Below are 72,089 nucleotides of genomic sequence, written 5' to 3'. Positions count from 1 at the left end.
TCAGGAATGCCTAGATATGCTAAATTCTTGAAAGATCTAATCTCAAATAGAAAGAAAATGGAAGAACTCTCGGCTGTTACTATGAATGCTAATTGTTCAGCAGTGCTGTTGAATAAAATACCAGAAAAACTATCTGATCCAGGAAGTTTCACAATTCCATGTTTTCTGGGTAGTCTTAGTTCAATAGAAGCATTGGCAGACTTAGGTACTAGTATAAATCTAATGCCGTATTCACTATACGCTAAACTAGACCTTGGAGAATTGAAACCAGCCAGAATAAGCATACAACTAGCCGATAGATCAATAAAATATCCTAGAGGGATAATGGAGAACATGCTAGTTAAAGTTGGTACTTTAGTATTTCCAGTAGATTTTGTTGTTTTGGACATGGAAGAAGATTCTCAAGTTCCTCTCATATTAGGAAGACCATTCTTAAACACGGCTAAAGCAATGATAGACGTGTTCGGTAAGAAACTGACCCTAAGTATAGAGGATGAGAGTGTTACCTTTTCAGTTGATAGAGCAATGCAACAACCACAATCTGCAGATGATACATGTTATTATATTCAAACTATAGATGCACATGCAGAATTATTAGAAGAATTTCCAGAATTACAAGGAACAGGAGAATGTTCTTTAGGAGAAGGTAATGAACCAATTGATGAAGCTGAAATGTTAGCTACACTTATAGCTAATGGATATGAACCAACAACAGAAGAAATTCAAATGCTAAAAGAAGAAGACAGATATCGATATAAATCATCGATAGAAGAACCTCCAAAATTAGAGTTAAAGCCACTTCCAAACCATTTGGAATACGCTTATTTACATGGTGAATCTGAATTACCTGTAATAATATCGTCTTCTCTTACTGAAAATGAGAAATCACAACTCATTTCTGTGTTGAAAGCTCATAAACCAGCCATTGCATGGAAGATTCATGATATTAAAGGAATAAGTCCTTCGTATTGCACACATAAAATCCTTATGGAAGAAGGTCATAAAACGTATGTGCAACGCCAACGAAGACTAAATCCTAATATGCAAGATGTAGTTAAGAAAGAGATTATTAAACTGCTAGATGCAGGTTTAATTTATCCAATCTCTGATAGTCCATGGGTAAGCCAGTACAATGCGTGCCTAAGAAGGGTGGCATGACTGTCATTACAAATGAGAAAAATGAGCTTATTCCTACTAGGACTGTAACAGGATGGCGTGTATGTATTGATTATAGAAAATTAAATGACGCCACCAGAAAAGATCACTTTCCCTTACCTTTCATAGATCAAATGTTGGAAAGATTAGCCGGAAATAGTTACTATTGTTTTCTAGATGGATTTTTCGGATATTTTCAAATTCCAATAGCACCCGAGGACCAAGAGAAAACCACATTCACGTGCCTTTATGGTAATTTTGCTTACAAACGCATGCCATTTGGACTTTGCAACGCCCCTGCAACCTTTGAAAGGTGTATGATGGAGATTTTTCACGACATGATAGAAGAATGCATGGAAGTATTCATGGATGACTTTTCAGTCTTCGGTGATACATTTAAATCATGTCTAGTTAATCTGGAACGAATGCTAATTAGATGCGAAAAATCAAATCTAGTACTTAATTGGGAGAAATGCCATTTCATGGTTAAAGAAGGCATCGTTCTTGGACATAAAATTTCAAAAGAAGGAATTGAAGTGGATAGAGCTAAAGTAGATGTAATTGCTAAACTTCCACATCCCACCAATGTTAGAGGAGTTAGGAGTTTTCTAGGGCATGCCGGTTTTTACCGAAGTTTCATAAAAGATTTTTCTAAAATTGCCACTCCTATGAATAAACTCCTAGAAAAGGATGCGCCATTCATCTTTTCAGATGAGTGTATCAAATCTTTTAATATTCTTAAAGAGAAACTCACTAATGCACCGATCATGATAACACCAAATTGGAATCTACCATTTGAACTAATGTGCGATGCAAGTGATTTTGCAATGGGAGCCGTTTTAGGACAAAGGATTGAAAAACGATTTCAACCTATATATTATGCTAGTAAGACATTACAAGGAGCACAAACGAACTATACAACTACTGAAAAAGAACTCCTTGCTATTGTCTTTGCTTTTGACAAATTTCAATCATATCTCGTTCTAGCAAAAACGGTGGTCTATACCGACCATTCTGCTCTTAGATACCTATTTTCAAAACAAGATGCTAAACCAAGATTAATTCGTTGGATCTTACTCTTACAAGAGTTTGATATTGAAATCCGAGATAAAAGAGGAGCAGAAAATCTCGCCGCTGATCATCTTTCTCGTCTTGAAAATCCCGAATTAGAAGTTCTAAATGAATCGGCCATACAAGACAACTTTCCTGATGAATATCTATTGAAGATAGATTATAAAGAAATCCCATGGTTTGCAGACTATGCAAATTATTTAGTATGTGGATTCCTTGAAAAAGGATTATCGTACCAAAGACGAAAGAAATTCTTCAGTGATATAAAACACTATTTCTGGGAAGATCCACATCTGTTTAAAAGTTGTCCCGATGGAATAATATGCCGATGTGTATTTGGAGATGAAGCTAGTAAAATTTTAAACCATTGTCACACAGGACCAACAGGAGGGCATTTTGGGCCTCAACTAACAGCAAGAAAAGTTTATGATGCTGGATTCTATTGGCCAACAATTTACAAAGACGCACACCTTCTTTGCAAATCCTGTGATGCATGTCAAAGGGCCGGAAAAATAAGTCAACGTGATGAAATGCCACAAAATGTCATCCAAGTATGTGAAGTATTTGACATTTGGGGTATTGACTTTATGGGTCCATTTCCAAAATCTCATAATAATCTATATATACTCGTAGCCATTGATTATGTATCTAAATGGGCGGAAGCACAAGCTCTCCCAACTAACGATGCACGAGTTGTAGTCAATTTTTTAAAACATCTTTTTGCAAGGTTTGGAACACCGAAAGCTTTAATAAGTGATCGGGGTACTCATTTCTGTAATAATCAACTTGAGAAAGTTCTTAAAAGATATGGAGTAACTCATAAAATCTCCACCGCATATCATCCACAAACAAGTGGACAAGTTGAAAATACCAACCGAGCTTTAAAACGTATTCTAGTGAAAACCGTAGGATCAAATCCGAAGGAATGGTCCATTAAATTGGAGGATGCACTCTGGGCTTTTAGAACAGCCTACAAAACTCCAATTGGAACCACACCTTTTAGACTTGTTTATGGAAAAGCATGTCATCTTCCAGTAGAAATTGAACACAAAGCATTTTGGGCTTTGAAAACATGTAATCTTGATTTACATGAAGCTGGACGTCTACGATTAAGTCAACTAAACGAATTAGAAGAATTAAGACATGAAGCATATGAAAACTCGTTAATCTATAAAGAAAGAACGAAGAAATGGCATGATAAAAGAATCAGAAGTTCAAAAGAATTTAAAGAAGGAGACAGAGTTCTTCTTTTCAATTCACGATTCAAGCTATTTTCTGGAAAATTGAAATCAAGATGGTCTGGACCATTCATAGTCAAAAGAGTTTTCCCATACGGAACGATAGAATTGATAAATTCAAATGGGATTGAATTTAAAGTTAATGGTCACAGAGTTAAACATTACATACATGGTCCGATGGAAGTCGACAACGAAGTTAATCATAATTTCGACACCACAGCTAACTAAGTGTGGGGAGAATCAAGTCTTTAAAGGATAATATGTATTTCTGTTAGAGTTAGATTGTCTGTTTTCGTGTAGTTCTCGAAAATGGAACCCGAATGGTCTTTCCCTAGCAGACCCTAAAGAACTAGTCTTCTCCCCCCATTCTGAATTTTTATTTTTTTTAGGTTTTTACGAAATGAAGACTGCCTGTGAACTAAACCATGGTCTAATGCTACACGCTTTGATCACTAAAAGAAATAATGACATACTACCGAGTGAACTAGTATCAGTAATCAGAGAAAGAATGTACGGAGTTAGAAAAGAATCCAGATGCGAAGATAATAAGTTACAATTTGGTAAAGGAAAATCAAAATCCGCAGCGAAAAGAAGAGCACGACACCTAGAAAGATGTCACAAATGCGGAAAATGGTCACATGGAGGTAAATGTTCAAATAATCAAACCTATTCAAATACCGAATTTGTTACTTTATGCAGAGACGGACCGTTCATATGTTTAGAAGAAAAGACACTGAATGCTCGAGGTTACGCCTATGTAGCCATGGAAAACCAATTAAACCGACTATCTTATGAATGGGATAGATCATATAACTAAAAAATCTATTTCACAGGTATGTCTGTACAGTTTTTATTTTTATTTTTATTTTTAACCTTTTGATAATAAACGCTAATTTGTTCGCTAAAAAGTATTAAATTGGTATTGAATAAAATTAGGTTTGGCGACCGAAATTATTGATATCATTCAAAAATTTATTACATCACTGCGAAATTTAACGTTTATTCTTAAGGTATAAATATCTTTAAACAATCAACCCAAAATATTTTAAAAATTCGTCATGAGTTAAATTAGGTTTTGGAACCGAAATTACTTTACCGAAAAGAGGGGCGCATATTTTTGATAATATTTAATTGATTAAAGTGGGATAAAAAGACAAAAAGATTTTTAATTTTATTTTTACCATGTTTTTAAAATTAATATTTAAATCTTAAATTAATATTGTAAACTTTGTAAAAACAATATATTTAAAATTGTAAATATTTGAAAAATTAATATATGTTTGGTATGAATTTATAAATTTTTAAATTAAGTTTGGTGTGAATTTTTAATTTTTAAAATATAAATTTTTAATTTTATGCATTTCAATTTTAAGTTTGGTGTGAATTTTTTTTATATTTAAGTTGTGTGAATTTAAAAACAAAAATTTACTTTATCTCATTAAGTTAAAAATATGATTTTTAAAATTCGTCGTAAGTTGAAGACTAGGTCTTTAAACCGAAATTGCTTTACCCGAGGGAGGGACGAGAACTTTTATTATCATTATTTTTAATCTTATTGAATTAAAGTATGCCAAAAACATTGAAAAAACCCAAAAATCTTAGCTTTTAAAACAATCGCTACAAAAAGACAAATTTTAAAATTTTGTCGAGGGACGGACTAGGACATCGATCCGAAACGACCTCGTCCTAAATAACAAGGGAAACAAAATTTTAAAATTAAGTACTTAATTGTTTTATAAGTTATTGATTATAAAAAAAAAAAAAAAAATATCAAACTCCGCGACTCGCGGAGTTTGAAGGGTTATTCACCGCGAGTCGCGGAGGGATGAAAAATCAGAAAAAAAAATAAAGAGCTGGAACAGATCAGTCCCAACCCCAAAACAATAAAAACCTGCGAAAAACTGCACGCGAAAAACCCGAAAAATACACCCCAAAATCACAATTTTTAACCGTTAATCACCAAATCTTTTGCTAAAATCATGTTGAGAAGGATGTTATCTAAGAATTACTCAAGAAAAACGGTAAATTTCTACACCTAAACACCATTTAATCCGAAATTTGGTGTTCTTGAGCAATTTTTTCCCCAAATTGATTTTAATGCTTTTTAGTGTAATTATGCTTAAATTGTTTATGTATTATGCTTGTATAACCTAGATTGATGCTGTTTAACATGATTAGAAGCCTTAAACTTCAAATTTTGAGTAATCTAGGGTTTGTGTTCTTGAGCAAATTTGGGGCTTTTTGATATAAACAGGTTATGGCCGATTTTTGTCATGAATTGTTGCTAAATTGAGTAGTGTAACATGTCTAGGTAGTTAAATGATCCAAACTTTGAGCCTAAACATGATTTTGAGAATTAAAGTGGACTTTTTCAAGTCTAAAATTCATGAACTTGATTTTTGAAAGATAATGCCATTTGAGACTTGTTTAATTGCTAGTAATGATTATCTTGACATGTTATTTGAGTTGAATGTTTATGAACTTGGAGAACATTTTCATATATGCTTATTTGAAAAAGTGTAGATTTGATGAAAATATGAAAATAAGCTTAAGTTTGATATAAATTGATAATGTCATTGTAATTATTTTGATTGATGATTTTGCTGACACTAATGCATATTTGTATGCACAAAATTTGTGTTTGATGTGTTTTGCAGAATGAAAGGGGTGAATCTTCATCCCAAGCCCGCAATGCTCCTGCTGAGAATTTGGAACAACAAGAGGTAGATAACTACTACAAGCAGGATATACCTCATCCAGTCATGACCTTTTCCGATATGCACTTGGAAGAGTTGCACCCGAACCTGAGATTTGACAAACTTTGGATAGATTATCCAAAATACCAAAGGGGTTTGCATACTCTTCATTCTAAGGTTGTTGAGGTACCGAGGGTCATAGAATGGGGACCCTTAGAAGCTGTAGAATTGGCCGGGCCAATTAGGGAATTACTTGTACAGAGGTATGGTAATTCTTCTTTTAATGACTGGGTACGTTTATTCACTATGCGTAGACCTGTATATAAAGTATGGTGTGAAGAATTGTTATGTAGTATAGAGTTGAATGATCGGGTAGCTAGTTTAACTGATCGTTCTTTTATTAGATTTTTGTTAGGCGTTCGATGCGCCACATGTCTTTACTGGACATGGCTCAGGCTTTACGTATATATACGCCTGAGGAGTTAGCGTCTGCCGATTGTAGAGGATTGATACTAAACGGTAGAAAGATAGATGAAAATTTTGATACACACGGTGTGTAGAGTCAAATGACAAGCCATCACTGTTTCAAAGGGGGAAATTACTCTTATTTGGATATAGATAGAGCCGAATTAAGAGTGATACATAGGTTTTTAGCTAATTCGATTACACAAAGGGGTAAGAACAAGGAAAAAGTAAATGAACAGGATTTGTTTTACCATATGTGTATTCGAGACCCACAAAGCGCTGTAAGTATACCGTATTGTGTGGGTTATTATTTATCAGCTATGGTTCGGGGGATGCGACCGCATAGCATAATAGGAGGTGGTATTTTTATTACTTTGATTGGTGAATATCTCGGTGTGGATATAAGTCGGGGGGGATTATTAGTAGAAGAACCAGAACCCCGCGATACTATAGGTTTAAATGTATACCATGGTGCGAAAGTTTTGAAGAGGCGAAATAACGCCGCAGTACGATACCATGGTAGACATCCACATGTGGAGAGAAACCAACAGCAAGGTAATGTAGGAGGGGGGAATGAAATGCAAGAAATGCAAAGGTTTATAGCTTCTCAGGAATACGAAAATGCTAGACAGAGAGCATTTGAAGATTGGCAAGTTCATCAGAACCAAATCATAGCTCATTGCCAACATATAGGTAGAAACTATATTCCTACACCGAAACCCATCTTCCCTCCCTGGTCTATAGAGATGCAGCCACCGTATCCTACGTATGACCCTGCCGAAGCATTCTATAGCACCTATGGTTATGCCTGGAACCCCTATTGGTACCAATATCATCCTTAGTTTACTTATTATTTTTTTTTATTTTGTAATTTGTAATTATTGATACGTTTAATACTTTTGTTAATATTGTAATCATTTTTATAATTGTCTAACTTTTATTCTTAGATTTTAATAATTTTTGAATGTGGGGTAATATACCAAACTTCAAAAATATGTATATATGTTTGCAGTTTATCTTATGTACACAACAGGGTAAAATAACGCATTTTCAAAGACTGGCATTAAGTTCAGCAAAAGCAACTAATTTTGACGACAATATGCAAAATATATGTGAAAAAAACAACAAGACGGAATGAACAAATGATGTGCACCATTTATCATTCAGCAAACAAACGCCAATATATTTGGAAACATTGGTAAAAATTTAATCATTTTCACACAAATCACCCTCAATAATTTAAATTGTTACTGATTTCTTGCAAATGAGGGCATTGCAAGATCTTAAGTGTGGGAAGGGGTTAAATTCTTTCGGATTTTAAAATTTTTATTTTATACACTTGGTTACCATTAAAAATACTAGTAAAGCAGTAGTTGTATTAGAATCTAGTGCTCTCTGATAATAAAGAACAGCCCTGGTCTTATATACTGACTACCCAATTCTAGTAAAATTTTTCAAAATTTTCAATTAAATGAACTAAAAATCATGTTTATACATATTTATGAACGATAAAACTAGGTTTTAACACCGAAATTATTGTTACCTCAAAAAGGACATAAATTGAGAAACAAACCAAAATGTTAAAATTCATTTAAAATGGAATAGAGGACGATAAAAAGGAAAATAAAAGCCAAGTGTGGGAAAATTTACCAAGTTATCTTAAACATATGTCACATATATCTGTAACGAATAACTGAAAATACTTTTGCTTTGGACTAAACTAAACTGTTTTTACCCGATGAAAGAAAAGAAGAGATGGATCTACACGATGAATCAATTCCATCATTAAAAGGAAGTAAAGTCTTCCGAAAAAGAAACGCGCTTCTTGATTTAGGTCATGAAGTTGTCGTCCAGACCAGCTGTAGGTTGACGAAAAATCTAGAAAAGTCATCACTAAAATCAGCAGGAAATCCACGGACCTCAGCATTAAACAGGGTCGCCAAGTGGTCAGATTTATCCTAACCATGAGAAGGATTTATCTCGTACAATGGGGGGGCACCATGCAAATTAGCTGGATAAGACTAATGAATCAGATCCCCAGAACGGATAATCTCCTTAAAGATTAAAAATCAGCTTTTAAGACTGATATTACTCAATCCTAGAGATTGACCTTAAAGATTGAGAATTACAAACGCATGGAATTCAATGATATCTAAACTCGAGCTTGAACGAGAAAATATTTTGATCAAAATTATAAACCGATTTGTTTTCTGAAAACCCTATTTTCAATGCGTTCATTACCATTGAACGTAAAATCCTAGGAATTCACCTGGAATTCATTAGGTCACCTGAACTAAATCGGGTGTCAACCGTAAGAACGATGGTTGCATAGCATGGTCAAAGACAGGACCTTGTGCCATACCGAAAAATTATAAGGGTGAGCTTTACTATTGCTCCTACCAAGGATAGTAATTGCATCCGACACGTTACAGACCATAATTAAAAGCATGTCAGGGGACATTGCCTTAACAGTTGCTTGTTCAACGCTTTCCTTTACAACCGGACGGTAGTTTACCGAAAGGTAATATACGGGACAAGTAAACTGGACGTGTTGCTTTCCAAATACAAGGTTAGCAAGTGGGTGACACAAAACCGCAAGTTTTGAGCTAAAATTTTCAAATCTAAAACCCACCAAACCCACAAAAATATTTTGCAAACACCGGTAAAGGGTTATCCCGGAAAACTTATCTAGGGTAAAAACTAGATTTAATTTTCAAAAGATCAAATGTTTTCATAAAGATCCAATTTCCTTAATGGATCTAAATTTTTATAGTCATGTGGGACTGTAAACCATATCGTTACTACCATTGTTTATACCGCCGTATAGAAATCACTGATGTACAAAGTGTGAAGAATAAAGAAGTGATTCTAGTATTTCAAGACGATATTGCTTGAGGACAAGCAACGCTCAAGTGTGGGAATATTTGATAATGCTAAAAACGAACATATATTTCATAGCATTATTCCTCAAGAAAGACAAGCTTTTAGTGCAATTGTTCTATTTACAAGTGATATTCGTTTAAATAATAAAAGGTGAAGACAAAAGACAGATTCGACGAATTGAAGACGCAAACGACCAAAAAGCTCAAAAGTACAAAAGAAAATCAAAGAGGTTCCAATTATTGATAAGAAACGTCTCGAAATTACAAGAGTACAAGATTCAAAACGCAAAGTACAAGATATTAAATTGTACGCAAGGACGTTCGAAAATCCGGAACCGGGACATGAGTCAACTCTCAACGCTCGACGCAACGGACTAAAAATTACAAATCAACTATGCACATAAATATAATATAATATTTAAATAATTCTTATAATTATTTAATGTATTATATATATTTATAAATCCGTCGGCAAGAAAGACTCCAAAGTATCTGAGCTGTAATTTCAAACTCCGCGACTCGCGGAGTTTGAAGGCCAAAAAGGCCGCGAGTCGCGGAGCCCCAAATTCAGAAACCCCCTATAAAGCTCGCGCATTCTGATCGTAAAATATTATCTTTTTTCTCCTCATTCATACGATATATTTATATTTATAATTTATATTTTAATTTTAATTTTAATTATAATTCTAATAATAAGGGTATGTTAGCGAATATTGTAAGGGTGTAAGTCGAAGTTCTGTCCGTGTAACGCTACGATATTTTTAATCATTGTAAGTTATGTTCAACCTTTTTACATTAATGTCTCGTAGCTAAGTTATTATTATGCTTATTTAAAACGAAGTAATCATGATGTTGGGCGAATTACTAAAATTGGGTAATTGGGCTTTGTACCATAATTGGGGTTTGGACAAAAGAACGACACTTGTGGAAATTAGACTATGAGCTATTAATGGGCTTTATATTTGTTTAACTAAATGATAGTTTGTTAATGTTAATATAAAGATTTACAATTGGGCGTCCCTATAAATTACCATATACACTCGATCGGACACGATGGGCGGGGTATTTATATGTACGAATAATCGTTCATTTAACCGGATATGGAAATGGATTAATAGTTAATAAACTTGTTGAAACAGGGGTGAATTACATTCAAGGGTAATTGGTGTAATTGTTAACAAAGTAGTAAAACCTTGGTTTACACGCAGTCGATAACCTGGTGTATTCATTAAACAAAGTATTAAAACCTTGTTACAATTCGAATCCCCAATTAGTTGGAATATTTAACTTCGGGTATAAGGATAATTTGACGAGGACACTCGCACTTTATATTTATGACTGATGGACTGTTATGGACAAAAACCAGACGGACATATTAAATAATCTAGGACAAAGGACAATTAACCCATGGGCATAAAACTAAAATAACACGTCAAACATCATGATTACGGAAGTTTAAATAAGCATAATTCTTTTATTTCATATTTAATTTCCTTTATTTTATATTTAATTGCACTTCTAATTATCGCACTTTTATTTATTGTTATTTAATTGCACTTTTAATTATCGTCCTTTTTAATTATCGCAAGTTTATTTTATCGCACTTTTATTATTCGCAATTTCATTATCGTTATTTACTTTACGCTTTAATTTAAGTCTTGTATTTATTTTATATTTTACATTAGGTTTTAACTGCGACTAAAGTCTTAAAATCGACAAACCGGTCATTAAACGGTAAAAACCCCCCTTTATAATAATAATATTACTTATATATATGTTTGTATTTTTATAAAAGTAAATTAATATAGCGTTGAGCTTTGTTTAAAAAAAAGATTCCCTGTGGAACGAACCGGACTTACTAAAAACTACACTACTGTACGATTAGGTACACTGCCTATAAGTGTTGTAGCAAGGTTTAAGTATATCCATTCTATAAATAAATAAATATCTTGTGTAAAATTTTATCGTATTTAATAGTTTTTCCTGCTAAAATTAATAACTATTTCGTATCCCTTAGCTTTGACATCAGTGACTCAGGGATGCTTATGATTATGGATTCAGCTGATCTAGTAGAGAATAAGTCAGCTCAAAAGGACAATCAAAACTTCGATAATATTGAAGATATTTTGAAGGGATCATCAAGTGTCGCCAATGAATTCAATGATCATCAATTTGTTAACTTGTCATCTCCAACTGATGAATTTGGGATACACTTTGAGAAGGAGATTTTCTCTAACGGCAAGGAAGATACTACGACTCCTCCTGATCTGAATGTTTCGTTTCAAATTGCAGAGATTTTTCTTGAGCGTGATGCTGATTTCCAACTAAGTGAGGAAGAAGAGAAGATGATTCTTCGTTCACCATTCATTGAACAACAAGCATATAGAATCTATGGTGATTCTGATCTCGTCCTTTCTGCATCAATGAGTGTTCTGGGTGCATGGAAATATCATAAGAATCCGGAATATCTCTAAGATTATCTGAGTGTTCGCAACAAATTTAAATTGAAGAATGAAGAAAAACTCAAGAGCAGCGGAATTCAGAGATTAAAAGCAAAAATAAGGTTTTGATGATTAATAAGGATGGAGTGAAGATGCCAGTGTTTCAGGTAACAAGAATGGATGATGAGGATTATCAGTTCTCTGAAGCAGATTTTGATAAACTGAAGATGGACGACATCATTTTCATCTACAATTACTTGATTGACTTGAATGAATCTGCAACAATTTATCATGCTACTGCGATGAAGGCAGTCTACAGATTTATTCTTGATTCGATGAGATGGATGTCTGTTTACGATTTTCAGATGGGGTTAGAATCTGGACACAAAAAGCTCGGAATCAAACTGCCAAATCAAGTAATCGAAGAGCTAAGATATATGTCCTTACTCGAAGTAAGTGACTGTCCTTATGGGTTTGTGTTTGTCAATTCTCACTATACAAAGATTGATAATGCTAAAAACGAACATATATTTCATAGCATTATTCCTCAAGAAAGACAAGCTTTTAGTTGCAATTGTTCTATTTACAAGTGATATTCGTTTAAATAATAAAAGGTGAAGACAAAAGACAGATTCGACGAATTGAAGACGCAAATGACCAAAAAGCTCAAAAGTACAAAAGACAATCAAAAAGGTTCCAATTATTGATAAGAAACGTCTCGAAATCACAAGAGTACAAGATTCAAAACGCAAAGTACAAGATATTAAATTGTACGCGAGGACGTTCGAAAATCCGGAACCGGGACTAGAGTCAACTCTTAACGCTCGACGCAACGGACTAAAAATTACAAGTTAACTATGTATATAAATATAATATAATATATAATTAATTATATTAATTATATATATATTATATATATATTATTAAAACCGTCGGCAGCAAGAAACTCCAAGGGTGTGAGCTGTAAATATATCTCCGCGACTCGCGGAGTTTTAAGGGCATTTTGCCGCGAGTCGCGGAGCCCCAAAAATCAAGTCTGGCTATAAAGCCATCCGAATTCTGATCAAATTACACACATCTTTTTCTCTTCCTCTTCATACGTAAATATATTTATATTTATAATTTATATTTTAATTTTAATTATAATTCTAATAATAAGGGTATGTTAGCGAATGTTGTAAGGGTGTAAGTCAAAATTCTGTCTGTGTAACGCTACGCTATTTTTAATCATTGTAAGTTATGTTCAACCTTTTTACATTAATGTCTCGTAGCTAAGTTATTATTATGCTTGTTTAAAACGAAGTAATCATGATGTTGGGCTAATTACTAAAATTGGGTAATTGGGCTTTGTACCATAATTGGGGTTTGGACAAAAGAACGACACTTGTGGAAACTAGACTATGGGTTATTAATGAGCTTTATATTTGTTTAACTAAATGAAAGTTTGTTAATGTTAATATAAAGGTTTACAATTGGGCGTCCCTATAAATTACCATATACACTCGATCTGACACGATGGGCGGGGTATTTATATGTACGAATAATCGTTCATTTAACCGGACACGGGAATGGATTAATAGCCACTAGAATAATTAAAACAGGGGTGAAATTACATTCAAGGGTAATTGGTGTAATTGTTAACAAAGTAGTAAAACCTTGGTTTACACGCAGTCGATAACCTGGTGTATTCATTAAACAAAGTATTAAAACCTTGTTACAATTCGAATCCCCAATTAGTTGGAATATTTAACTTCGGGTATAATAATAATTTGACGAGGACACTCGCAATTTATATTTATGACTGATGGACTGTTATGGACAAAAACCAGACGGACATATTGAATAATCCAGGACAAAGGACAATTAACCCATGGGCATAAAACTAAAATCAACACGTCAAACATCATGATTACGGAAGTTTAAATAAGCATAATTCTTTTATTTCATATTTTATTTCCTTTATTTTATATTTAATTGCACTTCTAATTATCGCACTTTTATTGTTATTTAATCGCACTTTTAATTATCGTACTTTTAATTATCGCAATTTAATTTTATCGCATTTTTATTATTCGCAATTTCATTATCGTTATTTACTTTACGCTTTAATTTAAAGTCTTGTATTTATTTTATATTTTACATTAGGTTTTAACTGCGACTAAAGTTTTAAAATCGACAAACCAGTCATTAAACGGTAAAAACCCCCCTTTATAATAATAATATCACTTATATATATATTTGTATTTTTATAAAAGTAAACTAATATAGCGTTGAGCTTTGTTTAAAGATTTCCCTGTGGAACGAACCGGACTTACTAAAAACTACACTACTGTACGATTAGGTACACTGCCTATAAGTGTTGTAGCAAGGTTTAAGTATATCCATTCTATAAATAAATAAATATCTTGTGTAAAATTGTATCGTATTTAATAGTTTTTCCTAGTAAAATATAAGCTATTTTATATACACCTCGTTCGACATCAAGTATTTTTGGCGCCGCTGCCGGGGAACTATCTTAAAAGCCGGAAGCGCAACGCTAATATAAAGAAAAAAAAAAAAAAGATTTTTAGTTACTTTTATTAAAATTCGTTTTGTAAAAATACGTTTTAAATATTCGAAAAATATAAAAAGAAAAACAAAAATATATGTATTTTTAAGATTTTGTAAATATTTAAGTTTTATAAGTTTCTTTATTTCTATTTTAGTTTATAAAAATATAAGTTTTATTTTAAAATCGTTTATTTAAATATAAGAAAACAGAAAACATAAAATAAAAATAAAAAAAAAAAATAAAGAAAAACGCGTAAAAAGTAAAACCTGTCAACTGAATTCTGGATCCCCGCGACTCGCGGGGTTTTCTTCTTTAATTGCCGCGACTCGCGGAGGGTTTCTGACAGGCGACAAGGAAGCCCTAATCGAGCATTAATTACGGGATATTATTAATATTAATTATTAATTAAACCTAATTATTATTATTATTATTATTAGTTTTAATTTTACTTTTACTTTTTATTTATATATTTTAGTTAAATTAGTTTTATTAAATTGTAAAATTAATAGTTTTATAAAATAAATAATATAAAAATAATATTTTTATAAAAATTGTACTTTTTACAACTTTTTGTATATTTTTATATTTTGTACCTTTTTAATCGTTGTAGCGTAATATTTGTATTTTTTAGCTCATATTTAATTTTAAACTTACTTTTTGCTATAGTTATTTTTACTCCTAGATTTTTAGGCTTTGCCGTAGAATTCCTTAAGTGCTTTTTCTTTAGACTAAGATTTAGGTGCTTTAGAATTTTGCGACGCCTTTTTAAGTTTTAGTTTCTTTTTAAGTTATTTCCATTTGGGATTTAGTTTTTCCTTGTAAGCTTTAATATTTTTAGACCTTTTACTATGTACCAATTATCATTCCAATTAGTAATTTCAATTTGCGATTATAATTTTAAGTTAGTTGTAGTAATAAGGTTAAATTAGTTAAGTATTTTTAAGTTTTTATAAGTTTCTTTTATTTTTCCGTCACCTTTTATTTTTCAATCATTTTTTCTTTTTCGACCTTTTTCGACGAACTCTTTTTCTCTCTTATTTCTCGCCATTCTAGTTTTTAGGACTTAGAATTTTATTCTACTTCTTATCTAAATTTCTTAAAATTACGAAAATTTATTTTGAGTGGTTAAATTGATAGACATCAAAATTTTCTGGTTCGTAGTAATAGTTGGATTTGTACGTGGACCGGGTTATTGGAGCCAAACAGTCCTCAATTATATTGAGACCAAACGAATCCTGCCCCTCTGCTGCATCTTTTGGCTATTCGAAACGTGGGTAAAATCAGAAAAGTCTATTGATTGGATAACTTATTATAATTTTTCTTTCCTTTTTAAAACTAATAAGATATTCAGTGAATGCACCGAGCAAGACGTTCACCACCTTTTGTACGTTCACCACCTGTAACTCGATCAAGACATTGTTTAACAAATATAACCGCCGTTGATTTTTCTTTAGAATCGTCATCCAGTCGACCAAGTACTTCAGTTCAAATTTCCGATAATCCATTTTTTGAACCCAACCTCACAATTGAGAATCCAGAGAATATTCAGGAACGGTTCATAGATCCTGAACCATTAAACTTTCCTCCGGAACCACCAATTATTCAAACAGAGATTGTTGAGGAACGAACTATTAAATCAGAATCATTCAGTGATACCGATTCAACAAATTCAATTATGGAGAATCTGGAACCTTTAAGTATGGAAGACCGAATGAGAGCTAAACGCACTGGCCAAGGTCACGCAATTACTCATCCAGACATTAATGCGCCAGATTATGAAATCAAAGGACAAATTTTACACATGGTGACTAATCAATGCCAATTTAGTGGTGCGCCGAAGGAAGATCCAAATGAACATCTACGTACCTTTAATAGGATCTGCACACTATTTAAAATCCGAGAAGTGGAGGATGAACAGATATATCTCATGTTATTTCCCTGGACTTTGAAGGGAGAAGCCAAAGATTGGTTGGAATCGTTACCTGAAGGGGCGATCGATACATGGGATGTTTTAGTTGACAAATTTCTTAAACAATTTTTTCCTGCATCTAAAGCTGTAAGACTTCAAGCAGAAATTGTTACGTTCACACAGAAGCCAAATGAAACTCTATATGAGGCGTGGACAAGATATGGAAAGTTGTTAAGAGGATGTCCGCAACATGGTTTAGACACCTGTCAAATAGTACAAATATTTTACTGAGGATGCGACATCACTACAAGAAAAGACATAGATATAGCAGCTGGTGGTTCTATTATGAAGAAAACCGAAACTGATGCTTACAAAATTATTGATAATACTGCTTCTCACTCACATGAGTGGCACCAAGAAAAAGACATCATTAGATCATCTAAAGCAGCTAGAGCCGATTCTAGCCATGACTTAGATTCCATTTCCGCAAAGATAGATGCTTTCGAGAGACGAATGGAAAAGATGACTAAAGATATTCATGCTATACGAATTAGTTGTGAGCAGTGTGGAGGACCACATTTGACAAAAGATTGTCTCAGTATTGAATTAACAATGGAACAAAGAGAGAATATTTCATACATAAACCAAAGGCCTGGAAATAATTATCAGAATAATTATCAACCGCCAAGACCGATTTACAATCAAAACCAGAATTATAACCAAAATATTCCATACAATAACCAACAAGGTCCTAGCAATCAACAAGTATCCAATAATACTTATAATCAGCAAAGACCAAATTTTCAAAACAAACCACCACAACAAACCGATGATAAAAAGCCGAATTTAGAAGATATGATGACGAAGCTAGTTGAAACTCAAACGCAGTTTTTCACATCTCAAAAACAAACCAATGAACAAAATGCTCAAGCATTTAGAAATCAACAAGCTTCTATTCAAAATCTGGAACAAGAAGTAAGTAACCTAGCAAGGTTAATAGGTGAAAGAAAACCGGGAAGTCTACCTAGCGATACAAATGCTAACCCCCGGAATGAAACAGCTAAAGCTATTACCACAAGAAGTGGTACAACACTTAAATCACCTGAAATACCTGAAACTTCTGATGAAACTATTCCTACTCCACAAGAACCACAACCTGATCAAGATAAGGAAAAAGAACCGGTAGTTGAAAAGGTTAATAAAGATAACACAGTTAAGGATAAACCTTATGTTAAACCATATCAACCACCACTTCCTTATCCGAGTAAAATGAAGAAAGAAAAACTTGAAGCCGAGCAATCCAAATTCTTGGATATGTTTAAACAGATAAATGTAAATCTTCCTTTCATTGATGTGATTTCAGGAATGCCAAGATATGCTAAATTCTTGAAAGATCTAATCACGAATAGAAAGAAAATGGAAGAACTCTCGGCTGTTACTATGAATGCTAATTGTTCAGCAGTGCTGTTGAATAAGATACCAGAAAAACTATCTGATCCAGGAAGTTTCACAATTCCATGTTTTCTGGGTAGTCTTAGTTCAATAGAAGCATTAGCAGATTTAGGTGCTAGTATAAATCTAATGCCGTATTCACTATACGCTAAACTAGACCTTGGAGAATTGAAACCAACCAGAATAAGCATACAACTAGCCGATAGATCAATAAAATATCCTAGAGGGATAATGGAGAACATGCTAGTTAAAGTTGGTACTTTAGTATTCCCAGTAGATTTTGTTGTTTTGGACATGGAAGAAGATTCTCAAGTTCCTCTCATATTAGGAAGACCATTCTTAAACACGGCTAAAGCAATGATAGACGTGTTCGGTAAGAAACTGACCCTAAGTATAGAGGATGAGAGTGTTACCTTTTCAGTTGATAGAGCAATGCAACAACCACAATCTGCAGATGATACATGTTATTATATTCAAACTATAGATGCACATGCAGAATTATTAGAAGAATTTCCAGAATTACAAGGAACAGGAGAATGTTCTTTAGGAGAAGGTAATGAACCAATTGATGAAGCTGAAATGTTAGCTACACTTATAGCTAATGGATATGAACCAACAACAGAAGAAATTCAAATGCTAAAAGAAGAAGACAGATATCGATATAAATCATCGATAGAAGAACCTCCGAAATTAGAATTAAAGCCACTTCCAAACCATTTGGAATACGCTTATTTACATGGTGAATCTGAATTACCTGTAATAATATCGTCTTCTCTTACTGAAAATGAAAAATCACAACTCATTTCTGTGTTGAAAGCTCATAAACCAGCCATTGCATGGAAGATTCATGATATTAAAGGAATAAGTCCTTCGTATTGCACACATAAAATCCTTATGGAAGAAGGTCATAAAACGTATGTGCAACGCCAACGAAGACTAAATCCTAATATGCAAGATGTAGTTAAGAAAGAGATTATTAAACTGCTAGATGCAGGTTTAATTTACCCAATTTCTGATAGTCCATGGGTAAGCCCAGTTCAATGCGTTCCTAAGAAGGGTGGCATGACTGTCATCACAAATGAGAAAAATGAGCTTATTCCTACTAGGACTGTAACAGGATGGCGTGTATGTATTGATTATAGAAAATTAAATGACGCCACCAGAAAAGATCACTTTCCCTTACCTTTCATAGATCAAATGTTGGAAAGATTAGCCGGAAATAGTTACTATTGTTTTCTAGATGGATTTTCCGGATATTTTCAAATTCCAATAGCACCCGAAGATCAAGAGAAAACCACATTCACGTGCCCTTATGGTACTTTTGCTTACAAACGCATGCCATTTGGACTTTGCAACGCCCCTGCAACCTTTCAAAGGTGTATGATGGCGATTTTTCATGACATGATAGAAGAATGCATGGAAGTATTCATGGATGACTTTTCAGTCTTCGGTGATACATTTAAATCATGTCTAGTTAATCTGGAACGAATGCTAATTAGATGCGAAAAATCAAATCTAGTACTTTTTGAAAGATAATGCCATTTGAGACTTGTTTATTTGCTAGTAATGATTATTTTGACATGTTATTTGAGTTGAATGCTTATGAACTTGGCGAAAATTTTCGTATATGCTTATTTGAAAAAGTGTAGATTTGATAAAAATGTGAAAATAAGCTTAAGTTTGATATAAATTGATAATGTCATTGTAATTATTTTGATTGATGATTTTGCTGACACTAATGCATATTTGGATGCACAAAATTTGTGTTTGATGTGTTTTGCAGAATGAAAGGGGTGAATCTTCATCCCAAGCCCGCCATGCTCCTGCTGAGAACTTGGAACAACAGGAGGTAGATAACTACTACAAGCAGGATGTACCTCATCCAGTCATGACCTTTTCAGATATGCACTTGGAACAGTTGCACCCGAACCTGCGATTTGACAGACTTTGGATAGATTATCCAAAATATCAACGGGGTTTGCATACTCTTCATTCCAAGGTTGTTGAGGTACCGAGGGTCATAGAATGGGGACCCTTGGAAGCTGTAGAATTGGCCGGGCCAATTAGGGAATTACTGGTACAGAGGTATGGTAATTCTTCTTTTAATGACTGGATATGTTTATTCACCATACGCAGACCTGTATATAAAGTATGGTGTGAAGAGTTGTTATGTAGTATAGAGTTGAATGATCGGGTAGCTAGTTTAACCGATCGTTCTTTTATTAGATTTTTGTTAGGCGGTTCGATGCGCCACATGTCTTTACTGGACATGGCTCAGGCTTTACGTATATATACGCCTGAGGAGTTAGCGTCTGCCGATTGTAGAGGATTGATACTAAACGGTAGAAAGATAGATGAGAATTTTGATACACACGGTGTGTGGAGTCAAATGACAAGCCATCACCGTTTCAAAGGGGGAAACTACTCTTATTTGGATATAGATAGAGCCGAATTAAGAGTAATACATAGGTTTTTAGCTAATTCGATTACACAAAGGGGTAAAAACAAAGAAAAGGTAAATGAACAAGATTTGTTTTACCATATGTGTATTCGAGACCCACACAGCGCTGTAAGTATACCATATTGTGTGGGTTATTATTTATCAGCTATGGTTCGGGGGATGCGTCCACATAGCATAATAGGAGGTGGTATTTTTATTACTTTGATTGGTGAATATCTCGGTGTGGATATAAGTCGGGGGGGATTATTAGTAGAAGAGCCGGAACCCCGCGACACTATAGGTTTAAATGTATACCATGGTGCGAAAGTTTTGAAGCGGCGAAATAACGCCGCAGTACGATACAATGGTAGACATCCACAGGTAGAGAGAAACCAGGAACAAGGTAATGTAGGAGGGGGGAATGAGATGCAAGAAATGCATAGGTTTATAGCTTCTCAGGAATACGAAAATGCTAGACAGAGAGCATTTGAAGATTGGCAAGTTCATCAGAACCAGATCATAGCGCATTGCCAACATATAGGTAGAAACTATATTCCTACACCGAAACCCGTCTTCCCTCCTTGGTCGATAGAGATGCAGCCACCATATCCTACGTATGACCCTGCCGAAGCATTCTATAGCACTTATGGTTATGCGTGGAACCCCTATTGGTACCAATATCATCCTTAGTTTACTTTATATTTTTTTTTTATTATTTTGTAAATTGTAATTATTGATGCATTTAATATTTTTGTTAATATTGTAATCATTTTTATAATTATCTAACTTTTATTCTTAGATTTTAATAATTTTTGAATGTGGGGTAATAAACCAAACTTCAAAAATATGTATATATGTTTGCAGTTTATCTTATGTACACAACAGGGTAAAACAACGCATTTTCAAAGACTGGCATTAAGTTCAGCAAAAGCAATTAATTTTGACGACAAGATGCAAAATATATGTGAAATAACAACAAGACGGAATGAACAAATGATGTGCACCATTTATCATTCAGCAAACAAACGCCAATATATTTGGAAACTTTGGTAAAAATTTAATCATTTTCACACAAATCACCCTCAATAATTTAAATTGTTACTGATTTCTTGCAAATGAGGGCATTGCAAGATCTTAAGTGTGGGAAGGGGTTAAATTCTTTCGGATTTTAAAATTTTTATATTAAACACTTGGTTACCATTAAAAATACTAGTAAAGCAGTAGTTGTATTAGAATCTAGTGCTCTCTGATAAAAAAGAACAGCCCTAGTCTTATATACTGACTACCCAATTCTAGTAAAAATTTTCAATTAAATGAATTCAAATCATGTTTATACATATTTATGAACGATAAAACTAGGTTTTAACACCGAAATTATTGTTACCTCGGAAAGGACATAAATTGAGAAACAAATTAAAATGTTAAAATTCATTTAAAATGGAATAGAGGACGATAAAAAGAAAAATAAAAAGCCAAGTGTGGGAAAATTTACCAAATTATTTTAAACATATGTCACATATATCTGTAACAAATAACTGAAAATACTTTTGCTTTGGACTAAACTAAACTGTTTTACCCAATGAAAGAAAAGAAGAGATGGATCTACACGATGAATCAATTCCATCATTAAAAGGAAGTAAAGTCTTCCGAAAAAGAAACGCGCTTCTTGATTTAGGTCATGAAGTTGTCGTCCAGACCAGCTGTAGGTTGACGAAAAATCTAGAAAAGTCATCACTAAAATCAGCAGGAAATCCACGGACCTCAGCATTAAACAGGGTCGCCAAGTGGTCAGATTTATCCTAACCATGAGAAGGATTTATCTCGTACAATGGGGGGGCACCGTGCAAATTAGCTTGATAAGACTAATGAATCAGATCCCCAGAAAGGATAATCTCCTTAAAGATTAAAAATCAGCTTTTAAGACTGATATTACTCAATCCTAGAGATTGACCTTAAAGATTGAGAATTACAAACTCATGGAATTCAATGATATCTAAACTCGAGCTTAAACGAGAAAATATTTTGATCAAAATTACAAACCGATTTGTTTTCTGAAAACCCTATTTTCAATGCGTTCATTACCATTGAACGTAAAATCCTAGGAATTCACCTGGAATTCATTAGGTCACCTGAACTAAATCGGGTGTCAACCGTAAGAACGGTGGTTGCATAGCATGGTCGAAGACAGGACCTTGTGCCAGACCGAAAAATTATAAGGGTGAGCTTTACTATTGCTCCTACAAAGGATAGTAATTGCGTCCGACACGTTATAGACCATAATCAAAAGCATGTCACGGGACATTGCCTTAACAGTTGCTTGTTCAACGCTTTCCTTTACAACCGGACGGTAGTTTGCCGAAAGGTAATATACGGAACAAGTAAACTGGACGTGTTGCTTTCCAAATACAAGGTTAGCAAGTGGGTGACACAAAACCGCAAGTTTTGAGCTAAAATTTTCAAATCTGAAACCCACCAAACCCACAAAAATATTTTGCAAACACCGGTAAAGGGTTATTCCGGAAAACTTATCTAGGGTAAAAACTAGATTTAATTTTCAAAAGATCAAATGTTTTCATAAAGATCCAATTTCCTTAATGGATCTAAATTTTTATAGTCATGTGGGACTGTAAACCATATCGTTACTACCATTGTTTATACCGCCGTATAGAAATCACTGATGTACAAAGTGTGAAGAATAAAGAAGTGATTCTAGTATTTCAAGACGATATTGCTTGAGGACAAGCAACGCTCAAGTGTGAGAATATTTGATAATGCTAAAAACGAACATATATTTCATAGCATTATTCCTCAAGAAAGACAAGCTTTTAGTTGCAATTGTTCTATTTACAAGTGATATTCGTTTAAATAATAAAAGGTGAAGACAAAAGACAGATTCGACGAATTGAAGACGCAAATGACCAAAAAGCTCAAAAGTACAAAAGACAATCAAAAAGGTTCCAATTATTGATAAGAAACGTCTCGAAATCACAAGAGTACAAGATTCAAAACGCAAAGTACAAGATATTAAATTGTACGCGAGGACGTTCGAAAATCCGGAACCGGGACTAGAGTCAACTCTTAACGCTCGACGCAACGGACTAAAAATTACAAGTTAACTATGTATATAAATATAATATAATATATAATTAATTATATTAATTATATATATATTATATATATATTATTAAAACCGTCGGCAGCAAGAAACTCCAAGGGTGTGAGCTGTAAATATATCTCCGCGACTCGCGGAGTTTTAAGGGCATTTTGCCGCGAGTCGCGGAGCCCCAAAAATCAAGTCTGGCTATAAAGCCATCCGAATTCTGATCAAATTACACACATCTTTTTCTCTTCCTCTTCATACGTAAATATATTTATATTTATAATTTATATTTTAATTTTAATTATAATTCTAATAATAAGGGTATGTTAGCGAATGTTGTAAGGGTGTAAGTCGAAATTCTGTCTGTGTAACGCTACGCTATTTTTAATCATTGTAAGTTATGTTCAACCTTTTTACATTAATGTCTCGTAGCTAAGTTATTATTATGCTTGTTTAAAACGAAGTAATCATGATGTTGGGCTAATTACTAAAATTGGGTAATTGGGCTTTGTACCATAATTGGGGTTTGGACAAAAGAACGACACTTGTGGAAACTAGACTATGGGTTATTAATGAGCTTTATATTTGTTTAACTAAATGAAAGTTTGTTAATGTTAATATAAAGGTTTACAATTGGGCGTCCCTATAAATTACCATATACACTCGATCTGACACGATGGGCGGGGTATTTATATGTACGAATAATCGTTCATTTAACCGGACACGGGAATGGATTAATAGCCACTAGAATAATTAAAACAGGGGTGAAATTACATTCAAGGGTAATTGGTGTAATTGTTAACAAAGTAGTAAAACCTTGGTTTACACGCAGTCGATAACCTGGTGTATTCATTAAACAAAGTATTAAAACCTTGTTACAATTCGAATCCCCAATTAGTTGGAATATTTAACTTCGGGTATAATAATAATTTGACGAGGACACTCGCAATTTATATTTATGACTGATGGACTGTTATGGACAAAAACCAGACGGACATACTGAATAATCCAGGACAAAGGACAATTAACCCATGGGCATAAAACTAAAATCAACACGTCAAACATCATGATTACGGAAGTTTAAATAAGCATAATTCTTTTATTTCATATTTTATTTCCTTTATTTTATATTTAATTGCACTTCTAATTATCGCACTTTTATTGTTATTTAATCGCACTTTTAATTATCGCAATTTAATTTTATCGCATTTTTATTATTCGCAATTTCATTATCGTTATTTACTTTACGCTTTAATTTAAAGTATTGTATTTATTTTATATTTTACATTAGGTTTTAACTGCGACTAAAGTTTTAAAATCGACAAACCAGTCATTAAACGGTAAAAACCCCCCTTTATAATAATAATATCACTTATATATATATTTGTATTTTTATAAAAGTAAACTAATATAGCGTTGAGCTTTGTTTAAAGATTTCCCTGTGGAACGAACCGGACTTACTAAAAACTACACTACTGTACGATTAGGTACACTGCCTATAAGTGTTGTAGCAAGGTTTAAGTATATCCATTCTATAAATAAATAAATATCTTGTGTAAAATTGTATCGTATTTAATAGTTTTTCCTAGTAAAATATAAGCTATTTTATATACACCTCGTTCGACATCAAAGATCTTCATCAGAGTCTCAGATTTCAGAAGATACTCAGACGGAACGTTGATGTATGCTTTCAAATACTTGAGATGGAGACTGATCAATAATTGCTATTCAACTGAAGAGAATGAGATTGTTAAATACATTCTCACAAGATTGAAAAGTCGTTTAAAGACAAGAGTGAACATACGAAGATATGAGAATCTCAAGGGATTCAAATTCAAAGTTCACTTCAGAGGAACAAAGTTCCTTTAGATGTTTTAAATAGGATTATATTGTAAAGTTCACATTTAACACTAAGGGGGAGATTGTTAGGACCCCGAAGTTGTGTAGTGTTAATGTGATATAATCTTAAATGATGGTTCCTTAGAAGAGGGCTATATAAGGAACCTAAGTAGTCCTAATTAGATAGCCATTGCATTGTAACTGAGTTGTAGAAGCTGTGGAATGTAAATCTTATTGATTCTATCTCATACCGAATCTCCTTTACACTTACCGAATCTCATTCTAACTTGTCTTTTCTTCTAATCTCAACATGATCTGACCTATCAGTGAAATACTTCACGAAGATTATGTAATCTCTAATGTTTTAGAGATTGTTCATATCTGGTTCCAGCCGAAAATCAAATGAGTTTAATAATATATTAACTCATTAAATCTGTATTACATCCGAAGAAAATATACATACATATATTTTCATAAAGATTGCAATAAATATTCCTTTGTACAGAATATTATTTGTGAAAATTTTTTAACGGGTAGGTAATACCCCGGGAAATATATAAAGTTCACAATCGATATGTTACGCTGTACATTCTTCAATTTTGATTCAAAAATCATTAACTATACTCACTACCTTCACAGCGATACACAATCATTTCATACAAATTCAATTACATATTCTGACAGAATAAAATCCAAGTCAAGATTTAACAGGTGACATCATTCTTAGATCCCTAAATATTTCAAAGCTATACTTTGACTTCAAAACTATGCTAGAACATCACTTCTATTCATAAAACCCAGAAAAATATTCATATCATTCAAAATTCTAGAACATCATATGTTATTGACGATTTCAATCTATGTTCAAAACCTTCATGATTCTTGAAAACACCTCAAGTTAGAAACAATCGAGAGGATGATCCAACCACACGTTATTTATGAAAAGAAAGATTTATGCATATGGTTATGCACCTGGAAAACTCTCGAACCATAAGTAAAATTTTAACACGTATGTGTGCTAGATCCTTTAGCATTGTTTTTACCGAAAATAACCTTGCAATTCCTTTTTAAGGTATCCAGTGTTATCACCCTTTCAACCAGTCAACTTCGACTTTTCAAATTAGCCTTATTATAATCTTGATATATACGTTTTTGTTACCAGAGAACCTTTTACATCCCACCATATTAACAGTAAACGTACCAACAACTTCATTACCCTTTGACTTAAGCCTCTCCGAAAAGTCATTATATTTATTCATTAAAACCCTATCATGTACTCATATGCATCTTGTAATGGTAGTTGTCATACCAAAAAGCTTCAAACATTATTCTCGAATTTTGCAGCGTTTCTACGCCAACAGTTATATATATACATATAACTTCTATCTCCTAGGCTTACGTACTTCAATTGTGAATTTCTGAAGAGTGCCTCAATTTACGAATCAATTCTCAGAATTTTGAAAAAAAAAAACTAATGAAGCAGCAAAAACTGTAAATGACCTTAACAGTCGAAAGTTTGATGATAAAGAATAGCGTGTTGAAAAAGCTCAGAAAATGAAAAAATTTGGTACTGAAAAACGGATAGAGCAAACCATGAAGGAGGCTGTGGACAAATCACAAAGACTAAATCTACCTTCAAAGAATCCAGATGATTCAGTATCTGCTGAGATCTTTAGCGAATACCTTGCTCCTTACTCTAAACCTTTGCAGACAAATTTCTTCATCATCCTCTGATCTTAGATATTATACAATTCTAAGATATCATCGTACCTTTCATTATAAATATCTTCGATATTTCTGAAGATATCATCATAACTATTCTTATCCAAAATTATCTACCTCTTCCTGCTATTTGCATTACGTCATAAAGGAAACTGTTTTAGTTTCTAAATCTCTAAAAAATTCGAAATTTAAATTATGAATGTTTTTGAAGAAGTGTTGGGAATTGAAGCATGAGTTATATTAATATAATAACGCCTGATTAACGTGGTTATATTATAGTAAGTCATGCTGAGTTTCTAATGGAACATGATGATTCACAGACTATACCGTCATCATGTGCCATGTTACACGACTCTTACATTTTACCTAATCTCTAAACATATCAAGAACATATTTTCTTGATAGTTCTATCTTTTCTCGTAACTTCTGGTAATTTAACCAATCAAGATCGTGTTGTTACAATTTCTTTCTTAGAACATTAGTTATGTTCATTCGAAACTCCATACCTACGAATTCTGGACCATTACTTGATGTACTTAAAGTCGAGAAGAGAAAACAAAAGCATAAAGCTTCGAAATAGAAATAGGAGTATAAATCACAGCAAATAGGAGAGAGCATTAACCGTGGATGTCAATGATTATAGAAAGACAGAAGCAGGGACTCCGAAATATAAGGGAATATATAAAGCCTAACAACAACACTAAAATTACAAACCGTGTATATCGATGCGTATAGCAATATAAAGACACGAGAGAACTAAAAACACTATAAACTCAAGAGCATAGTAGAAGTAAACAGATTCGTCCGACGGCAGATGAAAAAGAAGAATGACGGATATGAAATTTAGGAGTATATCAAGAATCAGAACTGGATGGCGCATATTGACGAATGCTTTAAAGTATGAATTAAGGAAGAAAGAATAGAAGATGTGAGCTGTGGAAATAAGAAAACGAAGGGGGTGGATTTATGGTGAAATATCGGACAGAGCCATCGAGGCAGATTACCACATTTAATTAAAAAGGATCCTAATTTCCTTAATTTCCGAAGAATCAGATCTTATATAGATTACGAAGATATTCTTTAAATCTCTTAAATCCTGAAAAATCAACTATGACTACGTCAACAGTTAAGACGAATCTTTAATTCCTAATTTCACTATTTTGTGATAGCTTCATTCGTACTCTTCAAATAATCGAATTGTTTTATCCATATTACTCAATGATGATAAAACTCTATTTATCAACTCATATTCGTCATGAAAACATTCTTATTATTAGCCATGACGACCTCGATCAAATTTCGGGACGAAATTTTTTTAACGGGTAGGTACTGTCACGGCCCGAAAATTTTCGACTTATTTTAAACTTAATTCTGTATATGATTTCATAATTCTTACACGATAAACAAAGTCTGTTATCCTGAGTCTCAAAATTTTTGAACTGTTTTCATTACATTCATTTAACATCGACCAGTTTCGACGATTCACGAACAACTATTTATAAATAGATATGTATATATAGATATAATAAATTTGAAATATTATATGAATTAATTGTTAGAACTAATTATGTAAAATAATATTATATATATATATATATATATATATATATATATATATATATATATATATATATATATATATATATATATATAATAATATTACTTGAAAATGATAACCAAAACACACACATAATTACAACCAAATTTTCACGTGAACAAATCAATTTCTACCAACTTAACTTTTATCTTTTGTTTCTTACTGCACCTGACATTTATTAGTCAAGGAAGTTCAGACAACACAATCGTATGATTATATATGGTACCCGTACTATTTTTAAAATATCTCATTGTTGGCATCAATCGTCAAGGTTGTTGCTTGCTCACGAGAACATGATAGTGGATATATATATATATATATATATATATATATATATATATATATATATATATATATATATATATATATATATATATATATATACATATACGCATTACATACATGTATGCATATAGATATCACCATCAACTTATCAATCAGTACCTACATCCAGCTGCCATTCGATTTCATTCAAATCATGTTAGTGTATTACAACTTGTTAGCATGATAAATAATATAATATATATATATATATATATATATATATATATATATATATATATATGTAACATCCCGCATTTTTCCGTTAAATTTATTTTTAACACTGTCTTTTTTTTAATAAATATCTTTCGTTATTTATATTCGTTGATTCCGTTGACAAACGTTCATAATATTCTCGTTATTTAATTATAACATCACTCGTTTACTTGAGCATTTTTTAAAAATATTCGTTTGGTTAATTGCCGCACCCGCTTTCAAACTTGAGGGACCAATATTGCCAAGAGACCAAAGGTGTGACTAGTCAAATGGCCAACACCTTCCTCATCCATTCATTCATCCACCTTCTTCTTTCTTTCTTACTTTCTTTTTCTCTCAAGAACACAAACAAGAATTCATCATCTAAATTCGGTTTAGGGAGCTAGCAACAAAACAAATTACATATTTGGAATCCTCTCTTCATCCTCTACAATTTGATACCAACTTCATCTCGTTTGGGTAACAATTCTAAAACACTAGATTTCTCTAAATTCGTTTTATATACTTGAAATGGTGTTAGTTAGTGTCTATGGCTCGTGTATAACATGAATATATGTTTTGTTTGCTCGATTTGTTGTTTTAGAGTAACTAGCATGAACTTGAAAATGGGTGTGCTTAATCTTTGATTTTGGATGAGTTAATGTTGTTAAAGTTCATGTTTTAATTGTGTTACTAGTATCACTAGCTTCGTTTTGATGCGTAGCTTGATTAAGAAAACTTCAAAAACATGAATATTGATTTTTGTGGATTTTGGTTAGGGTTTGATAGACTTAAAATGAGCTTTTGATGTTTCGAATGCCATGAAATGTTATTGGTAAGTGTTTAGTTGTAATGTATGTTTCATTACCTTCGAAACGGCATATCGTATGTGTAAATTGGATTCCCGAATCATAAAATACGTTTTACGAACTTGAAACCTTGATGACGAACCTTTAATGATCACTTGACGAGAATTCAGTTATTGTAAATGATATTTTTGTGTGATGGAAAGTGTTTAGTTGTGTTCCTCGTCAAAATACCTTTCCAACGATATAAGATACATGTTCTAAGTGTTTACGGTTTGCGATTTGTGATAAATTAAATTTTGGATCAAGACTTGAACTTTTAAAACTGACCAGGCACCAGACCACGTTATTTATCGCGGCGCGGCGCCCCTGGTCGCGGCGCGGCATTAGGCGTGTTTGGATTCTGATCAAACTTACACTTTTACGAAAAATGTTTGCTATGCTATGGACCTCCGATTCACATGTAACTTGTTCTAACATGCTTATATATGATTATATAACTTAGAAAAATTGTCAGATACCCGACCCGACCCCGTTGACTTTGACTTTGACCGAGTTTGACTTTTAGTCAAACTTAACCAAACGTTTATGCAATCGTTCTAACGTGCTTTTATACTTGATTCTTGCATGAAACTTGACAACGTGATTCACATGCTATACTATTCGAGTCATAACGAGCCATAGGACTAATTGAACACATTTCGCCCGACCTTGTGTCGTAACTAGTTAATTGATACAACTTACTTGTTTAGGTCAAGGCTAAGCAACTTTCATGCACACGTTTACTTTGTGAAGTACTTTTATACTAGTGCACTCGAGGTGAGATCATAGTCCCATCTTTCAACAACTTTTATGCTTTAAACTATGGGATGAGAAACATATACGTATCATACTTTTATACTTGAACACAAGTACGAAAACGAACATTCCACGTACGGGTTTGAACAAAAATCCTCAATTCAATTATCATTAGTTACACTTGCAGGGTGTAAACGTGAACTTATATTATGTGATCACATGGGCTTGACGAGCCTCATTCGGACGGTTCGCTACCGTTAGCGGATGAAATATATTTTTGGGTCTAGTGTATGTTCTAACACTACGCAAAGGGTGCAAAACAGTTAAGTTTGATAATTGGGTGCCCGGGATACAAACAACAACTTTGGAATGCAAATGATTTTGATAATCATCTTATACTAAATCTTGTGGTTCAAATACAACGTTTACTAAAACACCTATGATTTCACCAACGTTTTTCGTTGACAGTTTTCTATATGTTTCTCAGGTTCATACTTGGGTATTTGATACATGCTTCCGCGTACACTCATACTTGCTTGGAGTTAAGCATACATGCATACACTCTGATTTCTTGCTTGGGGTCAAGCATACATACATACATACGCTAGTGATAGCACCTTTGGATTCAAACATATCGTTTACATACTTACGCTATTTATAGCAACCGTGATTTTAAACTAATTATGTCGCAAGTTATCTCATTTATAATTTATACTTTTGCAAACTTGAAATTGTTGTCGAACGGTTTTGTAAACTAAACTTTGCAAGCATGATACGTTTCAAAAGGACGCGACATAATTTTGGTCAAACGAGTCTCATATAGAGACTATGACCACGCAACGGGACCTAAGTAGCGGCACCGTCAATGACGATTTTTCCGGGTCGCTACAGATGGTATCAGAGCGTTGGTTGTAGGGAACTAGGATGTGCATTAGTGTGTCTGACAGAGTCGTTAGGACGCATTAGTGAATCTAGACTACAACTGGATAGTTAATCATTGCATTCTGACTTGCATTTGCTATAGATAGCTCTTACTTGACTACTTGTGCATTATACTTGAATCATTCTTAGGCAAACTTCTTGATGGTACCAAGCTTTCATCATACGAACTCGTATTCTGTAACTTTCTGGTAACACGCGTAAATTCAAGATTCATACGCGTAAAGATGACGACGACTCCATTAGTCATACTTGTTTGGGAACTCTGTCTCCCAGATTGTTATTCGCCACCGTTTCAACTTACTACCGGTGTCACACCGGTGTTCCTTACTATCTACCATACCGTGTTACTACCATTACTACTCCAGGTGAGTATCGTCATCAATACTTAACACTACGGTTGTGTACTATTCGTTATCATGATTCGTTACACTTCTCGCACCAAAATACATTATCGTTTGACTTAAACCGCATTGACGTGAATAATCATTTATACACTTCCCTCGGGAAATGCACCTTCAAGAGTTGCACTAATTTTTTCGATTAAATACGAGTCACGTTGGTGATGTTGCTAAGCTTTGTTCATTTTAAAACTTCACGATTACACGAACCTGAATCTATGGAGTGATGTGGGGATGGAGGTATGAGTTAGCGTAATATAACGACACTCGATCAACGTGGTTATATTATGGTAAGTCATACCAAAGTTCTAATGACACGTGATGGTGGTTGGACTCGATCAACCTAATCACCACCATGTGCCATGTACATGACTTCATTTTTCTTGTTTGAACATCCGACAACTCCGAGAATACTGATAACAACCATACCCGGGACACATCGTCGATTATTATCAAACCATACCTATGCTTCCGAATGAATGAAAAATTCCTTCGACTTCAACCATATGCTATACGTGTATACTATCTCGTTTTCGCACAATTTTATCGACGAACTACAAAATGCTTGGTATGCTCACATCGAGGGGGAAACCTCTCTCGCTTTACACTCGCACTTTCGTATAAGGAAATCTTTATTCTAAATTCTCAATGGAGGGAGAGACTCCTCACATTATACTAGTATTCGCCTCGAGGGTGAATAGTCCTAACGAACGTTTTTAGAAACCGATAAATCTTCTGCGGCGCAAAATTCTTGAGAAACAGAAACTTGTTCCAACAAACGTTTTCAAGTCCTAACAAACTTTTTCAAATATACCTTAAAGAAATGTACCTCGTTTCGGATCGAGATTCTCATTTCACTTCTAGATTTCAGAGTGCCTTACAAAAAGCTTCGGGACCACGTTTAAACATGAGTACCACGTATCATCCACAAACCGACGGACCAAGCAAACACATGATTCAAACCTTGAAAACCATAATACGAGTTTGCGTTATCAACTTCAAATTTACTTGAGAAAAGTAGTTGCCTTTAACCAAATTCTCTTACAACGATGGTTATCATTCAAGTCTTAACATCACACCTTTTGAAATCTTATATGACCGGAAACGTCATTCTCCTTTTGTAGAACCAAGTAAATGATAATCAAGTCACCGAACCTGGACTCATTCATGGAGTAACCGTTAAAATCGTTCCAATTCGAGAAAGGCTCGAGACGGCCCTTAGTCGCCAAAGGAGCTATGCCGATGTTAGACATAAACCTTTCAAATTCCATGTGAGAAACCGCGTAACGTTAAAAGTCGCGCCTTGAAAAGGTGTAATCCGTGTCGAAAACGTAGAAAGCTAAATTCGCGATATTTTGATCCTTTTAAAATCTTGGGGCGTTTTGTACCCGTTGCTTACCGTTTCGAACTTCCGACTCAAACAAATTCCGTTCACCCTACATTCTGTGTATCAAACTTAAAGGCGTGTCTTGCGAAACAAGAACTTGTTATCCTCTTCGATGAACTTACTATCAACGATAAACTTCACTTCCTAGGAGGGCCGGTTGAAACTATAAAATCGTGAAACCAAACTTTAAACTAACGTAAAATCCCGACTGTCAAAGTTCGTTGAAATGCCCAAGGAAGTACCCTCACTTATTCGTAGAATTTGCAACGCAAGGTTTCGAAGAAGAAACAACAACTACTACTTCCAACTAAATTTCGGGACGAAATTTCTTTTAAGGTGTAGGTAATGTAACATCCCGCATTTTTCCGTTAAATTTATTTTTAACACTGTCTTTTTTTTTAATAAATATCTTTCGTTATTTATATTCGTTGATTCCGTTGACAAACATTCATAATATTCTCGTTATTTAATTATAACATCACTCGTTTACTTGAGCATTTTTTAAAAATATTCGTTTGGTTAATTGCCGCACCCGCTTTCAAACTTGAGGGACCAATATTGCCAAGAGACCAAAGGTGTGACTAGTCAAATGGCCAACACCTTCCTCATCCATTCATTCATCCACCTTCTTCTTTCTTTCTTACTTTCTTTTTCTCTCAAGAACACAAACAATAATTCATCATCTAAATTCGGTTTAGGGAGCTAGCAACAAAACAAATTACATATTTGGAATCCTCTCTTCATCCTCTACAATTTGATACCAACTTCATCTCGTTTGGGTAACAATTCTAAAACACTAGATTTCTCTAAATTCGTTTTATATACTTGAAATGGTGTTAGTTAGTGTCTATGGCTCGTGTATAACATGAATATATGTTTTGTTTGCTCGATTTGTTGTTTTAGAGTAACTAGCATGAACTTGAAAATGGGTGTGCTTAATCTTTGATTTTGGATGAGTTAATGTTGTTAAAGTTCATGTTTTAATTGTGTTACTAGTATCACTAGCTTCGTTTTGATGCGTAGGTTGATTAAGAAAACTTCAAAAACATGAATATTGATTTTTGTGGATTTTGGTTAGGGTTTGATAGACTTAAAACGAGCTTTTGATGTTTCGAATGCCATGAAATGTTATTGGTAAGTGTTTAGTTGTAATGTATGTTTCATTACCTTCGAAACGGCATATCGTATGTGTAAATTGGATTCCTGAATCATAAAATACGTTTTACGAACTTGAAACCTTGATGACGAACCTTTAATGATCACTTGACGAGAATTCAGTTATTGTAAATGATATTTTTGTGTGATGGAAAGTGTTTAGTTGTGTTCCTCGTCAAAATACCTTTCCAACTAAATAAGATACATGTTCTAAGTGTTTACGGTTTGCGATTTGTGCTAAATTAAATTTTGGATCAAGACTTGAACTTTTGAAACTGACCAGGCACCAGACCACGTTATTTGTCGCGGCGCGGCGCCCCTGGTCGCGGCGCGGCATTAGGCGTGTTTGGATTCTGATCAAACTTACACTTTTACGAAAAATGTTTGCTATGCTATGGACCTCCGATTCACATGTAACTTGTTCTAACATGCTTATATATGATTATATAACTTAGAAAAATTGTCAGATACCCGACCCGACCCCGTTGACTTTGACTTTGACCGAGTTTGACTTTTAGTCAAACTTAACCAAATGTTTATGCAATCGTTCTAACGTGCTTTTATACTTGATTCTTGCATGAAACTTGACAATGTGATTCACATGCTATACTATTCGAGTCATAACGAGCCATAGGACTAATTGAACACATTTCGCCCGACCTTGTGTCGTAACTAGTTAATTGATACAACTTACTTGTTTAGGTCAAGGCTAAGCAACTTTCATGCACACGTTTACTTTGTGAAGTACTTTTATACTAGTGCACTCGAGGTGAGATCATAGTCCCATCTTTCAACAACTTTTATGCTTTAAACTATGGGATGAGAAACATATACGTATCATACTTTTATACTTGAACACAAGTACGAAAACGAACATTCCACGTACGGGTTTGAACAAAAAGCCTCAATTCAATTATCATTAGTTACACTTGCAGGGTGTAAACGTGAACTTATATTATGTGATCACATGGGCTTGACGAGCCTCATTCGGACGGTTCGCTACCGTTAGCGGATGAAATATATTTTCGGGTCTAGTGTATGTTCTAACACTACGCAAAGGGTGCAAAACAGTTAAGTTTGATAATTGGGTGCCCGGGATACAAACAACAACTTTGGAATGCAAATGATTTTGATAATCATCTTATACTAAATCTTGTGGTTCAAATACAACGTTTACTAAAACACCTATGATTTCACCAACGTTTTTCGTTGACAGTTTTCTATATGTTTCTCAGGTTCATACTTGGGTATTTGATACATGCTTTCGCGTACACTCATACTTGCTTGGAGTTAAGCATACATGCATACACTCTGATTTCTTGCTTGGGGTCAAGCATACATACATACATACGCTAGTGATAGCACCTTTGGATTCAAACATATCGTTTACATACTTACGCTATTTATAGCAACCGTGATTTTAAACTAATTATGTCGCAAGGTATCTCATTTATAATTTATACTTTTACAAACTTGAAATTGTTGTCGAACGGTTTTGTAAACTAAACTTTGCAAGCATGATACGTTTCAAAAGGACGCGACATAATTTTGGTCAAACGAGTCTCATATAGAGACTATGACCACGCAACGGGACCTAAGTAGCGGCGCCGTCAATGACGATTTTTCCGGGTCGCTACAATATATATATATATATATATATATATATATATATATATATATATATATATATATATATATATGATTGTTACATGCATGATTGGGTAATAAACGTTCCCTTCATCTAATCTTAATGCTCTGTATAGTGATGCATGTTCCACAAGTTGGAAAATAAAGAAAAGTGAATGGCAGCTTTCAAATTAAACATGTGATTATGCCTTTGCTTAATTATTAAATTATTTATATTTCTATTATCAATTAGTTGGAAAAATGTCCGTGATTGTTGAAGACACTATATTGATTGAATGAGTACTGTGACATTGATTGATTATATAATATTATTCAATATACATGTACTAACTATCTATATCTATATATACATAACCTATAGATATATAAACATACATACTCTTCACCATGATCACACCTTCCACCGTCGCCCACCATAGAGCCACCATCACCGTGCCTCCTCAACCACCATCCTCCTCCACCATGACACTACCATAAAACGCCACCCTTTTCTCTCTCCCTCTCCTTCGTAAAACACCATGAACAACCATCAACACCACCACCATCATGCTGCTCGAATTATTGTCTTGCTGCTGTGGCTATAATCTATCCCAAATCGACACTCTCACCAAATACCACACTTCTATCACCATCACACCACCTTCGGATTCCACTTCTACTTTCTGTCGAGAACAAACACACCACCTTCGGATTCCACTTCTACTTTCTGTCGAGAACAAACACACCACCTCACCACCTCCCTCAACCTTGATCACCTCCTCTCATCGCGAACCACCACAAAACAACCCACTTTCTAGCTGCGTACAGTTCCTGTTTACAGCCCAAGAACAAACCCACTTGAACATGATGAATCTTACTGTTGCTGCTATATAAATCTTTCTGCTTTGCTCGATAGATCACATACCCAAACACCAAACTGTTGCTTCAGCTTGTTTATTTATCTCCTGTTCGAACCGTCACCATAGTCGAATGCTATTATTGCTATTTCCTTTCTGTTTTCTGTCCAAACCGCCACATTTAAACAACCTGCAATTGCTACTGCTGTATGTTTCAGTTTCTATGGTTGTTAAACGAAGAAGATGGACGTGATGAATGATGTGACAATAAACGAAGATGTATCATGTCAATGATGATGATATGTAATGATAATGATGATGGACGTACGATAATGATGATGAATAGTAATGGTGTTCGAAGCTGTTGCACTCCTGTTTCTTATCTCAATCACAACCCACTGCTAATGTTTCTATTCGATTATGAAACCACCGTATCACCACAAAACCTGCACCTGCAACTGCTACCGTTGAAGCTACTATGCATGTTTCTGTTCAACTACAAGACCCTCGAACCCACTTTTAATCACTATCATATTTGATCACTATTCTTGTTTTACTGTTGCAACTACTTTCTGTTACTGTTACAAACGACGGGGATGATGATGACTGAATTATGATAATGAAGTTGATAAAATGGAGATGATAGTGATGATGATACAAAAGAATTGACGATGAAGATGATAAAACGGCTTTTACATTTAAATAAATAAAAGTGTGAAATAATTCAAGGAAGTAACAAACGGATAAATGGTTGGGTGTGTGGTCGTTGAACGAGACGTCGAGGGTTCGAGCCCGGCTGAGGCAATTTATTTTGAAGTTTTTCATTTTAAGGTAGCATCATAATTATTATTATTATTATTATTATTATTATTATTATTATTATTATTATTATTATTATTATTATTATTATTATTATTATTATTATTATTATTATTATTATTAATTGTTATGCTAATTATTATTATTACTAATAATAACATGATGATGATGATGATGATGATTATTATTATTATTATTATTATTATTATTATTATTATTATTATTATTATTATTATTATTATTATTATTATTACAATAAATTATATTATTATCATTATTATTAATATAATTAATATCATTATTAGTATCATTTTTAGTAAAATTATCATTATTATTAAAGTTATTATCTTTATTAAAATTATCATTATTAAATTTAATATTATTATTATTATTACTATTATTACTATTATTACTATCATTATTATTATTCTTAATCTAGTATTATTACAATTATTAAGTTTGCAAACAAATGATGTTTGTATAAAAATATATTTAATACACATAACTTAAATATATTAGTACTTTTATTTATTTAAAATAAATAAAATGAATATATTAAATTAAATAATGAAATATGTAGGTTATTAATATAAAAATGTTATCACTAATAATATATATATAAATGATATAGGTTCGTGAATCCGAGGCCAACCCTGCATTGTTCAGTTCCGTCGTATGCATATTTTTACTACAAAATATCGTATCGTGAGTTTCATTTGCTCCTTTTTTAAATGCTTTTGCAATATATATTTTTGGGACTGAGAATACATGCGCTGAATTTATAAATGTTTGACGAAATAGACACAAGTACTTAAAACTACATTCTATGGTTGGATTATTAAACCGAATATCGCCCTTTTTAGTCTGGTAATCTAAGAATTAGGGAACAGACACCCTAATTGACGCGAATCATAAAGATAGATCTATCGGGCCCAACAAGCCCCATCTGGGTTACGGATGCTTTAGTACTTCGATTTTATCATGTTCGATGAAAGTCCCGGAATGATGGGGATATTCTATATGCATCTTGTTAAGGTCTTGTTCACCATATGAATGATTTTTATACACAGGTTATGTGTATTATTTTATTACACATGTTATGTGTAATGTAAAAATGAAATCTTGTGGTCTATTAAAATGATGGAATGAATGTTTATGATAAACTAATGAACTCACCAACCTTTTGGTTGACACTTTTAAGCATGTTTATTCTCAGGTATGAAAGAAATCTTCCGCTGTGCATTTGCTCATTTTAAAGATATTACTTGGAGTCATTCATGGCATATTTAAAAAGACGTTACATTCAAGTCATTCGAGTTCAAAAAGATTATTATTAAATAAACGACAGATTAGTCATTTATAACTTGGGAAACATATTTATATCATTGGTATAGAGTGGATGTATTATGAAATGGTATGCATACATGTCAACTTTTGTTGTAATAAAAGTTTGTCTTTTAAAAACGAATGCAATGTTTGTAAAACGTATCATATAGAGGTCAGTACCTCGCAATGGAACCAACTAATGTGAATCATTTATAATCGGTATGAACGGGGCCTTTCAGCTTACACTTAAATCACAACTACCTAAAATGATTGTTGGGTGACACTAAAATCACCAACAAATCCCCCCCCCCCCACCCCCACCACCACCACCACCACACACACGCATATTAGTGTAATCCTTGATTTACCAAATATTTCAAACAAACAGACAAACCAATGCATAAATGAAAATGTTTCATAATTTAAATTTTCATCTTAGTATATTACACATTTCTAGAATTCAAGAATCGGGGTATTCTGAGAATTAAACGTTTCAACCCATATGAAATCTCAGAAGATAATATACACATCAGTTTCATACATTCCTCTAATATAATCTTGACACTAATACGTCATGTGTCACATTCCTTCAGTAAACATATAGGCAGCTAAGTTTAAAGTTTCCTTGAACGGCGATGGTGACTTTAACGGTGGCTGAAGGGCCGGCAGGATACGTATATGTATTGAAAGGTTTTAGTCTGTTGGTTGCTGCAGGTTTTTTGTTATCCCTAACATTAAAGTGGTGTTACATATCAAATCCTTCAAGGTTGAGATGATTCAATATCAATACTTTAATAATTAGTTTTTACTTTTTGTATCACTAGTTGGATACTTGTATCGCCTAAATAATCTTCCGGTTGATTTTGAACTTTCGTTATTACTTGGTTTTCATCACTAGATAGCCCAGTGGTTGGGGCCCTGAGTTCCTTGCAAGAGGTCTCAGGTTCGAATCTCGTATGGGACGAATATTTAGTGGTGACCAGGGAAGGGTTGGAAACAGCCATGGAGTAATCCTGCTGGGCTGCGTACGTCAGAGTATGAGGTCGAATTACTCGCCTCCCGAATAGCCCGAACAGGGAAAACCTTCTACCTTTTACCTAGTTATTACTTGGTGTTGTCTTTCAAAACTCCTTTAACATGTACATTGGTGATGGTGTCAAACAACCTTCTAGGATGACGGCTGGATTTCCGATGCACATTTGAAGACAAAATTCTGCTGGTATATTATCTTGAAAATGAGCAACATGCTTATGTTCGGGATCTTTTAGGAAGGAATGACTCAAGTTGTGAGGGTTCATGGAACTGGTCAAGATATCCAACCAGAAGATCACATGAAGAATTCGTAGCACTCTGCAATATTATTTCTTCGGTTAGTGTTGATCAGGGATAAAAAAGATTCTTGGAGATGGGTCTTAACAGTATCAATGGTGAGTTTGCAACTAATATATTGTCAAGTGCATTAAATTCAAAAATTCTAGTGGGAGGAACAAATCGTGTGGAAACCTTGAGAAACAACATGATTTCAAAGAAAGTGGAAGTTTTGTATGGCGTTTGTATGGCGGGCAAAGAAGAAACGATTACCTGTTTTGGTGAAACTTGACAAACGGGGGTATTGACCTCAACTCGGTTAGATACCCCGCCCGTTTGTGATGATGACATCGAGACAGTTGATCACGCACTCATTTTTTGCAAATGCTCGTTTGAAGTATGGTTGAAAGTCTTTGATTGGTGGGGAGTAAACGGTCCGACAAATTTAAGCGTTGGTGAAATCTTTGATGTTAACTCTACAATTCGGATGTCGGAAATCGGTGAAAAGATTTGGCAAGCAGTAAGATGGACGTGCAGATATTTAATTTGAAAGAACCGTAACCAAAAAAATCTTTAAAAACAAGTGTGGGAACCCTCTAGTTGTGCTAAATTATATTCAAATTACAAGCTTTGAATGGATAGCGAAGAGATGCAAGTCGAAGAATATAGATTGGCATAGTTGGCTACATAATCCGCAAGTTTTTTTTTTTTTAAATATTTAAGTAGGCTATCTTGTTAGGTTACTAGCTTAGCACTCTTCTATTTAGCCTTCGAGTTGCTTATGTTTGCGAAAAATTGGAAGTCTGGTACCATGTATGCAGGCTTGTATGTGTACAATTGTCCATGAATAAAATAAATATATTGCCTTTCAAAAAAGACTTTCGTTATTGATGAGACGTCTTTTTAATTGATTGAAGATTAGGGACGTGTGTGTCTGTGTGTTTGTTATTCATTTAATATACTAGTGCAAGGATCCGTGGATTCACGGAATTTTAAAGGGAAATTATTGAATGATATGTTATATTTGAATAATATTATTTAACCATGATGTGAATGTGAATGTTATATAATCAACATTTACATAAAATAGCATAATTCATCAAGTTAGAGAAAAATAGAAAATAACAATGTTTAACCGAATAACATTGATGTATAAAGATCTAAACATAAGAAACAAATGACATAAAAATGAACACTTTCAACACCAGTAAGAATAACAATCCAAATCAAACCAAAACTACCATACTATAAACATACAATTACATCACATAGATAATAAATAAGACACTTCCCAATTGGTTGACGTACTTGTTCTGCAGACTTTTGGCTAAAATCACCAATGTTCTTCTTATAGCAGAATGGCATCAACTTTGTTGTACTTGCCTTTTTGTAATGTAGAACTGTCAACTTACGTGTGACAACATTAAATGAATCATATTGACAAAACCCTAATTAACATTAATAATTCTACCCAAAGAGTAAAACTAAGATGACAAGGAATAATTACCCCCATAACCCATCTTTGGTGCCTATCTTTACTTTCTCTGAAATTGATTCGCCAATTCAATGTCGAAATTTTCATCTGACAATGAACCATAAGAGTGCCTCGTTATAGTAAAGTTACAGCAACACTACATATTTGAAAATGTCAAATACAGTTTGCATTGGTATAGTAAATCTCATATCCAAAATAAAGTGTTGATTGTATGCATAAACCTTTCTAATCCACAAACATATTGTAATCTACCTTATGTTATCTTTAAAGTTTGTCAATTAACCATCAAGTATTAAATTAAGATATCACATGCCTATTTTCTGAGTTTTGGTTAATCGAAACACAATTTATTATGTTCTCATATGCTTGATATATGCAGACAACTATTATCCTAAAACATATTATCCTTAGTAGATACTTCAAATTGAACCTCATTACTTAAGTTCCCAAAAAACAAAAAAGACTAATTAAGCAAGTGTTTTCTCTACATTTATGACAATCGTATAACACAAAAATCAAATACGTGAATAAAGATTAAAACAACTGAAAAATACATATACCTCATTCATAAGTAATACGGAGTATGTCACTGTGATATGTCCATCGTGTGAACTATCAACTTGCTTTATAACTTATGCATTTCCTCTGACCTGCTGGTTGGCTGCTTCTGACCATAATCGATTTAACCATGAATTTTTAAAATGATATATGTTCTATTGGAGTACGAAATATTCAAACAGATAATAAATAATCGCTTACAACAAAATGGGTCAGGTAGCTCAATATTATCAGTTGATGAACATACCTGTGTGAAACATTGTCTTACTGAAAATCCTATATACTAACATGTAAACTTTACCACACCAAAAGATAATATTAAGCATATAAGAAAGATTTTTTAATACCTCAACTTCCATCCGTAAGGTCTGTATAACTCCCCATATAACTACAATATTATGTGATGCAGTTTGTGATGTAGTTTGAGTTGCTACAGCTTTCGATACAACCTGCAACATTCTTCATAAAAATACCTTTTACGCCATAATTGTTGGGTAATACCGAATCCTTAGCTTTCCTCAACTTCTAAGGTAGGTTCAAAATCAAAAACCTTCAAATTCTCTCCCTGTACATTTAACATAAAATGCATCAAAATACAATTTAGCCAAACTATATGTTTAAGGTAACATGGCACATTAAAAATAGATAGAACAAAATGTATAGATAACTTGATGGTTGAATCATGAAAAGGGGTACAGTGTAAATGGGTCAAAATACTTGCAATGGTAAGTAAATCGAACTAATAGCATAAATACATAATCCACAGTATAAATGAATCACCATTTCTACAGCCCCAAATACAGTCAGGTAAGGATATAGTCAGGCCTTTGTAATACCAAATTATTAGCATATATAGAAACATAAGTACCTTAATTTTAACATACCTATAACAATGCGAATATGTATTCACCGGAAGGTTAAGCTAAAAAGAATTATAGCCAAAAAATACGACGAAGATATGAAAACTTCTGCTCTTTAATTATTTGATGAAGGATATCTACACTTTCAAGACCTACAAACATCAATGACTCAAATTACAATAAAAATCACAATAAAAATAGTAGCCATGGTAAAAATCCTTAGTGAGTCAGGTTTAACAACTTTTTTAAATGCATAACCATGCCTAATAAATTTATAAAAACACTTAGGAATATTATCACAATAGCACTTCATTGTTAAACAGAGCAAAAACACTTCGTCTATTTATAACATTTTATTATGTGTTACTCTATGCCAAGAGAACGGGCAAAAACAACATGAGAACTATTTCATCTACTCCATGCCAAGTTTTGTCCTCTATGCAATCATCTATAATGTCATGCAACACTTTACTTTAACATCAGTCAAAATTTAAGTTTGTGTACCAATCACTCTGCCATGTTCAAAACTAAAAGATATATATAGAAGAAAACTGAAAAACCATTTGAATGCCAAACCTTTTTCACCCATGAATCATATCTGCAGCTTTGTGTGTTCCAAAATGGTATAATTTCACTCCAAGTATCTAGAACCAAAATATACTTGGTGTAATAAAATACCTAAAAATAAACAATTATCTTGTGATATTAATCTATAGTAATGACAGTTTCATAAGTAATAAACAGAATTCAATCATTAAAGGGGTTTTGAAAATAATATAGCAAAACCCCATCAAAAACTCCATGAGCCTAACGTCGTCAAATCTAAACAAATATAACCAATATCAAACTTTGAAGAGGGACCGAACAAAATTTAAAAGAGGCTGAAAACAATATAGCAAGACCTCAATTCAATGAATGAAACCCTAAAATAAATAAATGGAATCATAGACTTACAAAGTCGTATTTGAAACTCACGGTCCCCAATTTCAGTGTAAAATCCTTCAGAAACCATATAACCTTAATCATCATGAAATTGGATGTGTAATTGATTAAATCTGTACAATAAAGAATCAATTAAGAATGTGCGGTGGTACAGGTACAAAGGCATGCTGAATAAATTTAGCAAAATACTTACATGTTGGATGTGAGATGAATTTTAATTTAAGACAAAAAGTTAAACCTAAAAGTTGCTAAATAATATTGAAACATAAAGAAGATGAAGAAAGTTGGTAATTTAAATCGTGTTCTGTAAGAGGTCAATGAATCGTTGATGAAATTCATATGACTGATGGAGAAGATGATGAAAAAATAAATAATTTTGTGGATTAGTGGATCACATTATATTATGAATCGTGTTCTTTAATTGATTTTTGACAAAAAAAAATGGAGAAAAAGACACCAAGATTAGTGGATCACATTATATTATGTGGTCTCATCAATATACAAGTAAATAAATAATTTTGTGTTAGCAAAAACATACCTCAAGGTATAGTCGAGCAATTTCCACACATTTTGACAATTCGAACTTGCAAAGAAACATTACGTCAGAAACATGTAGAGGTGCATTTCAGAAAGAAAAAAAATTAATTTTGTTTTATTTGGGCATTTCATCAAACACATAGTGTGCATTTAACAAATAAAGGTGACCTTTTTTCTTGTCCGTAAATATGATTACAAAAGGTCTTAATCCCAAATACTAAAAAAGATAGCATTAAACGTTAGGTTTACATCCAATCAATATTTAAGAAATCAAATATAAAGATGCATATATACCTTCTTGGAACTTCAAATATATGTGTTTTGGCATCACTGCTATATCCTTCACCTTAAGATCAATTTTGGATGTAACTTGTTATTCATCAATTCGAAAGTGCTTCTGAATCCAAAGTCAAAATAAACAATATGAAGTTAACAAATATATAGTTAATAATCGATAATGATAATTATGGGTAGTGGTTACCTGTAAATGAGATGGTGAAAATTGGGTCTTTGTCATCTTCTACAATTGAAACTGGAGCCATGACAGCCGCAACATACATTGAATCGACGATCGAACGGCAGTAAAGCTTTAATTAGAAGATTGTGGATTACAGAAAAGACCACACGAAAGTTGAATATTAAACCTAAAACCCTAAAATTTACATTACCTGGAACTGAGACTTATAACACAGAGATAGATAAAATAAAAATTCCATGAGAGAAAGAAGAAATATGTGAGGAGATGAATCAAGTAGCAAGATTGGAGAATTACTTGTACAATCGATTTTTTAATTTCAATTGTGGGAAGAGGTGATAGACTGTAGAAACAGAAAAATTTCAAAATGTTGTGAAGCTCTAGGCAGCAGAAGCGTGCAAAGGTAATTATTTTCTAGGGTTTTTTTTGTAATTGGGAGAGGAGCGAGATACAGATCAAAAAAAAGAGATTTAGGTTTTTTTTAAAAATAAAAAATAATGAAACGTGCATACTTAGGTTTTTTTTTTTTTTAACTTAAAAATGTTATTTTTTGATGATGTAAGCAAGGATATATATATTGTTGTGCCGAGTGTCCAATATTTTTTTTAAGCTAAGGTTTAAATTAAAAAGTGATGTCATTGCCATGACATTTTCAAAGAATGTAATAGATGTTGACATGTTGTTAGTTTCAGTGTATTGATTAGTCTTAAGTTTATTGGTGCAAAAGTTCTATGTATTTGTTCGTAATAAGTTGTGAATCAATTGTTGTACGGAGTATCAATGATCATAAGATATGTCAACGTACGTTTGACACAATTATATTATTACTGGAACTTCACAATATATTTTAATTTGATCTATTTTAATTTTAAATCCCATTTTTTGTCCGAAATATAGATAGTTAGAGTATAAATTAATATGTATTTCAAACTCAAATTGTCGAATTTGTCGAAAGATGGAGAGGGTGATGAAACTAAGGAAAAGAAGGATTTGTCGGGAAAAAAAGAAGATGATGAAACTAGGGAAAAAAGTTGGTCACCACCTAATAAGAAATTATCACGCATATGGATGTCAATTATTACCTGATTAGATGGATATTAACCTGATATGATCCACTAACCCGGTGTGTGGTTGTCTGTCTTAATTGAATTAGGCTAATTTTTACACACGTTTTATTGCTATTTTTTATGATTTGCAATAGAAAATGACTGTATACTTATCTATTTAATTTTTTTTAATTTGTTTCAATGAGGTCAATTGTTTTGCTTTGATAGGCTTGTTGGGCATATGGACGGTAAAAACTTTTTCAATTAACTTAATGTCTCAATACACGTTCACAGGTTCAGAATTTCTCATTAAAAAACAAGAAATCTCTTTTATAGGTAATTAAGGTAATATAATAGATGGGCTTAAAAATATGGTTAAGGAGTCCAAAATGGTTCACGTTAAAATGACTCAATAATACAAAACAATTAATTATTATATTGTAAGTGTATTCATTCAAAGCATTTACGATACCGAGATTTCAATCAATTTGATTTTAATAAATTTACCAATACTATAAACAAGTGATATACTTTACTACCAATACTAACGTTTTCTCGAATACTATAAACAAACAAGTGATAAAACTATTTTTTAACTGTTAAAATCTAGTCTAGTCTAGTTAGGGATATAAACTCTATCTAATTCTAAAAAATCTCCGCTGATCAGCATTATCCATTTTCTACACTCTGCTATACAATTCCTCCTCCCAGTTACCATAGTTGCTCGAACTAACATTAGGGTTTCATTTCGATCAATAATGTCGTTCACAAACTATTATTATTCATCGTCACTTGCTCATCTACATACATCATCAACTCATTCTCTAATACCTTCATCCTTTACGGTTTCCCCACAATTTTCATCATTTTCATCATCTCAAAACCGTTCAATTTTGCCTCATCCACTAAAGATTAATCGCACAGGTATACATACATATGATTCACTTTTTATTTCTACATAATACAGTATAGATAAAGCAGTAACTGATTAAAATTGGAGGTAGTTGTATTTAATTATTCTGACTATTGGTCAAAACCCTAGATGTTATTAATTGATGAAGATAAAGTAAATATATAAATCCTGTGAGATTGAAGATCATCAATCAATGAGCAAAATTCAGTGATATGTTCAGATTTTAGTTATGAAATATTCTGGACTAAAATTACCGACTGATTTAAAAAAAATAATAATAATAATAATTAAAAAAAAATAAAAAAATCTGGACTAATATGGATGGCATTGATAGCATGTGACGTTTGTGCCGAATAGGAGAAAAATCAAGTTATGATTTGATGAAAATAAGTTTCAATTGAGATTCAAATTTCGAAAGCTTAAATTTGGTACTAAAACACAGTTTAAAAAAAAGGTGTAGCTTGAAAGTTACAGTCATTGATATTAAGTTATTATGGAAATTTCAGTTTATGCTGTTCTGCTACCGAACATTTAAATAAGACTGGCTAAGTCTTATTGGAATGAAAATAAGGCTTGTTGTTAGGAGATATAATATCTTGTAATCATAGTTCAGGGACTGACTGTGTAATTCATATACCTAGTGCCTAGTATATAAAACCGGGCCTTATGAATCAGACATGTTCTTCCAAGGATGTTTAGCTCAGTCTCGTTTCTTTTCAGTTGGTTTGGTTTTGTTGGTGTTACGATGGTTGTATGTGTTTTGTTAGGTTGTTTGTCGTTTTCTTTTAGGCGTTCTTTGTTTGTTTTTGGCCGTTAATTTGTTCGGTCCCTGTCTTGTTTCCGCTTATGGTTATGGTTGCGGTTTTGCGCTAGGTTAGGCTCGATTGTAGATTACGCGTGCTCGCAGTCTTTATTAGTGATGTTTCCTAGTCTCGAGCCTAGTCGTTCCGTTTGTATTTGTTAGCTCTCAGTTGCATTCATTTTTTGATGAAAGCTCTTAGTCATAAAGTTTTATTTTTTTTTGCCAAAAAAAAAAAAAAAAAGAAATAAAACAAATCTTGTCTATCTTGTAAACATGTAAATCACTACATGCACTCTTAATTTCCATATCAATTAACAAACGTTCTGTACAAACTCTCTTTACTGTTCATAATATTGATTTCATTACATAATTTGGATCAAGCACTTGGTGTGAAGTTACTATTTGTATTTGGTTTTCTCATTAAATGAATAGAAAGTTAATTGTTGCACTGGTTTACTTCTAATTACCTGTCAACCTAATATAGGAACTCATTAAATTATCCAAAGGTTAATTTTCCTGTTTTTGGTAATAAAATGTAATTAGCATATATAAGCTAGCAATCCAGTTTTTCTAGTTGCAGCAAACCTGTAAGTGTCTAGGTCAGTTGTCTATGTATTTGCGTAGTTGTAAGTTGTAACCTGTATCTATCTCCTTATATTTTATTGATGTTATGTCATATCGTAGTTGAATGAATTCTTTATTCTTATATTCCTTTTATATATGAATATGAATTAATTCAGTTGCAGTCAAACCACAAGCTGTTGGGGTCAATGCAGTTGCTGAGGCGTTTACTGAATTCAAGCACCTTCTTCTCCCTATAACAGATCGAAATCCTTATCTCTCTGAAGGAACTAGACAGGTTATTGATCTTTTCTTAGTTAAACAGATGCCGTGTCGAAATCTATTTATGTACAACAATTAAAGGTTGTTAAATCTTTGCTTTTAATTTTTTCATTCTCTATTTAACTTATGTTTACATCTCGATTCTCTTTTGCGTACATATTTTTATAATAGGCTGCAGCAACCACAGCTGCTTTGGCGAAAAAGTATGGGGCTGACATCACCGTTGTGGGTAAGTCTCTCGTACGTCATAAACACCAAGTCACTCACTTTTAATGATAACTTCTTAAATGAAAAACCTTTGTGAAATACTGAATTAAGTTGCATAGAACTTTTTTTTTTTTTTTTTTTTTTTTTTTTTTTTTTTTTTCTTGTAGTCATTGATGAAAAGCTAAAAGAATCATTGCCTGAACATGACACTCAGCTTTCAAGCATCCGTTGGCATTTGTCTGAAGGTACAATACACTCGCTCTTTTAAGTTTTTCACCAAATATATTTGTCAGAGAAACCATTATTTTATAAATGCTACAAGCTTTCGTGTATATTACCAATATATATGGGTATATAAAAATTACTGAAATATATGAGAGATGATACAAATTCTAACAGCAGCTGTAAATGTAAACGAATTTCAGAATCACATAAATTGTTTAAGGCGACATGTTTTGTTTTTCACTTTCGATAACCAATATTGTGCACCCCTGTGTGGTTGTCTGTCTTAATTAATCATGCATTGTTATATATATATCTGTGCAGTTGGTTTTGTTTTTTCTCTTAAACTCTTAGAGTTGAAGCTTTTATGTTTGTTTATCATTTTATATTGTGGACCTATTTATGTTATGTGTAGACAGACGTATAAAGGAACCTATAAATTAGAGATGACAATTGTAACTCACATATGCATATTTGAATATGGTTTATCTCTAACAGGTCACATGGGTCAGATCCATCCAGTTATGTATTTAAAAAATGGGTCAAATGTGTTGTAGGTTGCCAAAATTGTAGATTTAATACACCGGGGCAATTACATATTTCCCCCTCACAAACCACATGAATTACATTATCCCCAAAAATGCATTGAAAATTTGTTTTTTGGGGGAATTTGTAATTTATGTTGTTTTTGAAGGGGAAATATGTAATTCTCCAATATCTCTAAACCGTTTCAGATTAGATTATTACTGTTTTTGTAATCAAATGTCAAACCATTTTATATATAATATAAAATACTCCGTATGAAAAAAGAATACTCAAGGGTCAGCCAATTTGTTGTGTTCTGTACTTAAATTTACTGTTTAGATTGTTACTATAGACAACCTCTTACATACTGAACCTGTTTGACTCTTGAACCTTACCCCCGCTTGATTGCGAACTTTACCACAAGTATTAAGAATTTAGAATGAAAGGAAATGACATACAGAAGTCACTCGGTCGACTAAAATGTTTACTTATTTTCACTTATTTATATGTTCTAATATAAATTCTATTAGACTTTGACTAATTTGCCGAGTTTTTGACCGAGTTGCCAAGTTACCGAGTTGGCCGAGTTGACGTAGAACTCCCTAAGTTGGCCGAGAAACTCGGCCGTTGACCGAGTTAGGAACCGAGAACTCATTTGGTGATCTAAACCGAAAATCTCGAGAACTCGGCCAAGTTGGCCGAGTTTTACAACACTGAAAGAAGTTCTATCTTAATCATAGTGTTCTTATTTTAATTGCATATTGTATGTATTATTGATTTTAATTTAATTATTAGATATCTTAAACCATTTTGTCTTTGAATAAAGGTGGGTTCCAGGAATTCAAACTGATAGAGCGACTTGGAGAAGGGAGCAAACCGACAGCAATCATAGGTGAGATTGCAGATGATATGAATTTAGACTTGGTTATTATGAGTATGGAAGCCATTCATTCCAAGCATGTTGATGCAAACCTTCTAGCTGAGTTCATTCCCTGTCCTGTTATCCTACTGCCTTTGTAGAACCAATCTTATCTACTCCTAAAAATTTGTAATTTCGACTCTTTCGATATCTCTGTTTCCAGAATATTCGTAAAGTTTAGTTTTTGCCTTTAAAATTCTGGATTAGGGACATCTGTTGTTGAGTGTTTTGTGGATCGAACCCACAATAGAAGGAAACATGACTGACTTTGAATATCAACCCTTATATATATATATATATATATATATATATATATATATATATATATATATATATATATATATATATATATATATATATATATATATAGTGGTAGGATCAAGAGGGAAGTAACCAAGCGGGGGGAAGCAAAAAATTTTTTTTTTTTTCGTTTTTTGAAAAAACTTTGTTCACGAACATTATAGATGGGATGAAAATATGAACATTTAGTAGAGACACTTTGTGATAAATGTTTTTATTTTGGCGGAAAAACGCTCGAATAAGTAATATATAACAATTATCGTATTTTTCGAGCGTATGTTGAGGTTTTAGATATTAGGGTTTGGATATTAGGGTTTATAGGGTTTAGATATTAGGGTTAAGAAATTTAGGGTTTAGGGTTTAAATTTAGGGTTTAGATTTAGGATTTAGATTGAGTTTTTAACACGAACGGTTTAGAGTTTAGGGTTTAGGGTTTAGGGTTTGGTGTTTTGGGTTTATGGAATAAATTCAAAACCCTAAACCCTACACCTTAAACCCTAAACTCTAAATCGGGCTAAATTTTACTTCACAAAACATGAAGAAAAAAAAAACGTTAACATTCTTCACGAACAATATTATCTTGAATGTTATTTTTGTCGATCGTTTTCCCGCCAAAATAATAACACTCATCACGAAGTGTCTTTTCTAAATGTTCTTATTTTCATCCAATCTATAATGTTCGTGAACAAAGTTTTTTCAAAAGACGAATTTTTTTTTTTTTTTTTGCTTCCCCCCGCTTCCCCCCGATTGGTTACTTCCCCATTGATCCTGCCCCTATATATATATATATATATATATATATATATATATATATATATATATATATATATATATATATATATATATATATATATATATATATTATATATATATATATATATATATATATATATATATATATATATATATATATATATACTAGTTAAAGACCCGTGATTTCGCGGAGTTTTTGAAGGGTGAAATCATTTATTAATACCATATTATATTGTATTTGTTATTTTGCTTTGAATTTCCAAACAATCTAACATTAGAACATGATCAATATGAAGTTGATGTTTCCATAAGAAAACTATTTGTAATATATTTATTTTAGCAATTTTCTTTTAATATACATAAGAAATTATACAAACATAAGATCATACATTTTAGTTGTTTAGTTGCAACTCGTTTTTAATGATAAGATCTGTAGCATATCAAACTTACTATCATTCACCGATTGGTTACTAAGCTACCATAAGTTACTCCATATCTTAAAGTGTTTAATACTCTATCCGTCTCATAATAAGTGTCTTGTTTGACTTTCCAAGGTCTTACTTTCAAAACTTTGACTTCAAATATTTATATTGTGTTATTTAGTATTTGATAGAACTTATATTAATGGATTCGATTTTAAATGTATTTTCACTAATATAAGTTTCATCAGATATTATATAACACAAACAAAAATATTGGAAGTTAAAATTGTAAAAGTAAGGCCTTAAAAAATCAAACAGGACACTTATTATGTGAGGGAGTGAGTAATTACTACATGCCTAAGCATCTAAATAGAAAGAAACTAAATTCATATTCACTAACACTTCAACACATACTAATGAAAAACCTGCAGAATCAAAAGACTTTGATACTGAAACAAACTGTTACACCGGGTGAGTTCCATCTTTGACCATGATAAATCTGCATTCGTCACGCAAGAACGCAATCAAACACTTATCGTCTGGAACATACCCATTTACAGTTTAGAACTTTAGCCACCCTTTAGAAACATAGATTTTCTTTGATCTTTTTTCTTGCTTCAAACCTCATATATGAGTTTTGTTGTTCAGACCGAGACACTCATAGTCACGATTACTTTATAGTTCAGGTAGTTTGTGAAGCTCTTCCGGCAGCCGCTAAATCACATACATATTTTAATCGTTAAACAGTCCATAAACATTTGTCAATAACATGTTCAAAGAAAACGAAGATCCTCAAATGTATTTATGAATATGACCTATTAATGGTTATATCATATTTGGTAAAGTATATTTTCTATGAAAATAAAACTAACTCACCTAAAGATTTGCTTTTCGGATCTTGAAGAAAACGTACGTAGTTTGACCGCTGGTCCAGGAGTTACACACGCAAGACAAGGTGTCATGTCTCACACTTCTTCTGATCTGTCTTCTAAATCTTCGTAATGAACTCGATCTTAAAACGTCTTTTTCAGTAGCTCTTCTGATAGGAATAGTCCCTTCCAGACAGCATCCGAATTTTACCCAAAGTTAAATCGTCACTTGAGTTATGCCCCTTTGGCCTTTTAGATAGTTCACCTCGTTATTATAATAATGTTACTTAAATTCATTAGATTCTTAAATCTCAAACTTTTCAATGGAGTACCACTGAATCTCAACTTTTATTATTTATATACATACATATATTTTAATCTCTACATATAAGCTCTTTACATAACTGTAACTGTAATATTATATGTATTTAGTTATTAGTAGTAAAATACAATTGCTTTTGTCCTATAAGTTTAGGATGATCAAATGCTTGTCGAAGATGAGAAACAACACAAACTATTAAATCACCATTAGGACTCTGTTACCACATTCAACGAAAAACAAACCCATACCGTCAAACCTCATATATAAACAAAGAAAACGAGTCAAAATAAGTCCAGATATCAAAAAGTCAACATGTATGGTCTTGAGTTCAGGTTTATTGACTAAAAACATAAATCACAGTTTGAATGTTTTCTTTGGAGAGAAACCACTCTTGAACTTCCTTGAAAGTAACGAAGTTGTAGATATCTTTGAGAATAGTAAACTCGTGACACTTTTTGACTATAGTTTTTTTCAACAATTTGATTTTAAATTCATGGTCCACAAGTTTGAATTCATCTTTGTCCGGTATCACATCAAAGTTGGTAATTTCAACAAAACTACATTCTTTGAAGGTATGAGTAAAAATTCCCATTACATTTTTTGTAAACTGGAGTCCTTATTTTATTTCCCTGTAAGACCAAAAGTAAAAGTACATTAGGAGATTTATATGTAAACTTAAATACAATTCTTTTAAATATAAAGATTTTAAATAACACCATAAATAAATAGTAAAAATACATCATAATATACAGATTACAGATTTACTTAGTAAAACCAATCTACAGATTACATATCACATATGATAATATTAGGTAACCCTAACCTAAACCTTAAACAATATAATCTAAACTATAAAATCTGAACCTTACACCCTAAAATCTAAACCCTACACCTTAAACCCTTAACTTTTCTAAATCCTCTGATTTAAAAACCAAATCTAAACCCTAACCCTAAAATCTAAACCCTAAAATCTAAACCCGAAACTCTAACCTTAACTCTAAACCTAAAACCTAACATCTAAACCCTAAATCTAAACCCAAAACCTAATATCTAAACCCTGAAATCTAAAATCAAAACCTTAAATCTAAACCCTAAACCCTAACCTAAAACCAAAACCCTGAATCTAAACCCTAAACCTTAACCTAAACCCTAAACCTTGAATCTAAACCCAAAACCCAAAACCCTAAATCGAAACCATAAAACCTAAACCCTATGCCCTAAACACTAAACCTTAGAATCTAAACCCTAACTTAAATTCTAAACCCTAAATCTAAACCCAAAACCTAACATCTTAACCCTAAAATCTAAACCCAAAACCCTAAATCTAAACCCTAAACCCTAACCCTAAACACTAAGCCCTAGAATGTAAACTCTAAACTCTAACCTAAACCCTAAACCCTAAATCTAAACCCAAATCCCTAAACTCTAAACACTAAAATCTAAACCATAAACACTAAACCTAAACTCTAAACCCTAAACCTAAACTCTAAATTCTAAAATCTAAACCTAAACTATAAATCTAAACACTAACCCTAAATAAAACCATAATCAATTATATAATAAATAAATAAATAAATAAATCATAATGTTCAGATTTTAAATTACAGAATAAGCAATAATATCGTAAATACATTATAAATAATAAATAAAACCATAAACCATTTAAACATTTAATGACAGAAATACATAATAATATACAGATACATATTTTATATAAAAACATAAACAATTATATCATAATTACATGATACATCATAATATACAGATTACATATTTGATTAGTAACATAAATAATTCATAGCAAAAGTAAGGAGATTTATATGTTAATTTAAGTGTGTATTATAATAAGTATAGTGTACAATGCAAATATGAATGGAATTTGCTTACCTCAAAATCCACAAGGATGAATTCATATGATAATATTGAGTCTGCCTTCATATACACTGTCTTGATCCATTGATTGATGATCTTGATTTTGACCTTGCAGTCGTCTTGTTCCTTGGTAATTATGTTAAGTGGGGTGAACTCCATAAATTCAGCAATTTATTCGTATGTGTACTTTTGTATTTTTTTTCTTATATGTTGTTGTCAATAAATCTTAAGAATAGGGAGGTTTTTATAGTAGAAAAAGGATACGTGGTACGTGAAATAAGGAAAAGATATGTGAAATATATGATAAGTAAAACCCTAAATCTAAATCATAAACTCTAAAACCTAAAAACTCTGAACCCTAACCCCAAACCCTAAGCGCTAAAAACTCTGAACCCTAACCCTAAACCCTAGAATGTAAAACCTAAAACCTAACCTAAACCCTAAATCTAAACCCAAAGCCCTAAACCTAAACTCTAAACACTAAAATCTAAACCATAAACACTAAATCTAAACCCTAAACCCTAAACCTAAATTCTAAACCCTAAAATCTAAACCCTAAACTATAAATCTAAACACTAACCCTAAATAAAACCATAATCAATTATATCAAAAATAAGTAAATCATAATGTTCAAAGTTTTTAAATTACACTATAAGCAAGACAAGAAGAAACTCCTAAATAACGATGTTGATCATTTAGATTCGTGTACTCTTTGTAAACAACTATATTATTTTATTCATTCATTTTCATGGTGACTTGACTAACTCTTAGAGTCTAAATTAAATTCCAGTCATGATTTAAAACACATGAAAATTTGATTTTACAGTACCATTTTCATGGTGTCTCAATTTTATTTTTAATTTTAATTTTATTTTTTTTTAATTTATTTTGCTACTTATTGGTCAGAGGTCCACTTGGAACAAATCCATCGAATAGAAAGAGGGATGACTTTTTCTACTTTTGAGAGTGTTTTTCACTCTTTGTGGAGAAATGACTTGTCTTTATTTTCGGATAGGGAAATCATTGTCTACATCTCACCTTCCCCATACACCACTTATCTGGTATTGGATTTGTTGTTGTTGTATTCATTTAAAAGATTAAAACATTATGTTAACTTCATTTATATTGTTAAACACGTTATCGTTGTTGAGACCAGAAATTTTTAAATCATTTAGGTTATGAACCATTTAGCACTTAATCCACTTAATCAAACTCAACCCTGGTATCAAAAAAGCAGTGATGGAAACTTCAGAAGAACAAACAACACGAAGTGCAAACATTTAGCAAAAGGAACAATTTCGTATATCCCCTTTCAATCTTGGATCGAAACATCCAAAAATTTACACAACATTTTTGATAATTTACAATGAAAGAATGACCACACTCCATATCTACGAAGATATACTTTTGATGATGTAAACACTCAACGTTACAAAACTTTCACATGTCTTCCCTTTGGATTAAAATGAATTACAACTAATATCTATATCCAGCAGCCTACATGTATTTGCTAAAAAAACACTATTGATTGATGTGATTTGATGAGGATGTAGAAGCCTTTGATGTTAAATCATGGATTGTAGACTGAGCACAAACCAGCTTCCCTCGAAGCATCACATTGTATTCATAAAGGTTCTTTAGGTTTTTCTCGATTTCCAATATGTTAATTTTAGAACCGGGCCTGATTTCTGCCAAACAAAAAGCATATACGCACAAAGTTACATCTAGCAAGATATGAAGGTGGCTAGCTTACAGGTTAAAACAGGTTTGGGTAGAAAAGGGTCATTTTTAGTATTTTGGTCAAAACGCTCACAATTTTTTCACATTGATAATAAATAACTAATAATTACCCAATTATAAGCTAAATATTTCACATAAAAAGATTTAGAATGTTGTATGCATTTAAAAGAGTTCGATGCATGACATGCATCCCATTTGACCTGTTTACCAAAATAATTTGATTTGGCAACAAGCCTTTCATACATAAATTTTGAATATAAACTATTATCGTTGAATACCCCCAAACCCATCCGAAATTATATCATAAATTTTGAATACCCCCAAACTCATCCGAAATTATCTTGAATATAAACTATTATCGTCACTGCAAAGACCATAGATACTCCCATCCCAAAATAATACCAGTTGAAAATTTTGAAGATGTTACTCTTTTACTACTAACCTTTTTCATCAAATTGGTCAACCCTGAAGGTGGCTACACATGGCTGGATCTCACCAACACCTAATAATATACGAATAGACTTGATACCTCGGTGCACCACTTTTGGCTCGAAAACCTCATGCCAGTACGAAAGCCTACAAAAATTTGTAAAATTGAGAAATTGCTGGGATGCGAAACAATATCTAATTTATTATAATTAAATTCTTTTATTTATACAGTTTTAAAAAATTCAAAGGAACCGAGTAATAATTAGTCCTCAAATAACATTCTTACCGTCTAAAACATCATTCCCAATTGGATCCATATACTCTTTAGCCCTATTTGTTTCTGGGCATTGATTTCTCAAAGAAACATCTAGTTCAAAAACCCAGTTCAATTAGAAAAAAAAAAAATCAAGATTTAAGAAACCCAACACAAAAATTGAATCTTTATAAAGATTCTCACCTCCAGTCTTATTAAAACACATATCATCATCATTATTATGACAACCCGGAAATTTTCAACCAAATTTAAACTTTATCTTTATATTATTCCGACACGATAAGTAAAGTTTGTTAAGTTAAATCTCAAGAATTTTAAACTGTGTTCATACATTCATTATAACCTCGACCAAATTCCGACTATTCACGAACCGTTATATATATATATATATATATATATATATATATATATATATATATATATATATATATATATACACATATATGTATATATATATACATATATGTATATATATATTATAACTTGAGAATATTAATAAAGTATTAAACGTATAATTTTTTTACACGAACGTATTTGTTTCAATATGTTTATCGATGGAATTAGAAGATAATATCAAATGATTGATTTATCAGATACATTTTGATATGATTACGGGTCCACTGTGATTTAAGAAATCTATTTTTTTTGACAACATTCGGAAAATGGTAAAGTGATTTATAAGTAAGAACGTGGAGTGTAAATAACTTAGATGTTGGATATCAACAAGTTAAGTAACTCGACATTTTTCATTAAGATGATTTCATACGTTTATTTAACCTTTGGACTTTATCTCATACTTTACCAACAGACTGTAATTTAAAAACTTGAAACCTATTATGAATATATATGATTCTACTTTTCTAAAACGTTTTATGATATAACGATTTCCATTATTTTAACCTTTAAACAAAATGATTCTTAAATATATTTAGTTTTGGAAAACAAAATTATCATATTTATTTGATTTAGTTTCAAACGTACAAAGACGTTTTCAGTTTAAAAAGAACTTTATTATTAAAACGTATATAACTTTTATAAATATCTAGAACCACTTTTGACAACTCATTACTTAACCAGTATGATAAAGATAATGATATTTATATTTTATTTTATTAAATATATATAACGATTTAAATTAATATTATATATATTTATACATGTATTATACGTACATAGTTTTATACTTTTAGTATACTTAAAATTTACCTTTACTTTATTTTTACTTTACTTTAACTTTAATAATTCACTTTAATAATTCATACTTTAATAATTTACTTTAATAATTCATACTTTAATAATTCACTTTAATAATTCATACTTTAATAATTCACTTTAATAATTCAAAAATCTATTATAAATAGAATTCAATAGGTTTCATTATTTCATAGAAACTTGAAAATATTTTTTTCTCTAAACTCTCTCAATCAATTTACATATATATATTTACTCCGTATTATTTCAAGATATTATTAGTATACATAAAATATTACGACGGAGTGCTGTCCGAGTGATTTCAAAATTATTTTTCGAGCGGGATAGAGCTAAGGAAATTATGAGTTATAGCTATGGAGGTTATGGGTATGGTTCGGGAGTATTGCTCGTGAGTCAAACTAGTGTTTATCATCCCCGTTGCGTCTACGTACTTTTCCTGCAATATTGAATTTCAATATTGATACGTGAGCCCTCATAACTTAACTTTTATATATTATTAGTGTATCCCTGACTAGTGCTCGAGTATATAGGATTATGCATGCTTATACGTTCGTTATTGTCGTTAGATAGGTTATGTCGAATCTTGAATTAAATACATATGCTATTAAGATAAGGTATATGATATGCATGTCGTTGGAAAGCTAGCGAAAAATTGAGAACTTTTCATTTAGATATCGAATGGTTTCGATGAACGGTTTAGAAGTTATAGTCAATTGAATTTTTGTAAAAATGATTATTATTATCGTCGTTATTATTATTATTATTATTATTATTATTATTATTATTATTATTATTATTATTATTATTATTATTATTATTATTATTATTATTATTATCATTATCATTGTCGTTATTAAAAAAAGATATTATTGTTATTTTTATTATTATTATTATCGTTATTATCGTTAAGATTATTATTATTATTATTATTATTATTATTATTATTATTATTATTATTATTATTATTATTATTATTATTATCATTTAAATAGTTATTAGTATTATCATTAATATTATTATTATTAGTATTATTATAATTAAAACTAATATTAGGAACATTTAATTATTATGATTACTATTATTATTATTAATATGAACGCGATATAAAAGACGACTAAAAGCTATTAAACGAAGCGATTAGGAAATAATGAGTATGAGTATCATGATGAAATTAAGATATTATAAGATATTGATTTAAAGGAAAAATATCGTTTTCATTATTTTACTATTATTATTAAAAGTATTATTAATATTAGAACTATCATTTTTACTAAAATTATTATTTTTAATAAAAATTTCATTGTTAATATGAAACATCATTATTATTATCATTTTAGTACTATTATTAATAAAAATTATCATTTTATCATTTTTAGAAAATAAAATTATTGTTATTTTTATTAGTAGAATAATAATAATTATTACAAAATAATACAACTTTTACTTATTATTATTATTATCAATATTATTTTATCAAATAAATATGTGATACAAAGATATTTTACTACGTATAATATAATTACATTAATAATACCTATCATATTATTTTTATGATATTAGATGAACTTTATAAATTTTATTACTTAAGATATATAAATGTATATTTTTATTATATAAATTTTAATATAAAATTTTATTTATTAATAAAAGAACTATATTATTTACTTTAATAAAATCTGTTAAAAATATTTAAATATATAAAATGACTATATTTAAACTATATAATAATCATGTATAAATTTTGAAAGACATTTTAGTCAATATGACTTTTGTTGACTTTTGCATATTTAGTCTCGAGCATTAGGATTGTGATACACTACGACTTGACCTAAATTGTTAGACAGATATTGATCAAACATATAAATATATATAATTAATATAGGTTCGTGAATCCAAGGCCAACCTTGCACTTATTCAATGACGTCATATGTATTTTTACTACAAAATACAGTATTGTGAGTTTCATTTGCTCTCTTTTTAAATGCTTTTGCAATATATATTTTTGGGACTGAGAATACATGCGCTGCTTTTATAACCGTTTTACAAAATAGACACAAGTAATTGAAACTACATTCTAAGGTTGGATTATTAAACCGAATATCGCCCCTTCAAGTCTAGTAACCTAAGAATTAGGGAAATGGCCCCTAATTGACGCGAATCCTAAAGATAGATCTATGGGCCTAACAAACCCCATTCTGGAATTTGGAATGCTTTAGTACTTCGATTAAAATGGTGATTGCGATTGCCAATATTTATGGCATACTTGCGAGTATGCGGGGGATATTCTATATGCATTATGTTAATGTCGGTTACCAGGTGTTCATCATACGAATGATTTTTCTACACTTGCGAGTGCAAGGTTGTTCATGAAAAATGAAATCTTGTGGTCTATTAAAATTATGGAATTGATGGATTATGATAAACTAATGAACTCACCAACCTTTTGGTTGACACTTTAAAGCATGTTTATTCTCAGGTATTAAAGAAATCTTCCGCTGTGCATTAGCTCATTTTAAAGATATTACTTGGAGTCACTCATGGCATATTTCGAAAGACGTTGCATTCGAGTCATTGAGTTCATCAAGATTATTATAAAGTCAATTATAGTTGGATGTATTATGAAATGGTATGCATTCCGTCAACTTTAGATGTAAAGAAAGTTTGTCTTTTAAAAACGAATTCAATGTTTGTAAAATGTATCATATAGAGGTCAAATACCTCGCGATGTAATCAACTATTGTGAATCGTTTATAATGTATATGAACGGGTCCTTTCAGTTGGTATTAGAGCGGTGGTCTTAGCGAACCAGGTCTGCATTAGTGTGTCTAACTGATAAGTCATTAGGATGCATTAGTGAGTCTGGACTTCGACCGTGGATGCATGTCAAAAGTTTTGCTTATCACTTTTGTCAGAAATTACCTGCTTATCATTCTTAGTCTAGACACATCTTATTGCATTGATTGCATGAATAGTGTATAGAGAAAATTCATATCTTAGAGTATCTGCTAATTCATATCTTAGCGTATCTGTTACTGTAAACTTTGCCTGACATATTCCGTAAATTCCTCCGTAATCTACGAAATCTTTTACTCTATATATATATATAGATATTCTGTGTAATTAGAATATCATCCGATAGCCGAAAATCATTTCATATCTAAAAAAATCCTTTATTCAATTGTACGAAATGGAATTCGTTATTAGTTCAAGTCCCTCGAATTCCGATATGGAATCCCACTCAAGCTCCGAAAGCAGTGTGACTGGAATGGATCAACCAATCAGCCATCATCTATTTTGGATGAATTGGGGATGAGTTCGTAGCCTCCTCAATCATTGGAGACAAGAAGAAGGTGATCCTTTCCATCCACCACATTGCCCTCTTGGCGAAGAACCTGAAGCACTTACCGGAGAACCTATCCGAAACACCATTTTCTCTCTCATTTCCAGAGTATCTCATCACAATTATATACTACATCAAATTCTAGATTTTATTTATCCGCTCGTCCGAACCGAAAATCACCCCGGTGTAATAGAAGAAGTCAACGAGCTTCGCGCTCGGGTAGTGGCTTTGGAGAATATGGTTCAAAGGTTACAAACACCAGCAGCAGCACCAGCAGCATAACCAGTACTACCATCATCAACGCCAACAGTACCGTTACCACCCCCAACTACAACCGCGTCGTAAACCTCAACTTTACAATCTGTCCCACGAGCACCAATGTCATACGCCCTGTAGATACCAAGGAATACCAACAACAACAAACGATGAAGTGTTGATTCATAACTTCATTGGAGAAACACTCCGCGGCGATTATGTAATCTCTAAAGTCTCAGAGATTATCTATTCTAACCCTAACCATAAATCAGACGAGTGAATCGAAATGATAGAAGGAAGAGTAGAAACCCTGACAAGAATGATGTGTGATTTATAAGCTAGACTTGTTTTATCAACAGCATCAACAGTACCGTAGCATCACCATCACAGTCAGTGTCGTCAGTATCATCAAAATCAACAGCACCTATAACATCACAAACTCCGTCAGTTCAAGAATCACTGTGGACATCATTACGAATCAATAACGCGTATATTGTATCAACGAGTTATGAAGTATTAACTCACTCCCCCTGAAGAAATTATATGTATATTTTATACATATATAAATTTTGAGATCAAAATAAATCTTTCCATACTAAGCTATTATGTGTGAATCTTAACTACTCGGTTAATTCATATTACTAATATACAATGAGGTACGTCCTTCGTCCGCAACTTAACCATCGCTAGCTACAATTTCTTTCTCAATTCAATAAATTCCAACTCATAATAAACCAAGTGTATTATTTAAATATATGTTTGATTTTACACTTTCATCATCGATGTACTCAAAACTTTCCAAATAACATCATTCGTACCTGGCGAAGTTCACAAGAATTTCACAAAAACCAGCATCATGTATCAACAAATAACGAAGTATTGATTCATAATATTATTGAAGAAATACTTATGTAATTTCTAAAGTTTTAGGGATTACACAATTCTAGTTTCAACCATAAATCAGATGAGTTTAATTTAATATTAACTCATTAAATCTATGTTACATCTAAAGAAAATATACACATATATATTTTTGTAAAGACTGTAATAAAATTCTTTTGTACAAAATATTAATTGTGAATTTTTTTTAACGGGTAGGTAATACTCGAGAGATATATAAATTCACAATTAATATGGTACATTCTTCGAATCTGATTCAGCAATCAAAAACTATACTCACTATTTTTTCAACAATACACATTCTTTTATAAAAATCAAAACAACCATACTCATTCAAATTCAATTACATATGTTGATCTTGAAATCGCAGAATTCAATTCGAAATATAACCAGTATCATCACTCTTAGATTCCTATATCTTTCCAAGTTATACTTTGACTTCAAAACTGTGCTAGAACATCATATGTATATTAACGATTACAATCTGTGTTCAAACCCTCCGAAATTCCTGAAGACATTTCAAATAATGAACAATCGAGATGATGATCCAACCACATGTTACCCACAGTTATGTACCTGAAAAACTTATAAAACCAAAGTCATAGTTTAACACATATCCGTGTCAGACCCTTTGGCATTTATTAGCTAAAATGACTTTTCAATTCCTTTCCAAAGTAGTCAGTTTTGTCACAGCTCCAGCAAGTCAACTTCGAGTTTTCAGTCGAAACAACCTTATTATAACCTTGATATATACGTTGCCCTTTCGCCATCGTTACCGGGGAACCATTTATGTTCCATCACATTAGCAATAAACTTACCAACAACTTCACTAATTTTTGATTTTCCGAAAAAATTATTATAATTATCAAAACCCCATCATTTACCTATCTGCATCTTGTAACGAGAATTACCATACGAATCATTGGAAAATAGCAATCAGTATTTTAAAATATCGTAGCATGTCGACGCCAACAGTTATACATATAACGTCTATCTCCTAGACTTACATACTGCGAATGTGAAGTTTCTGAAAAACACCTTGAACTGCGAACTAGTTCTCGAAATGCTGATGAAGCAGCAAAAACTATAAACGACCTTAACAGTAAAAAGTTGATGATAAAGAGTAGTGTGTTGGCAAAAGCTCAGATAAAGAGAAGGTTTGGAACTGAAAAACGGATTGAGCAAACTATGAAGGAGGCTGTGGACAAATCACAAAGACTAAACCTGCCTTCAAAGGATCCAAATGATTAAGTGTCTACTGATGTCTTTAGCGAATATCTTACTCCTTACTTTAAAACTCTTGCGGACAATATTCTTCATCATCATCTGATCTTAGATATTTTAATCTTTCATTATAAATATCCTCCATATTTCTGAAGATATTTTCATAACTATTCTTATCTGAAATCATTTATCTCTTTGCGCTATCTGTATTACATCAAAAAGGAAACTGTTTAGTTTCTATATTCGGTAAACCTTCGAGTTTAAATTATGAATGTTTTTGAAGTAGTGTTGGGAACTGAAGCATGAGTTAGTATAATATAATGACACTTGATCAACGTGATTATATTACAGTAAGTCATGCTGAGTTTCTAAATGAAACGTGATGATTCACGGATCATAACATCATCATGTGCCATGTTACACGACTCTTGTATTCTACTTAAACTCTAAATATATCAAGAAAATATTTTCCTTGATGATTCGGCCTTTTCCGAGGTATTCTGGTAACTTGACAAATCAAGATCGTGCCATTACAATTCTCTTCTTAGAACATTAACTATGTTCATTTCAAAATCCATACCTACGAATTCTGGACCATTATTCGCTTGACTTGAAGTCGGGAAGAGGAGACAAAAGTATAGAACTCTTGAATATAAAAGAAAATATAAAGCTCGATAACAATACATAAATTACAACCGTGCATATCAATACGTATCGTCACGTAAAGACACGGGAGAATTAAAATTACTATAACCCCAAGGTAATAGTAAAAATAAATAAAATCCTCCGATGGTAGATGAAAGAGAAGAATGATAGATATGAAAATTAGGAGTATATCAAGGATCAGAACGGGATGGAGCATATTAACGAATGTTTTAAAATATGAATTGAGGAAGGAAGAATAGAAGGTGTGAGCTGTGAGAAAAAGGAAACGAAGAGGGTGGATTTATAGTAAAATATCCGACAGAGCAATCAAAACAGATGACCGCATTTAAAGAGGATCCTAAATTTCCTTAATTATCGAAGAATCAAATCTTATTACGAAGATTTTCTCCAAATCTCTTGAACTCCAGAAATCAACCCATATACGTCAAAAGACATGACGAATCTACGCTTACTCGTTTCACTCTTTTGTGATAACTTCACTCGTACTCTTTACAAAAATCAAATTGCTTTATCTATATTACTTGATGATAATAAAACTCTAATTTCCAACTCGTATACGTCATGAAAACATACTTATTATCAGCCATGACCATCCCATTCAAATTTTGGGACGAAATTTCTTTAACGGGTAGGTACTATGACAACCCGGAAATTTCCAACCAAATTTAAACTATATCTTTATATTATTTCGACACGATAAGCAAAGTTTGTTAAGTTAAATCTCAAGAATTTTAAACTGTGTTCATACATTCATTATAATCTCGACCAAATTCCGACGATTCACGAACCGTTATATATAAATAGATATGTATATATATATATATATATATATATATATATATTATAACTTGAGAATATTAATAAAGTATTAAACGTATAATACTTTATACGAACGTATTTGTTTCAATATGTTTATCGATGGAATTAGAAGATAATATCAAATGATTGATTTATCAGATACATTGTGATATTATTACGGGTCCACTGTGATTTAAGGAATCTATTCTTTTTAACAACATTCGGAAAATGGTAAAGTGATTTATAAGTAAGAACGTGGAGTGTAAATAACTTAGATGTTGGATATCAACAAGTTAAGTAACTCGACATTTTTCATTAAGATGATTTCATACGTATATTTAACCTTTGGACTTTATCTCATGCTTCACCAACAGACTGTAATTTAAAAACTTGAAACCTATTATGAATATATATGATTCTACTTTTCTAAAACGTTTTATGATATAACGATTTCTATTATTTTAACCTTTAAACAAAATGATTCTTAAATATATTTAGTTTTGGAAAACAAAATTATCATATTTATTTGATTTAGTTTCAAACGTATAAAAACGTTTTCAGTTTAAAAAGAACTTTATTATTAAAACGTATATAACTTTTATAAATATCTAGAACCACTTTTGACAACTTATTACTTAACCAGTATGATAAAGATAATGATATTTATATTTTATTTTATTAAATATATATAACGACTTAAATTAATATTATATATATTTATAATATATATTAAATTAATATTATATATATTTATACGCGTATTATACGTACATAGTTTTATACTTTTAGTATACTTAAACTTTACCTTTACTTTATTTTTACTTTACTTTAACTTTAATAATTCACTTTAATAATTCATACTTTAATAATTCACTTTAATAATTCATACTTTAATAATTCACTTTGATAATTCATACTTTAGTAATTCACTTTAATAATTCATACTTTAACAATTCACTTTAATAATTTAAAAATCTATTATAAATAAAATTCAATAGGTTTCATTATTTCATAGAAACTTGAAAATATTTTTTTCTCTAAACTCTCTCAATCGATTTTCATATATATATTTACTCCGTATTATTTCAAGATATTATTAGTATACATAAAATATTACGACGGAGTGCTGTCCGAGTGATTTCAAAATTGTTTTTCGAGTGGGATAGAGCTAAGAAAATTATAAGTTATAGCTATGGAGGTTATGGGTATGGTTCGAGAGTATTGCTCGTGAGTCAAACTAGTGTTTATCATCCCCGTTGCGTCTACGTACTTTTCCTGCAATATTGAATCTCAATATTGATACGTGAGCCCTCATAACTTAACTTTTATATATTATTAGTGTATCCGTGACTAGTGCTCGAGTATATAGGATTATGCATGCTTATACGTTCGTTATTGTCGTTAGATAAGTTATGTCGAATCTTGAATTAAATACATATGCTATTAAGATAAGGTATATGATATGCATGTCATTGAAAAGCTAGCGAAAAATTGAGAACTTTTTATTTAGATATCGAATGCTTTCGATGAACGGTTTAGAAGTTATAGTCAATTGAATTTTTGTAAAAATGATTATTATTATCGTCGTTATTATCGTCGTTATAATCTAATAATAATAATAATAATAATAATAATAATAATAATAATAATAATAATAATAATAATAATTATTATTATTATTATTATTATTATTATTATCATTGTCGTTATTAATAAAAGATATTATTGTTACTTTTATTATTATTATTATCTTTATTATCGTTAAGATTATTATTATTATTCTTATTATTATCATTTAAGTAGTTATTAGTATTATCATTAATATTATTATTATTAGTATTATTATAATTAAAACTAATATTAGTAACATCTAATTATTATGATTACTATTATTATTATTATTATTATTATTATTATTATTATTATTATTATTATTATTATTATTATTATTATTATTATTAATATGAACGCGATATAAAAGACGACTAAAAGCTATTAAACGAAGCGATTAGGAAATAATGAGTATGAGTATCATGATGAAATTAAGACATTGTAAGATATTGATTTAAAGGAAAAATATCGTTTTCATTATTTTACTATTATTAATATTAAAAGTATTATTAATATTAAAACTATCATTTTTACTAAAATTATTATTTTTAATAAAAATATCATTGTTAATATGAAACATTATTATTATTATTATTATTATTATTATTATCATTTTAGTAATATTATTAATAAAAATTATCATTTTATCATTTTTAAAAAATATAATTATTGTTATTTTTATTAGTAGAATAATAATAATTATTACAAAATAATACAACTTTTACTTATTATTATTATTATTATTATTATTATTATTATTATTATTATTATTATTATTATTATTATTATTATTATTATTATTATTATTATTATTATTATTATTAGTATTATTATTATTATTATTATTATTACTATTATTATTATTATTATTATTATTATTATTATTATTATTATTATCAATATTATTTTATCAAATAAATATGTGATACAAAGATATTTTACTACGTATAATATAATTATATTAATAATACCTATCATATTATTTTTATGATATTAAATGAACTTTATAAATTTTATTACTTAAGATATATAAATGTATATTTTTATTATATAAATTTTAATATAAAATTTTATTTATTAATAAAAGAACTATATTATTTACTTTAATAAAATCTGTTAAAAATATTTAAATATATAAAACGACTATATTTAAACTATATAATAATCATGTATAAATTTTAGAAGATATTTTGGTCAATATGACTTTTGTTGACTTTTGCATATTTAGTCTCGAGCATTAGGATTGTGATACACTACGACTTGACCTAAATTGTTAGACAGATATTGATCAAACATATAAATATATATAATTAATATAGGTTCGTGAATCCAAGGCCAACCTTGCACTTGTTCAATGACGTCATATGTATTTTTACTACAAAATACAGTATTGTGAGTTTCATTTGCTCCATTTTAAAATGCTTTTGCAATATATATTTTTGGAACTAAGAAAACATGCGCCGCTTTTATAACTGTTTTACGAAATAGACACAAGTAATTGAAACTACATTATATGATTGGATTATTAAACTAAATATCGCCCCTTCAAGTCTGGTAACCTAAGAATTAGGGAAATGACCCCTAATTGACGCGAATCTTAAAGATAGATCTATGGGCCTAACAAACCCCATTCTGGAATTTGAAATGCTTTAGTACTTCGATTTAAATGGTGATTGCGATTGCCATTATTTATGACATACTTGCGAGTATGCGGGGGATATTCTATATGCATTATGTTAATGTTGGTTACTAGGTGTTCATCATACGAATGATTTTTATACACTTGCGAGTGTAAGGTTGTTCATGAAAAATGAAATTTTGTGGTCTATTAATGAAAGGACCCGTTCATATACATTATAAAGGATTCACAATAGTTGATTACATTGCGAGGTATTTGACCTCTATATGATACATTTTACAAACATTGCATTCATTTTTAAAAGACAATCTTTCTTTACATCAAAAATTGACAGGCATGCATACCATTTCATAATATCCACTATCCAACTATAAATTGATTTAATAATAATCTTTGATGAACTCAATGACTCGAATGCAACGTTCTTCGAAATATGCTATGAAAGACTCCAAGTAATATCTTTAAAATGAGGAAATGCACAGCGAAAGATTTCTTTAACACCTGAGAATAAACATGCTTTAAAGTGTCAACCAAAAGGTTGGTGAGTTCATTAGTTTATCATAATCATTTATTTCCATCATTTTAATAGACCACAAGAATTTCATTTCCAGTTCTCATAAATATACGTCCCATGCATAGAGACAAAAAATAATCATTCATATGGTGAACACCTGGTAACCGACATTAACTAGATACATATAAGAATATCCCCTATCATTCCGGGATCCTCCTTCGGACATGATATAATTTCGAAGTACTAAAGCATCCGGTACTTTGGATGGGGTTTGTTCGGCCCAATAGATCTATCTTTAGGATTCGCGTCAATTAGGGTGTCTGTTCTCTAATTCTTAGATTACCAGACTTTAATAAAAAGGGGCATATTCGATTTCGATAATTCAACCATAGAATGTAGTTTCAATTACTTGTGTCTATTTCGTCAAACATTTATAAAAGCGCATGTATTCTCAGTCCCAAAAATATAAAGGGTAAAAAGGTAAATGAAACTCACCATACTGTATTTCGTAGTAAAAATACATATAACGTCATTGAACAAGTGTAAGATTGGCCTCGGATTCACGAACCTAAATTAATTATATATATTTATGTGTTGGTCAATATTTGTCTAACAAATTAGGTCAAGTCATAGTGTACCACAATCCTAATGCTCGAGACTAATATGCAAAAGTCAACAAAAGTAAATTTGACTCAAAATAATTTCCAAAAATCTATACATGATTAATATATAGTTTAAATATCGTCGTTTTATATTTTTAAATATTTTTAAAAGATTTATTAGAGTAAATAATATAATTTATTTATTAATAAATAAAATTTTATATTATATTTATATAATAAAATATACTTTTATATATATTAAGTAATAAAATTTATAGGGTTCATTTAATATTATAAAGATAATATGATAGGTATTATTAAAGTAAGTTATTACACGTAGTAAAATATATTTGTATCAAATATTTATTTGATAAAATAATATCTATAATGATAGTAAGTAAAAGTTGTATTATTTTGTAATAATAATTATTATTATAAAAATATCAATATTTATAATTACTAAGATGATATTATGATAAAACGATAATTCTAATTATGATAACTTTAATATTTACGATAATTTTTAATATTATCTTTAAAACAATAATTCTATTTAAAATAATAATAATAATAATAATGATATTTTATAGTAACAATGAGATTTCTATTAAAATGATAATTTTTGTTAAAATGATAGTTTTAATACTAACGATAATTTTAATAATAATAGTAATGATAAAAATAATAAGAACGATAATTTTATCTAAATCAATATCTTATAATATTTTAATTTTATCATGATACTCTTACCCATTATTTCCTAATCGTTTCGTTTAATAGCTTTTAATCGTCTTTTATATCGTGTTCGTAATAATGATTATAATAGTAACCAAAATAATTAGGTGTTACAAATATTTATTTTAATTACACTAATATTAATAATGATAGTTACTATAACATTATTAACGATAATACTAATAATTATCTTAATGATAATATAGTAATAATAATAATAACAATAACAATAACCATTTTTAAATAATGATATATATATTAATAATGATAATAATAATAATAATACCAATAATAATAATAATAATAATAATAATAATAATAATAATTGGATAATAATAATAATACTAATTATAACTTTAACGATAATAACGATAGTAATAATAAAAAAAATAACAATTTTTAATGATAAAACCTTTTATTGATAAAGATAATAATAATAATAATAATAATAAGATAAAACTAGAACAACGATAATAACGACGATAATAATAATCATTTTTAATAATAATACAAAAATTCGATGGACTATAACTTCAAATCCGTTCATCGAAATCATTCGATATCTAAATGAAAAGTTCTTAATTTTTCGCTAGCTTTCCAACGACATGTATATCTTATACCTTATCTCAGTCGCATATATAACTAATTCAGGATTCAACATAACCTAACTAAAGGCAATATCAAAAGTACAAACATGCATAATCCTATATACTCGAGCACTAGTCAGGGATACACTATTAGTATGTAAAAGTTAAATTATGAGTACTCACGT

General features: G+C 31.4%; 1 protein-coding gene and 3 long non-coding RNA genes across 9 annotated transcripts; 1 reads left to right on the top strand and 3 right to left on the bottom strand.

Moving 5' to 3' along the window:
* Positions 1 to 41,882: 41,882 nt before the first annotated feature.
* On the bottom strand, positions 41,883 to 44,941 carry LOC139847486 (uncharacterized). Of its 5 annotated transcripts, none has more exons than XR_011759542.1 (6): positions 44,890 to 44,941; positions 44,364 to 44,464; positions 43,986 to 44,053; positions 43,434 to 43,561; positions 42,552 to 43,114; positions 41,883 to 42,078 (listed from the first exon to the last, which is right to left on the bottom strand). It is a non-coding gene; the product is annotated as an uncharacterized lncRNA (long non-coding RNA). The 5 variants fall into 5 exon arrangements; XR_011759541.1 differs by having other exon boundaries at positions 43,986 to 44,087; positions 44,890 to 44,932; XR_011759539.1 differs by lacking the exon at positions 44,890 to 44,941 and adding an exon at positions 44,545 to 44,750 and having other exon boundaries at positions 43,986 to 44,087.
* LOC139847487 (uncharacterized) lies at positions 44,941 to 45,663 on the bottom strand. The gene is made up of 3 exons (XR_011759544.1): positions 45,557 to 45,663; positions 45,370 to 45,475; positions 44,941 to 45,285 (listed from the first exon to the last, which is right to left on the bottom strand). It is a non-coding gene; the product is annotated as an uncharacterized lncRNA (long non-coding RNA).
* A 1,395-nt stretch (positions 45,664 to 47,058) lies between these two features.
* LOC139848378 (uncharacterized) lies at positions 47,059 to 51,119 on the top strand. 2 transcript variants are annotated; one of them, XM_071838115.1, is made up of 5 exons: positions 47,059 to 47,333; positions 48,871 to 48,983; positions 49,139 to 49,196; positions 49,342 to 49,419; positions 50,748 to 51,119. In XM_071838115.1, the coding sequence occupies exons 1-5, from the start codon at positions 47,168 to 47,170 to the stop codon at positions 50,939 to 50,941; spliced, it is 609 nt and encodes a 202-aa protein (XP_071694216.1). In that variant the 5' UTR covers positions 47,059 to 47,167; the 3' UTR covers positions 50,942 to 51,119. The 2 variants fall into 2 exon arrangements, with proteins under 2 accessions (XP_071694216.1, XP_071694215.1); XM_071838114.1 differs by having other exon boundaries at positions 47,061 to 47,333; positions 48,865 to 48,983.
* Positions 51,120 to 56,737: 5,618 nt separating this feature from the next.
* On the bottom strand, positions 56,738 to 57,928 carry LOC139846885 (uncharacterized). The gene is made up of 3 exons (XR_011759225.1): positions 57,834 to 57,928; positions 57,561 to 57,694; positions 56,738 to 57,066 (listed from the first exon to the last, which is right to left on the bottom strand). It is a non-coding gene; the product is annotated as an uncharacterized lncRNA (long non-coding RNA).
* Positions 57,929 to 72,089: the final 14,161 nt, after the last annotated feature.

Source organism: Rutidosis leptorrhynchoides, chromosome 5 (assembly GCF_046630445.1).
Source record: "Rutidosis leptorrhynchoides isolate AG116_Rl617_1_P2 chromosome 5, CSIRO_AGI_Rlap_v1, whole genome shotgun sequence".
Lineage (NCBI taxonomy): Eukaryota > Viridiplantae > Streptophyta > Magnoliopsida > Asterales > Asteraceae > Rutidosis > Rutidosis leptorrhynchoides.
The sequence above is the reverse complement of the archived record's forward strand: the minus strand, read 5'-3'. Positions and strand labels throughout refer to the sequence as shown.

Coding starts and splice junctions, on each gene's coding strand:
- LOC139848378 (XM_071838114.1), top strand. CDS start 47,168: ATGTCGTTCACAAACTATTATTATTCATCGTCACTTGCTCATCTACAT. Junction 48,984..49,138: donor TCTCTGAAGGAACTAGACAG/GTTATTGATCTT, acceptor TTTTTATAATAG/GCTGCAGCAACCACAGCTGC. Junction 49,197..49,341: donor GGCTGACATCACCGTTGTGG/GTAAGTCTCTCG, acceptor TTTTTCTTGTAG/TCATTGATGAAAAGCTAAAA.